At 34.9% G+C, this 60,948-nt stretch overlaps 7 non-coding genes across 7 annotated transcripts; 3 read left to right on the forward strand and 4 right to left on the reverse strand.

Moving 5' to 3' along the window:
- The first annotated feature begins 27,788 nt into the window (after positions 1-27,788).
- Trnay-gua lies at positions 27,789-27,875 on the forward strand. The gene is given in 2 exon segments: positions 27,789-27,825; positions 27,840-27,875. It is a non-coding gene; the product is annotated as a tRNA-Tyr (tRNA).
- A 3,305-nt stretch (positions 27,876-31,180) lies between these two features.
- On the forward strand, positions 31,181-31,299 carry LOC120624168. Its single transcript, XR_005658748.1, has one exon. It is a non-coding gene; the product is annotated as a 5S ribosomal RNA (ribosomal RNA).
- A 12,899-nt stretch (positions 31,300-44,198) lies between these two features.
- Trnay-gua lies at positions 44,199-44,285 on the reverse strand. The gene is given in 2 exon segments: positions 44,199-44,234; positions 44,249-44,285. It is a non-coding gene; the product is annotated as a tRNA-Tyr (tRNA).
- A 3,835-nt stretch (positions 44,286-48,120) lies between these two features.
- Positions 48,121-48,207, forward strand: Trnay-gua. The gene is given in 2 exon segments: positions 48,121-48,157; positions 48,172-48,207. It is a non-coding gene; the product is annotated as a tRNA-Tyr (tRNA).
- Positions 48,208-48,820: 613 nt separating this feature from the next.
- Positions 48,821-48,907, reverse strand: Trnay-gua. Its single transcript is given in 2 exon segments — positions 48,821-48,856; positions 48,871-48,907. It is a non-coding gene; the product is annotated as a tRNA-Tyr (tRNA).
- A 2,383-nt stretch (positions 48,908-51,290) lies between these two features.
- Positions 51,291-51,378, reverse strand: Trnay-gua. Its single transcript is given in 2 exon segments — positions 51,291-51,326; positions 51,342-51,378. It is a non-coding gene; the product is annotated as a tRNA-Tyr (tRNA).
- An 8,596-nt stretch (positions 51,379-59,974) lies between these two features.
- On the reverse strand, positions 59,975-60,060 carry Trnay-gua. Its single transcript is given in 2 exon segments — positions 59,975-60,010; positions 60,024-60,060. It is a non-coding gene; the product is annotated as a tRNA-Tyr (tRNA).
- Positions 60,061-60,948: the final 888 nt, after the last annotated feature.

The following is a 60,948-nucleotide window of genomic DNA, read 5'->3' on the forward strand; positions in this document are numbered from 1 at the left end:
AATTTCTATAATCGATATCCAAACTATCATTAGGTAAGACAGTCACGTCTAGCTACAGATCGTCAAAGAGGAACTAATCCGAACTATGATTAATTGAATTTGGAAGTGGCTTGAGCAATACCAACAGAGCCCCGAATCTGTTACTTCAGTCGACGTCTATACAGTCTCGTAACTTTGTACACGTAGGTACTTGGAAATCTGTTCAACTTCTCTTGGAGTTTCACCTGACAGGTTAAGATTTCGCTACAGTTGTGTTTGAGTAGCAAACTGTTCGGCTATTTTGGATTATAAATTCAGCTTCGAGAATATTATACAGACTTTAGTTCCACCGATTTAATATCAAAACCAATGCAGGCAGAGAGTTTCTGTAAATGGATTATCATTTTATGCGATTTCATTAATACCTTCTTATTAGATAATTAAATTACTATATTCAGAAATAATTTGATCTACAGCACTTTTTAAATGAACAATTGTTTATTTAGAACAAATATACATTTCCTTTGAAATATATATTTCAAAGTATTAGAAAGAACATAGTTTAAGTGATGTCTATTCCCAGCAGACAGATTGTCAAAGTTCGGAGTGTCAAGAGCTCGACAAACCAGAAGGTAAAGATAATAGTAAAGGTAAAGGTAAAGGTAAAGGTGGATTGAGCATGGAGAGGATAAACTCTTGACGAATCTCATCTGATTGAGGCCGCCAACTTAAACCAGCTTGGACCTTGGCAACTGGCTTCTCTCGAACTGGAGGACCTAGGTAACGGTAAGGAACGAATGATTTACTGTTTGGTTACTACTATTATTAGATTTAATTACCGTACGGGTTAGTTACCGGGAAAGTAGTAATTACGTGTTCTCCGAGGCACAAAGGAAGAAAAAGGTCAGATATGTCGCGCATCCAAATACAACTACAACTTTAATCAATATTGCTCTACCTGGCCAATCAACTGAGTCATCATTATTGTTATTCTATAAACATCCCTGTTCTGACGCACAGATGTTATGGTTGAACGGAAATTGAGCTTGCTGCTCCAATGCTGGTACGCGGGCCTTAACGGGAATTAACACATGTTGGTGATAAACAGGACCGATAGCTAAACTTGCTCTCTGCGGCACTGGGTGGACTACGAGAATCAACTCCAGGCTACACTGCAAATTTCTAAATCCCTAAAAATATTTGGACCGACCAAAAACAAGAACCTCGTAATGCATAGACACATGATATCTTCTGAACCAACAAGGCATTCCCATATGAATCAAGAAACTTCCAAAAGTGAACACTACTAATGAGAAGTTAATACAGGGTCCAAGTAATAATGTTATTCTGATACGTCGTACACAGAAAGTACATTTAATTAATGGATTTATTCCCAGAGTAGGGTCCACAGGCGGCCGGTTATTCTCGTTATAACAGGGGTCAGCCACAAGTGGGAATAGTGCTTAAGTTTTTGATAGTTTGAACGGCTTGAGTATTTACTGCTTAAGTTTAAGGGTCAGTTGTAGGAAGTTCGATCCCGGGGGGGAAACACTGATTTACTTATAATACATCTAAACATGTACTAATATTTATGCTGGCTACACTATGTTTTGCGTCTCTTATTCCAACTAGCGAGAATCTATAGGCTGTAGTTTCTTGATTATTTTATTATTTTAAACAAGCTGACCCGCGCAACTTCGTCTGCATCAAATCTGTTATTACCGACAGACAGACGGACAGACAAATAATATGTTTTATGACTCAGTAGCGATTATAAAGCATCCCCCGGTCAAAATTTTCAAAATATATTAAATGTACAGAAATCTCACAGTTACAGTTTTATTATAAGTAAAGATGTTGTCTATTTGCTTAGTAACTTCTGCAGCGGTAGATATGAAAAAAAAATTTTGAAAAATTATATTAAAAATTCAGAAAGAATTTAAGATAAAAGTTTAATGATTCGTTGGTTTTGCTGGCATATTCAACTAAATATAAAGTTACTGGGATACAGTGGGATTGAGGTTAGGTTTTCTGTTAAGAGTTAAAACAAGACTGTTGTTCCTACTGACTGTATTCTCTATGCGTCATACTGATGATAAATGTCGGTACCGATTATTATTATCTTTTAATAATAGTCAAAACGCGCCAAACTACTTTGAAGTATCGTAATCGGTCTAAACTCGACATCCCTCTCACAAATATGGAAGGAGATCTAAACGTACAACATTCAATATACATAATTTTCTAGATTAGTTTTCATAAATCAATGTTTTTTTTACACTATTTTTTAATAACTCCTTACTTTCAATAATAAAACATTAACTTAAGATTATTACACGTGAAATACACTTTAACAAAAGTTTATTTCGGCAAGTAGCGGTACAGACTATAAAGCAGCATTTAATTTACGTTGCTTAGAAAGTTAACGTTAGTTTCCGTTGGTCAGTGCACCGAGCCAAAGGCTAACGAGTTAATACGTACCGGATCCGACGCCCGTCGGGATTCGAACCCCGGACGCTCGAGTAAATTTATTAGGAGGCTATATCTAAATACCGGTGGGATCATGAGTTAAATCCTGATTCCCTGACTCTTAAGCTTCTAAATACTTAGTTAAGTGTACTAGATTTAGTTCTAATGGAAATATTGATGTGTTGGAGAATCATTAAGCAATTATCTAGACTTGACTGTTTTTTCTATAATTACTAAATGATTTTTCGAAAATACAATAAAACATAAAACATAATTCAAAAATATTGCTTTTATACTATGACATTGAATTTGTGTCACAACATTCATATCTTACAATTTCCAAATATTTTCTTTAATACTCATATTTAACTGACCAAGAGGATGGCCCTTCTGATATCCTTATCCCTACTTCCCTATCCCTACTAATACTATAAATGTCAATGTAAGTTTGTTTGTTACGCTTTTACGCAAAAACTGACCCGGTCATCATGAAACTTTGGAAACATATTCTTGGAGGTAATAGAAGTGATATAGGATACTTTTTATCCCGAAATAAAGCTCAGTTCCTTTGGGAGAGGTGATGAAAAAGTTTGTCGATTTTACACAAGGACTATTAAAAATGTTAGGATGAGGATGGATGATAAATGGAGGAGCTGAGACTGATCAGACAGTTCTTTTCAGATATTGTGTATGCGAATAGTTTTTTTTTTTTAATAAGAATACACAACTTAAAAATTTCAGAACAACTACACCTAATTTTAATGTCCATGTGTCTCAAAAAACAAAAAGGAAAAACAAACACAGACGAAGTCGCGGGAAACAGCTAGTAGACTATAAATATAGCAACACTTCGAGGAATATCCAGGGAGCTAGTGCTGTAGAGTGCCATCCTGTGTCCATTCAACTAAGGCGTAGGTGTTCAGCCTCATGTGCCCGTAATTACACCAGCAAACACGCCCTCCATACTTGAACACAACAATGCTGCTTGGCGCCAGACATAAGCATAACGGTAGTTGGAACGTACTCCGAGGAGCTCTGCCACATAAAGGTCTACTACTACCTAAAATGGTATTAATTATTTTAAACACTATACTTAGATAAATTTGTAAATAAATATAAAGTAACCCACTATTGTTCCTATTATATGTCTACTTTCAGAACAAATTGAAGCAAAGTAATAATTAAAAAGGGTAAACAAAGAGAATCTTTTAAAAATACTTTTGAAGTCACAAGCCATTGTAAAGGAAGCCGCAACAAATCAAAAGAGTAATAAAGGCGGGTCTAACAACTCTTTAAGGCAAGGAAAAGTATTTCTTTCATCGGTCTCGGAGTTGCGAGTCAGGAATTTCCTGGAACAAGCAAGCGGAATCGGGAACAACTTCCTTTCCCGGATGCAACTGCACCGGTATGCGGTTTTCTTTTTAAGTTAAGCATATAAATATACCTAGTACGAGCCATGCAACTTTTTATACATTTCTCCGTATAAATGAGAGGTATACGTTTCATTTATTGTGAGAATGGATCAATATGCCAACTGAAAGTGTCGTAGGACCTAAACCAATCCTCACCAATAAGACCTTAATGCCAGTTTTCACTAATAACGGACAAGACAATGCCTAAGTACGTAACGTCTAATCAAAGAAAATTCCTAGGCATACCTTTCACCAATCGATTTTTTTCAGTGTCTGGGTGTTTATCTGCTTTTTTTAATAAGTATTTATGTATATTATTTATAAAAATATTCATCGGTTATCTTAGTACCTACCCATAACACAAGCTGAGCTTACTTTGTGTGGATATAGTGGATTGTCGTAGTAAAATTATTATTCTTCTTGCCACAAGGTGTGTTTGAATTATCATATTTTTCATGTTTCATTTGGATTTAAGATTATTAAAAAAACCGAATTATATCTTTTTCATCGGTCAAGTGTCATTTTTGCGAGTCCCCTAAACTACGATCCGCCAAATCGGTCTCGTAACTTAAGACAGCGCCTAACTTCGTTAGACATCACATAAGAGTTCGGGAAACGTTTTTTTTCTCTTGAAATTACCTAAATCCGATTAAGGCAATTCTTAGGTTTAGTGAAAACGCATATAAGTTTAACGTATGTGTCGTAATTTCACTCAGGTATACGAGTGAATAAGAAGAAGAGTTTTGACTTATTGAATGTAGTACGTCGCGTGAAAAGTGTCTTCTATTGTGTTCAATACGGATTTTTTTGAGTTGATCTTAAACATTTTGGTACGATCTAATAAATTAGTTTAAATACTTCATACAACGACAGAACGAATATATTGTTGAGAAAAAAGCTCAATTTTTAATCAACGAAAGTACAAGTAGAAAACTCTATGAGCCAGAAGCTGTATGATAACTGCATGCCAATGACTTTGAAACCATAAGTCAGCTGATGTCACTTCCATTCACATTCATTCACTAGTGTTTTACAGACAAACAAACCTACCTGTATTATTAAAATTTTTATTGCCTGCAGACAAACTCAATTTTCACCCAAACCAAATAGTATTCCTGGAAATTGACACTTTATCTACTAGATATTCAAATTATTTATTTACTAAGTTGTGAGAAACCACAATATATACAACACAAACCGAGGAACAAAACTAAAACTATAAGTTATAAGGGGCGAACATTAAATAAACAGTCCCGATTCAATATTGATTTCAGTTTATCCAACGATATAATCGACCTTAATTTGCCTTAACTTTGGATATCCGAAAGTTGATTTCATTTATAGACTAAATAACAAAGATTGTTAGTTGGAAACTGAGATACATTTATACTACTTTTTTTTTTCATAAATTTACTACGACAATAAGCTCACCGCCATCCAGCCCTAAAGTAAGCGTAGCTTATGTTATGGGTACTAAGATAGCTGATGAATATTTTTTTATGAATAAAATACACATAAATACTAACAATAAACACCCAGACACTGAAAAACATTCACGTTCATCACACAAACATTTTTCCAGTTGTGGGTATCGAACCCACGGCCTTGGACGCACAAACAGTCATTTAATTCATATCTTATTGCTTTATATCTGTTCACTACGCTTAATAATAAAAACTACTAACAAATTTCCTAAGCTGGAATAAAAACCTGTGATTTTCAAGGTAAGTACAAATTCAAATTCAAAATTTCTTTATTCATGTATACCTATCACAGGCACTTATGAAGCGTTCATACATATATGCTTACATAATTGTAAGGGGATGGTGATAACTTCGTACGCGAACTTAAACCTAAAGCTACGAGGGTTCCAAACGCGCCCTGGTCTAAGAAGAGCCTACAACAAACTTAGCCGGGTAATTTTTTTCTTTGTTATCACCATCTCACAGTTTATTTATATTAAGCTATGAAGCTAGAGCAATTCACACCAAGCTTTTTTTATCGTTCAAGTAATCCTTAATATTATAATCGGATTTTTCTATAAGCTTACGTTTTATATAAACTTTGAACTTATTGAGAGACATCTCAAAAATTTCATTTGGTAATTTGTTATAAAATACAGTACAGTATTTTAATATAGTAGGTACCTACTTCAGTATCAATTAAGAACAACTCACCATCTCCAATGTAAATACACGTATACTACCAACGTACAACAGTCTTCAGTGCAAGTAAACGAACACCTTGGCGTCAAGAGTAACAATAGAGGCTCCGTTTTCCTCCTCATAGTTATCTCTATTAATTTCCTGCGTAAACAATTCAATCAATGTTTCTTGACGTTAGGGTGTGAAAGCTACGAGCACATGTGCCTATTTAACCACCAATATCATAATTGATTTATTAATAAATAGCTTTTGCCAACGTGTTTGCTTGGTTTTTTTCTAAAGTATGGTAAACTTTTTTATAATCACATCTGATGGTAAACAAGAATGCACTGTAAGATGGAAACGCACATAATACCCTTGACAGTTTCAACCCGACATTTCTTTTTCCACTTCGAGTTAGCCCCGACTGCAATACAATGTATAAGATTTATTAATTTGTTAGACAAGACATTGACATGTTAAGACATTACAGTTGCCCAATTCGTCTCCCCGGGGTTATTAAAAGAATGTATGAACGAGTAATAATAACAACAATTTAAATTAAATTAAAACATAAAAATAAGCTATATAACATTAAAGAATTAAAAAGTGATGACAGACTGAGAGATTAAGAATTATAAAGATGTTAGCGAGATAACCTGTTAGGGAGTATGCTAGTCATACGCAATCGGTTTACGCTTGTCACATTGTTGACAGTAGGGTAGGTATAAAGAAACGGCCGAAGATTAGCTGTACCCACCAACTTTAAAGCCTCTTGGCACAACATTTGCCATGGTTCAAGACTCTTTATTTTATTTTTATTAACCATAACAACATATTCTTACAGAAATAGACTTTACCATGAATGTAGTTGGAGATTTTGTATGGTGTGTGATATGCCGCGGACGCGTACGAAGCGCTTCGCATCTTCGTTTCTGATTCGCGCCGCAAGGATCTGGAATGTCCTTCCAGCTTCCATTTTCCCCATTACCTGCAATATGAGTAACTTCAAATCAAGAGTGAATAGGCATCTTCTAGGCAAGCGCAGTTCACCTTAAGCATCATCACTTACCATCATGTGTGATTGCAGTCAAGCGCTCGTCTATAAACATAAAAAAAAAATATGTTGAATATTTTAATTTTAAGTATCTCCATAGTTTCCGACAGCGGTCCTTAAATTTTAATCCGACAGTGAATATTTCAATATTGCATGTAAATCGTATCGTAAAACTCTTCAATATCGTGCACTTTATAACACTAAAATGTGAATACACACTCGACGTATAATCAAATACTCCGAACGTCAGAGTGGAGTTGAAATAGAATTTTTTCGCCCTTAAAAATTGCGATCACGTATCTAATATAGTGAAAACAATATTCTAGTGACCGGGTGATTTCAGCACAGATGCCTGCCCTTTCAATATTATATAGGTAAGAAACGTTTTGTGATTGCTATGAAATAAGTATCATATCCTTTATTTCACTTATTATTATTCGGTTTCTAATAAGTAAGTTTTAAGTTAAATTTAATCATATCATGATTAAAAGGGAAATACATACTACAAGGGAATATAAGTATTTTAAGAAGCGATAAATCATATCGGTGATATTGATTATATGTACTTATACCAAGGCTTTAGTTAAGCTTTAAAAGAAAACAGGAGAACTTCATAACATATTTTTCTCTATTTAGAGAGCAAAATATTGAACTAATATGATTTCTATATTCTTTTGGTATCCTTTGCTTACAGTGCAACTAGGTATGTTATATCACGCAAACCCATAACATTCTATGTTAGTACTATGATATTTCTTGTACCTACGTTTTATTGGGGGTTTTTTTTAAACACAATAAGTTAATACTTTAAACAACAACCAGGATATATGCCTCCCTTGAACATTTCACGAAATTATTTTTGTATAGGCAACATTAATTTCGATCACATTTTTGCGATAACAAAATATCAAAATTTCAAATCGCATATATCGTTTGGCGTCGCGTACTAAATGGTTAGGGGCGTTTGTATGCCTCGTATCGATATAAAATCCATATAAAAAACCGCATTAATCTATGGGTACTTATCTCGGGCGTGTTATTTAATGACGCGTCGTTTCGCGGTTATTTGTAACATTTATAGCGATAGATGGCGTTCGATGATGTGCTATAGATAAGGGGTCTTTATTGGATGCTCACCGATTATTATTCACTCTAGGGAGTTTAAAAAAGGTAATTTTTTCAAATAACGCCAATTTGTAATCTTGCATTTATCATTGTAAGTACCAGAATGAATTCTTAGATGGCGTATATATAAATTGTTTTCTTAGAATATTGGTCATCAAACTCTACTAAAATTATAAAACTAAAGGTATGTTTGTTTATTGGTTTGTCCTTCCTTCACGTCCTTACTAAGCAATCAAACAACGTGATTTTTGGGATAGATCTAGTTAAAAAAATGGAGAGTAGCATAAGTTACTTTTTATCCCAGAAGGTGCGGTGAGAATGGGGTGTGTTTCCGAATTGAACATAATACTTTTCATAGTTATCGTGAGGATAAAGAATAAGATGAAAAAAGCTAAAAATATTTTAGATTTCTGGGCTCTTTCCAAAAGTTGTCTGGGAGAGATAGCTTAAGCGATAAGACCTTCTTTCCACATTTAAGTAGCTTTTAAGTTGCTGTGCTGTTTCTTTTCCATTTTTTTGTACCATGACTATTTTGTGTGTGCAATAAAGTATTTAACATACAAAACAAGAACTCTTGGATACATCTGTAGTACTTTCAATAGTGTTAATAGCTAGGGACAGCATTCTTACATGCTTCACAGCAAATGAAATGCACACAAGTGTAATTCAAACGAACCAAAAACTTTTTCTCTTTACATGCATTAAATTGAAAGTAAGCAATATATTCAAACACTAAAACCGTTTATGAAACTAAACAGTAAATCCAACATGTAAAGGGAATGCATTAAAAAACCGGGCAGTTTATCAGACGGCGATTATTCGGAACATTTTCCTGAACGGTCGCCGATTTGCATGAAATATAAAGGTGACCGCGCATAGTTCGCTTTGTTTATGGCGGTCACTAGACGTTGCCGTTGTTTTGTTTGCTCTCCCCTTTCGCATTCCTGTCTTACTTCCTTTATTGTCTTACTTTCCGCTCGCGACGCTGGATAAACCATATTTATTATGACCGGACAAAAGGGATATTATGTTTTCTGTTTCACTTTATACTTAGTATAAATCAACATGTATTTTTTTGGTGGTCTATTGTTTTAGGTTCAATTTCATTTGGTATATCTAATAAGTGGGCATCAAACACGTTGATGTTTTAACATCATTATCTGGCCTCTTCTCTTATCATTATCAACCCAATACCGGCCCATTACAGGGCACAGGTCACCTCTCAGAATTAGAGGGGTTTAGGCCTTAGCCCATCACGCTGACAGAGCGCGGACTGGCAGTCGTAAAGTCTTTTTAAAATGTTATGGAGAACTCTAGGCACGCAGGTTTCCTCGCGATGTTTCCTTTACCGTTAAAGCAGGTAATATTTTAGTTGCTTTAATTTAAGACATAACCCTATTAAGTTACAGGAGCGATTTTACATAAACATAACCCCGAAAAGAAGACTGACCGAACCAATAGGCTATCACCGATTCTCATAGATAAGGCAGATTGTACTATAGACCCACCAAGTTACTCAAAGGCTTTATCGATTGTTATCTTATTTTTGTGATTGTAACCACTATTGATGACAGCTAATGGTGGGGGTCAAAGCATTTGATACTTACTGGGAATTTATGACCGAAAAACAATTTTGGTTTCGGTCAGAAATTCGTGTGAATGAATCAAGTTATAAAGCATTGTTGAACGAAGCAGTTAAATAATCCTTTATAGATAATATAAATAAAATGTGTGTATGTACTAGTACGCGCGTAAGAAGTGAAACTTATTTGTGACCTTATTTTTCGAAAAATATGCAACTTAACAGAAATTGGTTTAAAGTAAAATTAGATAAAGGTAACAAAAGCAAAGCCGTTATCATAGACATGATTTTATTATGAATACAATAAATACCACAATCACACCCACGTGTTGATATATTGAAAAAAAATGGAGCACAACGGATAAATGTGATGCGTAACCGAAAAATGTGACGGTATATTTTTTTCCAACGCCAAAGACGGTATATTTTTTTCCAACGATAAAGAAGTTTCACTTCAAAAATAGTTAATAATATCACAGCGATATAAAATATGTCTGTAACTTTTCAACCCTGCGTTTTTTACATTTTGCAGGCTTTATAAAATTATGCCAAGCTGCCAATTGAGTGTCATATTGTCAACAATCGACACTCGATCATTCTTCACGTTCTAATGAGGGGCGACGTATTGAAGTCCGAAGTGGAATTATTAAAAAACCATTTAGATGTGGGCCAAAGTCAAACACCGTGATGGATGGACTCTCGAATCCGATCCATTTCAATTTCAGCGGCCGATGTCTCTGTATAAAGGGTGAGTCCCTTGCGTATGGTAATTCGTTTTAAGTCGACCGTGTAGCTTTGTTTCTGTTTAAAATGTTTCGTATAAATATTAGCTTTGGATATTTGGTTGAGCGTAATTTTGGATTACCCTTTCATTAATATTATACGTATACTAGTAAAAGTCTGAATAAAATGTAAATTACTGTAACATTTTATATTTTTACCACTAAGTATTGCCGGCAGCTTCATCAGAGTTATTTTAGTTTTTTTAAATCATCGTCTTTATAACTATTGCTGCTTCAAATTTCCAAAAATATTTATATTTTCACCCACAAACTTCATATGAATGAACACTGTTAAGGCAAAAGGTTTTTTTTTCCTGTTCGGTTAGGAAAAAGTCCCTATGGGTGTCCAATCTACCTACTGGCAAGGTGCGCCGACTCACAAGGACTAAAATTAACTCCCCGTGGCTTCCAAATCAACATTGAACTGCTTTGTATTACTTTGTATTGGACCCAATTATTATGTTATGTCTGTACTATTGCTACTCTTCATCAGGTATCTATACCACATCACTTAAATAACCTACACGCGACGTATGATACGTCTCGTGTAGGGGGTATATTTCCTTCCACGAATGTAAAACTCTTCACTGTTTACCTTTGACAAGGCAAAAGGTATATAGCAGACTACCTAACGCACGTTCTGTGGGATATGGGGAATGTTACTTGCACGAGTCCGGATTTGACCTTTGTGTTCTTAGTTTATTAATTTAGTAGTTTTTACATACAATGCAGCGGTGATAGCCTAGGGCTTCGGCTACACTTTCGAGAGGCCCTTTCGAATCCCAGAATGAACCTCGTTGTGTGTATTTAAAGCAATTAAAATATCACTTGCTCCAACGGTGAATGAAGAAACCTGCAAACTTGGTAGTTCTCCATAACATTCTCAAAGGCTTGTGGAGGCACCAATCCGCAGCGGGCCAGCGTGGGGAACTACGGCCTAGACCCTTGACATTGCGCGAGGGTCTCCGTGCCCTGTAGTGGGTCGGTAATGGGTTGATATGATGATGATGACATACAATGCGTAAAACGGTCCGCTGTCTTAACACACGACCTTACCTTTTTTTAGATACATATATTACGAAGACTATAATTAAATGGCACAGTAATGGTGGGAATTTTCGTGAGTTTTCTCAATAAAACCAGTACCATTTATAACGCAATAACGTGTAGAACATTACTCACGCGTAACAAGGAGTGATGAACAGATAAATCATATCTAGTCGCCGATTTATATCGCAATAAACAGAGAGGAATTGCGGTCGTAAATAAATACTATTTAACTCTTTATGGAGCCTTTATTTTAGGCAATGATCGTATATTTTAAGTAACTCGCAAGGTTCATCGTAAACGTAATATGTATAACAATAATATATTTTCATTAATATCATTCTTTATTAGATTTTGTGCAAGGACCTTAGACTAAATAATGTCTTCGTATTTTATTCACTAGAGCTCTATTTTTTAGGCTGACTACAAAAAAGAAAGCGCAGCGTAAAACTAATATGTAGGAAAAATCGAGTATTTTGTTCACGTATAAGTTTTTATAAGTACCCATGAGGTATTTTCGATAGTTTATTCCATTGATTTAATGCTTCTACTTAATTATGCCTACAGAGTAATAATAAGTACAAATATTTGAAGATTTCATTAAAAAAAATAAAATTCAGTATGGTATTCCTCGAGATTACATATCAAATGCACTTATAAAGAACGCAATGGTTTGTAATTTTGTTCCTTTAGTAAGTACTATTAGTTATAAAAATTTAATTATATATATTTTTAGTTGATTTATTGAGTCAATATATTAAATACTTAGAATCTGAAACATCGTAATAAAATTTCTTAGGCCTTTAAACTTAAACAAAACATAATATTTCTAAAAAATAAAATTAAAGTCCTTTTTAAAACAAAGTATTTTGGGTTTTGTCGCAACTGATCACACCCGCCCATTTTAACTCGTTATACACTAACAGCTACAAAGCGTAGCCCGTCTACGGCGTAGAATGTTAAAAACCCGAGCCGTTAACTTAGACTCGCTGTATAAAATAACCATCTGGGGAAACCGCTGCTTATCCCTTAGAAAAACTCTCTTTTGTGCGGATAACTCGCTCTTCATCCCCTCTTATGATATGTTTATGTACTTTGAGATTTTATGTGGACGTTCTAACGCGGAGCACGAATTTTATTGGGTTTATAGAATTTTATGGCGTCATATTCCATGAAGTGGCCGCTGTTTTTCATTGTTTATTGATTCTGATGCGACCGTTCTTTCGTCGAACAGTTTAACATTGTTGGTTTAGTGGTTAGATAGATGGTACTAACATTAATGTCATTTTTTATCTTTATTGTTGCACTCACTAAAGGTAAATATTGTTTCAACATTACGCAACAATGTTTGAGAACGCCAATATTATATTTTACTATAGTACTGAGCACTTTTACTGCTTTAGTACTTAATTCAAATGTGCAAATAATAGAAACACCAGGGTAACGCGTGATTTGTGTGGCACATTCTTCAAAAACTTTCCAGCTTTCGTTAAATGTTCTATCAAACATAAGAGCATGCTGCGCTTATTTTTATCTGAAACCCCAGTGTAGTTAATACCATGGAGAATAAATAAAAAAAAGCAGGAAAGGGAAAAACTAGTTTAAATCTTATAAATATATATTTTGCAAGAAATTATATATCTTTAAAATCATTTAATGGAATTTTCATGCAATACGATAATTTTATTACTTTATATAATTTTAAAATAATTGGATAACTACTCGGCACGAAGGGAAACTCATTTACTCTAAGCTATTGGGATTTAAATCGACTATCAAGACGGAATCTCTATTCTCTAGAATATTTACGTTATGACACAACAAGCACTTCTTCAACAAGACTGTTGAATATTTTAATTAATAATATACATAAATACCTATATATAAGGATAAACACACTGAAAAATATTCATGTTCATGTCAAAATTTACAATGTGATTCCCGAGGTAATTTTTGACCTACCAATGCATAAGTTTAAACAATGTGTTAAAACACAGTTAATCTTGGTTACTATACGATTGATGAATTTCTTAACGACAAGGCAGCTTGGAAGCAGGCTCCGTTCTCATCTCTCACAAGATAGAAAATTTTAAAGATTGCCATAGAAACTGCCACTGCGTAAATTGGTCGTCAAAGTTGGAAGCTGTGTAGTACGTAGGAAGTACCTACTGTACCTACTTTCACAAACATAGTTCTGTTCAAATACCGAGGTATTCCAACAAAATCACGGTGTAAAACAACGTTTGAAGCGGACTTTAACAGTTTGACGGCACACTTAATGTATTTATACCGGGCAGCGGGCAGCGGCATCTGTGGCTAATGATATCGCCGGACTACCGGGCCCTCTCCCTGCACCCCCCAGCGCCCCCATGACTCGGTCATTAGTTAAACACGCACAGCCGCCCGCATGTCGCAAGTTTATCTTTGGCTAAACTATAGGTATGTTGAGTCGATTAGCCCTTTGATCAAATAATCCGGCGATAAAATAGGGTTTGTCGAGGAAATTTAATTACATTAAATGTCATTGTTCGGGCACTCCGGCGGTGAAATGGCGCCGTTAATTCGTAACTGAGATCGCTGATGTGTGTATGGTAATAATTAGGCAGTCCACAATGGTTTATTAGTGGTATGAGCATTGGCGCGCAAATGATGCCACATCAAATATAATGAAGTTCATTAAACTAATCCGTAAGGCTAGACCTTTAACGACCTCTCCATTGTGTGCGATAGGAGGTCCAAGGTTCGATTTTCAGTGAGACTAATTTTGAAAATTAATACTCTCTAAATAAGCTTCAGTCTTATTAACTGCTCTCCAAGGTGCTGAATGGCTGAACACGCACAGACAAACGTAGCCTTGGTCGACCCCAACGAGGTGGACAGATGACATCAAACGAGATGCTGGGTGCTGCTGCTCAGCAAGCGTCCCAGAATAGTCTCTTAGAACTCCCTAGAAAAGACTTATGTCCAACAGTGGACAATTGATTGAGGTGATGATGAAGATGGTTTTGTACAATCTTACCTTTCCTCATCATCATGCTCGGGCCAATTTATATCACTACTTGGTACGAGTACAAGCCTCCGCTATGATATGAGATAGAGAAGATCTTTTACGCACCGCGCTGTTACAATGCGGTTTGGCGGGCTTATTTATTTCCAATACAAACTGTGCTCCGCTATTCCATACAATATATCTTCTATTTTCTATGCACCTAACGGTCGTGTATTAAAAACCTACAAACTATTTCGGGAATTAAAACATTCAAATCTGAATCTTAAAAAAGATTTACTATTGCTCGATTATAGATTCAGGCGATTCCTGAGATTATGGCATTGAATCAAAAAACCAAACTAACACTTCAGCTTGGATATTATTTCGAATGGGATATTATAAACAATATATATATATATATATATATATAATGTGTATATATATATATATATAAATGCGAACAAAGTTTAATTTACCTCAATTAAATGGGACTGTAAAAAATATTTATTTATTTTATATTTTATCAGTTCCATAACAACGAAGATGAAAAGGTTTATGCATTATTTATAGTATAGATAATAATAACAATAAAAACACGCAAAGCTAGAAATTGTTTAGCTTTATAACATTGATATAGATTGACGTGCAAATTCAAGGTGTATATGGCACAAGCAAGCTCTGCGGCGGCGTCCACTCGATTAATGCCAACATTAATCTCGACTGCCCCCGGGTTACGCAGGGCGCTTTAATTTATATCCTCGTTCCAACAATTGATGGCCGTCAAAACGCTTAAGATATTTTGTTTTACAAACAACTCGATACATACTTACCATGACATTGTTATCTAATAGTAGGTACTTTATCAGGATGTGACATTTTTATTTCATTTATTTTAGTAGTTTGTGCTATAAAATAATTATTACACAAACTTCAAAAAATATTCTTCGCATCCTGAAACTCACTTGAGCTTTTATAAAAGCCATTAACAAGAATTGTTCTTTTACTAAAAAAAAAATATTCGTTTAATATAATTTACACAAAAAAAGTTCTGGAAAGTTTTTACTTGGTATCTTGTTAACGACTTTTTAACCAACTTAAAAAAGGAGGAGGTCCTTTTTTAAGTTGGTTAAAAATTCGTTGTTATTAACCCATTACCGAGCCACTACAGAGCACGTGTCTCCTGTCAGAACTAGAAGGGTAGTGCGGATTAGTAGGCTTCACACGCCTTTGAGAACAATATTTACGAAGATATTCCCAGTAAAGCAAGGGATTTCTCTTTATCTCCATAAGCTATAGTTGGGATTGCACTCGGTTATCACCGAAAGGTAGGCAAAAGCATATAATCATCGCCGCTATCACCGCTTCAAACACGCTATTATTGAACAAAGTGAAAAATGTTAAATAATTGTTTCCAGTGTGTAAACTGTAAAACGAGGCTGGCAATGAGTGGTCACGGCGGGCTGGCGGGATGGAACGGGCGGCGACGGAGGCAAGGCATGCGTGAACAGTGCTCGTGACGTGACTTCGAATATTAATTCGCTCACTGCCAACCAGTAACCAAACTTCACAGCCAGGCGAATAAACGGCTGAATTGTTTTTGTGCCTGACGCATTGTACTGGGAAATTAAACAGTTAACCTTCTGCTTAATTTGGTATAATCTACCTCCTAATCCTGGGCACCACCACGCTGGGCAGAATGTAGATCACCACGCTGTAATAAATAAATTTCTAATGGAATATTACGGAGAACGGGCAGCGGCTCCCTCCATGCTACTACTACAATCTACTGTCATCACCAACCCGTCTGCCCAGCATAGTGATGCTATAGGCTGATGAAAGCATTGATCAATTACATATGAAAACAAACTTTTTAAATGCAAACTATAATATTATAAACCAGTTTAATTGATACTACCACTATAAAAGGAAAAATAAATTTGATTCAATAGCAACATTTTTAATAGGCAACTTTTAATCCTGGAAAAAATCCAAAATTCCCAAGGGTGATTTACAGGAATCGTCCTTCCTTCACGTATTAACAAAGCAACCAAACGACAAAAGACTTATACACTGCGCGTAACAATTCCAGAATGATTTAAAAGGGTATTTAATCTCTGGGTATTCAATAATTGTCATCAAAAACTAATTATGCGATAGAGTTTTACCCTCAAAATTATAAATTCGACGTTGACACAGGGTCTTCGAACAAAACTAATATGGAATAAATTTTCAACTTAATTTAACTATACAAACACAAAGGGCCAAACCAAAGGGACCGACTAAATTTTAGCATTGAGGTGGAAACTAATGATAAGGTAGTTTGTGCGACATTACGTAGAGCTAAGAAACAATTGACGTAACAAGATATTAGTAATTAAAATTATTTTATAAATTTAGCATATTGTAAAAATACATTAACTAAGCGTCGGTAAGGTCATTTCTTACAGGTCAGATCGAATGAGTATTCGAATAATTTCTAATGAACGAAATGTTTAATCACCATCTCAAATAAAAAGACATAAAAAAAATACAGGGAACTGGTACACAAATCTATTTCTCCTCCTCATAAGATCTGTGCATATCTCGCTTCATCCATCGCTCTCTTAAAAGACACTCACTTAGGCCCATTTAACTGTTCTTCGTTTATTAATAGGGAACTCAGTGCTCGGCAACGTGAAAAAATCGTTCATCTGCACTCACTCCAGTAAAGGTAAAATAACATAGCTCCGAAGAGCTTCTTTCATGCTTAGTTTGGTTATGGTTAAGAACCATGAAACAATTGATATCCGTGTTAATTTATTTATATCTGACTAGCTGTTGCCCGCGACTTCGTCTGCGTTTGATTGTGTTTTTTTATGTGGCGTTAAATATAGTTGTAGTTCTAAAAAAAATTAAAGTACTCAGTATAGCTTAGCCTTAAATGAGGGGTTTGCTGCCGTCCGCTGAGGAGTTCTTTTCTCTATCTCCAACCAGATTCAGATCTACACAAAGTTGGCCAAAATTTAACGCATATTATAAAACAATACAAAAATAATTATTTAAATCGGTTAATAATTTGTCGGAGTTATGGTGTAAAATCGTCAAACACTTTCATCCCCTCTCCCAAAGGAACCGAGCTTAATGTCGAGATGAAAAGTATTCTATATTACTTCTAACACTTCCAAGAATATGTGTACAAAGTTTCATGAGGATCGGTTAGTAGTTTTTGCGTGAAAGCGTAACAAACAAACGTACATTGACATTTATAATATTAGTAGGGATAGGGATAGGGATTATCAAAAAAGAAAACGAAGAAAATATAAAGGATGAAACCTTTATATTTTCTTTAATTTTCAGTAAATTTCAACAATTACAAACCAATTGCTGCTGACCAGTCAGCTTGCGATTAGATAATTTTGTCCGGTTCGGTGATCTTAAACCATGGAAATATACTAAATACAGAGGCCCAATAATTGCCTACTAATATTTATTAAAAAAAAACTAATATGGACTGTTAGACAACAACTATGGGCATGACTTGTACAGTAATTAGTCAAGGTATACAATTTATTGTAATAATTAAGTCGATGGAGCAAATAATTATAGTGTTATCCATAAATTTCAAACTCGCCACTTATAGATAAACCACTGCGTAGTAATATAACCCCACATCCTATAGTCCGACTTTCTTTATACCTCCCACGGCGCTAAATATGATTAATTAAATAATCACTGCGCAAAATATTCCTCAGGAATTTTCTTTGTCAAGCTTAGGTTCATATTCTTAATTCGATGAAGAGCATAATAATTTTCGCCATATATCGATCACTTGCAAACTCACCACTTATGTAATACCATGTACCAGTACGTATGTCACGCTTATTTCTGCCGCTGAGCCACATTGCTGCGTTTCGGGTCTGAAGGGCATGGTTGCCGGCAGTGGCGTGACTTGGTTTCTTACCAGGGTAAATTTACAGCAGTAAATTTCATAAAACGGCAAAAATTCTCTTCCTATACGAGTTATATATAAATTTTAGGGTATGCAGTGCTTTCGTGCATGTATGAAGTGCACGCCACTGGTTGCCGGTGTAATTACAGGCACATGAGGCTCATCACCTACGTTTCTCATTGGTGATGAACACAGGGCGGTGAATTGCAGGACGTGCTCCTGGCATGCCCAGTGTGTCGTTGCTGTGTAAGTGTATACGAACATTCCTACATCATGGTTTTTTTTTATAATAATAATTAAGGGACCAAGCAGAATGTTTTCCCGCATCCAATAGTCCAACTTTGTTTATACATCACACGGCACCGCGGCGATATTCGCAGTGCGATTTCGCGCTCGACTGTTCACCCGCATATGACGCGAGCGTCCGCGCTTCCCGCCCCGCTAGCTACGTTCGCTGTCAGATGCCACACTGGGATAAAATTTTGCGTAGTTTTAAATTTTTCACGAACTTTATCTATTGTTTAGTTTGAAATGCTGAATTTAAACGTCTATAATTGAACATTGCATTGGACTGCTTGATGAATCAACGGTATGTGGGGACTGACATCCAAAAGCAAAATTATACAGACTTGATTTTTTTGCATTTTTATATTAATTATAAAAAATAATAATTTTAAATGTCTTAATGGATGAAAGCATGTGAAAGAAGGAATATGAATAGAGTTTTCATACATCAACGGTTTACGAAGTGATTGAGATCCGAAAGTAAAATTTTTTCAAACTTTATCAATTAGTGTTTTTATATTAAGCTTGAAATGCTCTTAATATTTCTAAGCTTGAAGACAAAGGAATGTCTGTATCATATTTCCACGAGAATAACGTGAACTGGTAGTAACTATACTATATTGCTAGTACTTGTATTTTTTAATGAAGTGAACTATAGAAACGTTTAGCTATTATAGTAATTCTAATGCGCAATATTTTATGTAAGTCCACGCAAACTGTCGCCGACTGAGATCGATGGGCCGACCGCAAGTCACCGGTGCAGGGCGGTGCCTGCTTAAATGACTGATTGCCACAAGAAGTTTCCTTTAACTCCTTGTCTATGGAATAGAATAATCCGTTGCTTCCTGCGATATAGATGGCTAAGTAAAAATATACTAAGGCCACCTTTACAAAAAATAAAATACATTGAAACCGGCAGGTAAGTATGAAAAATTTAAAGTTATATTTGCAGTTCAAAAAAACTCTTCTTTTATTTGATTTAATTCATATTACAAAAGAAAACCATTTTGTTTACTATCCTACTATACAAATTATTTAGTGTCGATAACCATCAACCATCATAAATCATTATTTCAAAATCAAATATATATATATATTATATAATTTTTATGTGCCATTAAAATGTCTATAATTTATGTATGATGATTTGGGAATTTCATCGAAGGGCAATTTTGTGGCTAGTGTGGCCTTTATTATATTCAATTGATTAACGTCATTTTGATGCTGTAAGTTACAATACGAGTGGATAGGAAACTAAAATTTTGATTACTAAAAACAGAGTACTTCGTATTTCAAACAGAGCGCTTCAAATGGGGACAGGATTTTAGCTGTCATTTGTTAATCAGTCCAGTGGTAATATTTGAGTTTCATTGTTTTCAGTCTTTGCGTTTCAAGATGGCGTCAGTTTGGTATAGGTTTAAGTATATCATAAAACTACATGTTGATACCTTAAACCAAATATTTGCCTCCTAATAAAATAAAAGTTCTCCAGATTCCAATAATTTAGTAAAAGCAATACTTGCCAAATTTGATAGTATGCGGATTTTACTACTTCGGAGAGTTCTAGTCCATATTCGACTGTTCTCATATCAAAGAAATACCTTAATATTAAGACTATGCTCTTTATTACTCTGTGCTTTTATAGGATTTTCGTAGCCAGTTTCAATTTCAGACAGTTTTCGGTAAGAGAAGCTTCTTAAATTTTCTCAGTAGTAACGCCTTAAATTACATTTAAGGACTTTATTAAGCTTTCTCGGCTATCGAAACTAACCGTTTAATTGTATAAATATACCAGTTTGTTTAAGACGAACACATCTAAGAGATAAAAAGGTAGTGGAAGTAGAAATATTCGTGTTGTTCTCTTAATTATCGCCCCCGACTCGCCACCAAACCAAAAATACAGTCATAAAGTAATATTATTTAGGACGAAATAAAAAAATCAGTTTAGACGCCATGATCGAGAGACACGTCTAATGTCTATAAACAAATCTGTGAATCAGTAGCGTCAGGTGCCGGCAGCCGACGCGGGCCCAAGTGGCGTAAATAATTGATAAATTGCCACTGAGCTCCCCGAAGTGACCCGACCCAAACTTGGAATTTACGACCATTTAATTGTAGCTTAATTCCCGAAGTCTTGCCACTCGTGAAATATAGTTTTGGCGAAGCTATGTTTGGATTTAAGCTCTTGGTATTGTTTATAGTTTTGTGCATAACTTATTATCTTAGAAGCTCGAATATCTACCCAAAATCAAATGATGCAGCTTTCGGAAAGTTGGAACCATAATATCTGTTATCTGATGACTTTGTCTTAAAGCCGACGATAATATAAGAGATCGGAACTACAAGATGTTTTTGGCGGTACATGTTTGTCAGTAGCTTAGTTAGTAGCCGCAGCGAAAGCCTGGCCTGAGCTTTTGTAGAAAATGTAACTTCCCAATTTGACAATTTCCCATCCACCAAGGAGGTCGATGATGTGAAGAATAAAGTTATGCATAAATGTAGTGACAGAGTAAGTGACTTAGTAGAGCGGTTAAGTATTTCCATTTCACTTAAATTTAATTTATTTTAAGTAGTAAGGTCGAAATTCGGCCGTAATTAATTTAAATTAAGATTTTGAACGTCATTAAGGTTTTATTGCCAAAAAATATACTTCTTTAATCATGGATTTTGCCAAGGCTACACTGTCAATTAACCATGAAATAAAAAAAAAAATTAATAAGAGAATATATGCGTTTTTGTGTCAAATATACTATAGTATGTGTAATGTTTTTTTTATTGATATAATGTGTGTTTTATGCGTAATTATAAAAAAAAATTTTTGCATTCCTTCTCTATATAAACTATAAGATTAAGGAAATTTCATACTCTTCCGTCCGCGTAATATTAGCAAAAAGGGTAACAAAGTTTTTCACATATTAATCTGTAGAATTGTTTTTAATATCAAATAGATCACCATCATAACATCGAGCTAGCCTATGCCTTCCCAGAAAGTTCAAGTAATTTTGATAAGTCATTTTGTAGTTTTTAAATTATTATCAATATAACAACACCTACGAGTACGTCCACCTATTTATCGCTGGTCCGATCATCAAGAGAAGGATTTCAAACACTCCTTTTCACGTTATATACAAAAGACTGTCAACAACCAGTGATACACTTTTATTAAATCGACTACCTTATAATATTATTTCTACGAAATGATAAAGTTCAGTGCGCAGGTAATTAATTACTATTCCAAATTCATTAGCGTCACTATTGTCAATATACCGTCGCTAATTTGACTTCGAAATATTTGCTAAGACAAACACTAAGTTAGAAGCGCAACTACTAATCATATTAGCCTTATTAATTACTTCCCCCGCTTTGTTGTTGCCGAATGAAAATGTATGGAACTAAGCTTTAAGTAACTTCGTATTCGAAGGCGCTTCGGGATAAGACTAAATGGAGTTAGTTGTTTATGTGTGTATAGTGAACGTGCTTTGTTAGCGTTATTAATAATAATAGAGTCGGTAAAATCTTTAGAATAGAGATCTTTAGATAGATGTTTACATTAATTACGTATCTCAATATATCTACTTATTTTTTTTTTCCACCATCCTTGACTACAATAGTGATGCAGTTTAAGCTGATAACAGGCATTTTTTTTTTGTCGTGGTGGAAAAGCTTTATGGCTACCTCTGTCCTTTTGGGCAGGTCAGAGGTTCTGTGGGACTCGTTTACCCGAACTAAAAACCACCATGGCATGTCCCTCTCGTTGGCTTTATTGGATGTCCGGGGAAACCGTTGTATACTTCCCAGTAATAACAGGCATACCTATTAGGGTATGGCAGTTATATTAAACTCAGCGGTTTCTTCGCGACATAGTATATATATATATAAACTATATATATAAACTTTGACAATACACACATCGCCATCTAGCCCCAAAGTAAGCGTAGCTTGTGTTACGAGTACTAAGATAGCTGATGAATATTTTTATGAATATAATACACATAAATACTTATAATATACATATAAACACCCAGACACTGAAAAACAATCATGTTCATCACACAAACATTTTCCAGTTGTGGGAATCGAACCCACGGCCTAGGACTCAGAAAGCAGGGTCGCTGCCCACTGCGCCAGTCGGCCGTCAAATAATAGTACTGAAACGCTAAATCGTTTAGCGGCGCGTTTTGGTCGGTAGGGCGGCAACTAGCTCAGATAAAATTCAGAAATTATAGATTCCCAAATTTCGCCTGCCGGGGATCGAACCCGGGACCTCCGGCTTAACATATAGTCGGAAATAGGCTTCAAGCCATCGCTATACTCAGTCTGGTTATTGTCCTACTGAGTACAGGCTCCTTCTTTATGGCAGAAAGAAATATAGAGCCTGGAACATACTCGCTGTACCGATGCAGGTTGAATGTAAAACACGTCTTTTTTGTGAAGATATTATGATTTATAAATAAATAAATAAATAAATATACTACGACAATACACACACTGCCATCTAGTCCCAAAGCAAGCGTAGCTTGTGTTATGGGTACTAAGATAACTGATGAATATTTTTAAACACCCAGACACTGAAAAACATTCATGTTCTTCACACAAACATTTTCCAGTTGTCGGAATCGAACCCACGGCCTTGGACTCAGAAAGCAGGGTCTTGCCAATTTCGGGCTTGCTCTAAATATAAATAAAAATTTATAGGTATAGAATAAATAACTGAATCACGTATGATATTAAATTTGTCGATATCAGATATTCGACATCATAAAATAATTACTCTAGTTAATTGTAACCGTCAGTGTCGGTTATATTGTAATTGGTCGTAATACGCTGTGGTTTAATAACCGCATAGCGCAATTGCAAATACAGCTTTGCATGCGCAATAAAGTTGAGCATAGCTATGGTTTGATTAATTTCACTTTGTCTATGAGAAATTCCGTATATAAGATGCACATTTGGATTTATTAAAAAGAGGTTTAATCAACGGCAAGTTAGCTAAGTTTGATATTATACATTCAGTGGCGTGCATAGACGGTATGCACAGGGTATAAAAAGCCTATCCTTAAGTTTTTATAACTCGTACTGGATTGAAATAACTCATTTTATATCATCTGCATACCCTCTATGCACGCCATCGAATACAGTAAAATATGATAACTAATTAAAAAAAAAACCCTAACAATATTAACAAATTTATTTTTCACTTCGCTTAGCCATCGAAACCGCTAAGGTAAGTCAAATTAACCGATTTTTAGGAGATAGAATTAACAGCTCTCACTACAATGTCATAAAAAAAGATAAACCTGTCTAAAAAGTACAAAATAAAGATTTTTCTTACCAATATTGTTTATTACCTGTAGAGCTTTTTGTAACAGACCTCGTCCGGGGTAGTACTATCGCCATGCTTATTTCTGCCGCCAAGCAGTATTGTTGCAATGCTGTGCTCCGGTCTGAAGGACGTGGTTGCCGGTGTAATTAGAGGCACATGAGGCTTAACACGTACGCCTCAAATTGATGGACACAGGTTGGCATGTTACAGGACGTGCTCCTTGGAAGACTTGTGAAGTGTTGCTCTTTTTATAGGCAATTGTTTTCCACCTACAATCATGAAAAAAAAAGATTTTTTGCAAGGCTCCTGATAACTTTGGTAATTTCATTGGCGCGATATTGTTATTTAAGGGGAAGATATATCAAGGTATTTCAAATTATGGTGTCATTTCAAAACAATCCTGCTTGAAGCGATGGTATTAAAACTATCAATTCAAAACGATTAAATATTTCCAAAACTTACTGCATATGAAACTAATAAATAATTAATTGATCCCAGCGAAGGAATTCGCATACCAGAGCAGAGTGGCCGTCAGATTCGGGGAGCTCGATTGGTATTCAAATGTAATTATGAGTAGTGAACGTTACATTGTAATTGGATATCCCGAAGTGCGGTTTAATAACTGTGCAATGTTTCTGCCTGCACAGAGGCAAGCTTTGACGAATCCAAATTAGTCGTTGATTTGGGACTTTCATAGTCCAAGAGCTTGTTTCAAGTTGACGCATGTTTTTTATTTAATATTATCACCACAAATACAGTCTTGCAAATACAGTTACATATTAAATCAATGATCATCACCAGTGAGTTTTCAAAAACATATGAAATAAATGATCATCACTCTCATAAATTGGTAAACAACTAATATTATAAAGAAGAAAGACTTTTCGTTCGTTTGTATCAAATAAGCTTCTGAACTAGTGGACTGATTATTTTACTAATAGAGGGTTAATCTCCTGAAGTAACATAGGCTCGGTGGAGAACTTTATTTACCTGACTTTCAGTATTAGTTTCACTGGTTCTTGCGAAGCTGTAATTCGAAGACGAATCGGAATGGCCAAAAGCGCGATATGTCACAGCCGCATAGGACTTGGAAAGATAGGAACATCTCAATCTAAGTGCACTTAATTTCCTACGCCACGAATGTGGCTGAGACTTAGACCATGAAAGCAGCTGATCGGGAACATATAGACGCTTTTGAGATGTGGTGCTGGAGGAGAATTCTGTGAATCCCGTTGACGGCACACAAAACTAACGCATCTATATTGAGACTGCTTAAAATTACTAAAAAACTATCAACCAACCGTCTTAAAAGGATTTTCTAGTATTTCGGTCTCATTGCCGGGAGAGATAAAGACAATCTTCAAAATCGTAAAATACATATACAATCGTACATACAATCGATATTCAATGTATGTATGTAAATGTCAAACGATATGTTCAATTAAATTCTTTCCAATCTCGTTTGGTGTCTCATTCTATCTGAAATGGTACTTTTCGGATGGGCGTAAAATAGAGTAGATTAAAAAAAAGAGAAGAGAATTTATATTACGTATGAAAAAGATTTTAATGTTTACTTCAACTTTGCTATTTCTTAATAGCGCCATCTCATTTACAAAAAGGTACACAACCGACTTAAATAAATATATTGTAAACAAACAGGTATAGCACTAGTTACATTTTAATAAACACAAGCAAACATAAAAAAGTGTGTAAGTGCAGCCTTTACGCGAGATTGAAATAAAACTTTTATTATTATTTATTGATGAAAGAGTAAAATGTTCCTGGGACTCCGCCATTTTATTTAATATTAACTTTTTCATTTTATATTCTATTAAAAATTCATTAATATCATTTTCACATTTTATAAAAATTTTCATTTGTTAAAGAGTAGAAATTTGAAGGTTAGAGCAGCACATGTCAATATAACCTTGTCGTTTAATATTTTAGAATGTCGCAATCGTCAGAAAATTTATTAATAATTTATTTTTTACAAAAGTAATAAATAAACAAGTATGTTTAGAGATTTTCAAAAAACTAAGCAATTTAAAATATTTTTTAAAATTGTTGAATTTTCACTTTGCTATTCACAATTGATCCGTTTGAAAATATTGGAAATAAATAATCCTAATTGATTATGATATTTGCCACTAGCTGGCGTATAAGTCAAGAAGAGTGGAGTATATTATGTCATATACTCACGACAAATCGAAATTATTATGTTTAAATAGCAGAAACTACACAGACGTCTGACGTAAGCTAAAACTCACATTTAAGAATCTAAAGGTAGTAACTCGGATTTTTTTCTGACAGAAGTATCTGTCAGAAAAAAATCTGAGTTACTAGTCGCGCCTAAAGCAGTTTTAGTTCAAAAGTCGCGGTCACATACTTATTCATACTTTTAGGTTGACCGCTCCTGGGCTATCACTATCGACTGTATCAGCATTTGATTGATATTAAAATTTAAACCTCCACCGACGGTCACTGATTCGACAAACCGTTTAATAAAGTTCGACGTAATATTTCTATTAAATCGTATGTTATCATTTTCGCAATTAACTCGAATTGATTCACTTATTTTATTTCATTCGATCAGCCACTTTAAATCGGCATATGCTCAAATATATTAACCTTTATAATAATTATGTTAAAGTAAATACTAAGTGAACTGCCTCGTTGATCTAGTGGTTAACATGTTTAACAACGGATCACGAGGTCCTGGGTTCGAATCCCGGGTCGGGCCAAAAATTATAAGTAAGATGTTTTGTATTTTCCATTTGCGAATTTACAGTACCAGGTCGACCCCCGTGCCTGGGAGGGCACGCAAAGCCGTCGGTCCTGCTTATTATCACTTACTTGTGCTAATTGTCCTTAAAGCCCACCAACCCGCATTGGAGCAGTGTGGTGGGTAAGGCCACTCTCCTATTACAGGCGAGACCTTCGTCGTTAGTAGGCTGAACATTATGAAATACTAATACCCGTTTCACTAAAACTAGGCATCGCTTAAAACGAATGCCTAATGATTTATGGCTATAGAAAAAAACGTTTCACCAACTTCTAGGTGACAACTATTGGTTGACGGTTGATGTATGAAGGACCGATGTTTTTATGTTCTTAGCACAAAAACTTATCCAAGGTATTGTTTTGTTAGGTATGTACCAAAATGAATGCAATGTACTAGGTACATTAAATAAATAAATTCGTTTTCTGACCTCCCTGGCGCAGCGGGGAGCGCTGTGGCTTTAAGTAGGAGGTCCCGGGTTCTATCCGGCAGGTGCAACTTGGTAATTAATTGTACAAAATATTATTTCTGAATCTTCTCTGGTCTGACCTGGTGAGAGGCTTCGGCCGTGGCCAATTACTACCCTACCGACAAGGACTAGCCGCTAAGCGAATTGGCGTTCCGGTAGATACTGATTAGGGTTATGGATTTAACATAACTGCTATATCCCCAACAGTTAGCCCGTTACCATCTTATACTGCATCATCACTAACCTGCAAGTGAGATCAAAGTAAAGGGCTAACATGTAATGGAAAAGCAAAGAAACAATACAAAATTGATTGCCAAATTAAAAAATGGAATAAACTTACGTCAAGAATACTTTACCAAAGATAAGCAAAATTAAAGTATATTACGTACTGTATAATTTTATTATTATACTAGTCAAGCCTTCGATAGCTCAGTTGGTAGAGCGGTGGACTGTAGCTGGTTCAATAGTCATCCATAGGTCGCTGGTTCAAATCCGGCTCGAAGGATTTTTTTTAAATCATTAATGCTCTAAAATATCGATAAAGATTACAATAAATATGATGGTAGCTTAATAAATCAATAAAATAAAATGACAAATAGCACTGCTAAATAAAATACATTATGCGTTTTACTGAGAACGGCCTTACATCGAACAACCTATGTTGTATATGTCAAGTATCTTTATCAATCACACATATACATAAATATCTTACTATCATACAGGACATTTTTAGTATGTTTCTTTTAATATGTTTAAAAATAAAAAACTTACTTACTAAAAAGAGATGTTCAATAATTAAGAATATTACCTATTCTTTATTATTTTTGAAAGATACTTTGCACTAAAATGTAACATAATGATTGTCTAAAAATATTAAAACCAGAAAAAAGTATTGTAATTTCAAAGTATTGTTTTTGTATTGCCATTCTTCAAAGGTGTCATCAATGAGAATACAAACACTACAACGCAGGCATAGCAGATAGTATTCAATATATTAAACAATTAATATCTACCAAGCTTTCAGAAACAGTTAAGAAGTTTGGATCTGTAAGCGACGGGCCGTCATCTGCCGAGGCGCCTTTTATATGAAACGTTGAAACAACGAGGAGGCGTCGAAGCTCACTTAAGCCTTGTGTTCCCTAATTCCTTAGATGAATACTGCTCGCTATGTGTACACTGCTTCCTACAATAAAAAACATATTTTTCAATCAATAATTATAATGATATAATAATAAAAACGATAATTACTAAATATTATAATAAATAATTAATACGAAAGTTTAGCACATGGAATTTCTTTTGAACTTCAAAACTCTTTTACATCCTTTCTGAATAAAATTATATGCGTTATACAATATCTTAGCCATCTATCGGTTGATCTACTGGTACTGAAGATGTTTATACTCAGCGGTAACATCAGTCAGTTAGGAGTTATCTCAGTTATTTAACTTTGCACAACTTCGTTGTTTAATAATTAACGAATTTACATAAAAGTAATAAAACTAATATCCCCTCAGTAATATTCGTGACAAAATGTTTTTCCTTTACAAATTATCAATAACCTAAATAAAAAAGAGGAAAACATACAACATTAAGTTCATATGGTATCTCGGCATTGCATAAATAATAAACAAAAAATAATAACCCCAATTTCTTCATTTGATATTGGGATTTGGAAATGTAAAATTTTATCTTAATTATATATTTATAAATTTATAAACCAGTTGGAATACGTAAATCAGAGAAAATAATACCTAGTTAAAACTTGAATTAATAATGCAAGAATAAAACGTGCATGAACAAAAATAAATATAGTTTATTTATTATTGAATACTTTGAATTTGGAACGTGAAGATTGAAAACCTACATTTATGTTTAAGCTGTTTGATTTTTCGATTATTTTTTGTTTTATTAATAAACGTAACCGAGAGTGTACGTACATCATAAGAGCCCCGTATTGTCTTGACGCCATCAGTCACTAGGAGCGAATCTGCGAAAATTGTAACAATACAGGATTAGCAGTTGACGCCTTTATAAATATTCATTTCAGGAGTATTAAATTTGAGGGCCGTTTTGGAGTTTTGTTTTGTTTACGCGACAGATGTGTTGACTCCTCCCGAGATATGATTTAAATGTAGATACAATTTCTGAAGTTCACAGACCGATTAATTAAAATTAAACGCCCTCTTAACAATCAAATATTTTTGTGTCGTGTCATATTATTATCACTAGCTGACCCGTGCAACTTCGTCTGCACCAAATCGGTTATTACCGGAAAACACAAATAAAATGACATTTTCTAAAAATGAATCCTAGCTAGATCGATTTATCGCCCCCGAAACCCTCTGTATACTAAATTTCATGAAAATCTTTGAAGCCCATCCGGAGATTCCAATTATATACATTATGATTTCAACTCAAATTTAATCTGCATTTATGTTACCCTGGTATTACATAAGGCTTAAACATCCTTAATGCTTAAGTTAGAACGACAGGGCAGATGTTTTTAAAAAAAGGAATTTAATTTGGCATTTATATTTAGTGTATTCTAACTCTGTTAAAATTTGTTTGAATAACCCCAAAGCCGTATAACTTCTTAGGTAGACATAAATAAGTATAAGTATACAGGGGTATTTTTTTCAACATCATAAAGGTTTTAGCTTGCATAGGTTTGTAAAGCCTTATAGGCTAACATGATTAAGCACCATATAAGGCTTTTGTTAACTGAGGCTGCGAGTTGGCAGTCAATGAAGCCCACTACTATCCATAGTGAGGTAGCGGAGCGCACTATCGCGGTATCTTCACGCTCGGTCGAGTGGAAGCCTTCTGCTTCATCACACCTGCTCATCCAATATCAATACGCACTCCGCGAGACTTTGCTCGTTAAAAGGCTGGTATCAAGACTACTTGAACCAATCTTCTTATATATTATTCTTGTAATAGAACATCTGTCTATATAAATTACTGTCGCGACTTCGTTCGCGTTCACTTTTTTTTACAAATTTTGCGGGAACTATCAGGTTTCCCGGGGATTTTTTGTCGATTATAAATATAAGTATATTATTTGATAAATAGTATTTTAATCATGATATACACAATTTTTATTTATCATCAAAATTTTGCTACTTTTGGATACGTAGGTGATTGCTATTTACGCAAAGTTTTCAAGTTATTTTTTAATAGTTTACAGCCTTTGATACTTTCTGATAACCTGGGTTACTAGCAGTAAAAGATGGTTAAAATTGGACCAGTAGTTTCGTAACCTATTCGGTAAAAATAAACAAAAAATATTTCCTCTTTATTATATTAGTATAGATATTATATTGTATTCTTCGGTAAGTGCATTACTTAAGACCGGCTGGAATGATTTTGCTGATTATTTATAATAAGAACCACTAGTCCGAATGTTAAGATTTTTAAAAGGAATAATAATTAAAAATTATGGAAATTACTTATGAATATTATCTAAGAAGTAACTACAAGTCAGAAAAATACTCTTAACCAAATGTATGCCTTATTGCGGGATATTTGCACTGGTCCATTGAGAATTTCCGTACAACCAACGGGACGATTATCAAATTACCTTTTTTTTAGCTATGTTACTCGATATTCATTAACTCCGTCGTATTCTAATCCAGTTTTTTTTTTATTTATTTGACTGAGTGTGCCGTCTATTTGGTCAATGTATTGAAGTGAAACTTGTAATGTGACTTACAACAAGGTTGCGTTGAACGTTTAACGCTACCATTGATCGGGTGATATTATCAGACAGGGTGTCATATTTTGACTATGTAATTCAATACAGCTGTGGCCAACGTCCATACCATGTTGAATACACCGGTTCTCGTCCGATCACCGAAGTTAAGCAACATCGGGCGCGGTCAGTACTTGGATGGGTGACCGCCTGGGAACACCGCGTGATGTTGGCCTTTTTTTGCATTATTTTGAATAGAATCTAAAATAATAAGGAAGTAAATTTTATGGCTTATTTACCTTGCGTTAAATAAAATTAATAACGAATAATAAAGTCAACTTGGTGCGTATTTTTTGGTCAATATTTTGCTTGCAGATTCTTGGCAAAAGCTTTAGAGCAGACAGAGTGTGAGATTTTCTACTTATCATGTCAAAGTTAACTACAAAACTTTTTTATTTATTGGTATTTCCCTAAGCACACAAATATTGTACAATAAGTTATTTGTTCAATTTGCTTCTTACTTTACTCTTATTTTAGTCGTATGACATTTCTTTCCATTTAAAAGTAAGTGTAATGATGCTGAACATCTCGCACGTATTCTTAGTAGGATGGAAAGACAATTTTTAGTATTGTATAGGTACCAATAAAGGGTACGCAAAATTGATACAAATGGAAAACTTAAATATCTACATAAAATATCATGACTATTCAATGTGACTCGTAAATTGTTCAAAGTATTGTTTACAAATAATTAATAGTCGAATACAATTGCGACTGTTGATATTGGCATAATAAATGCTTTGCCATATCCACATAAATGAATACTATTGCACTATAACCATTCAAATAATCAATCTAAAATAGACTTTACCGATTTGTATGTAAAGTTTAAAATTGCATCGGGTAGTTTTATAAATCGAGGTTATCGTTTCGAATGGTCGTATATGGGGAATTTAAAAGCGTATTAATTTTATTCATTGGGAAATAGAGAATATATTGGCTTGGATTAGTTTAACGATTTCACCAATTTTCATAAAGCTTAACTATACCGAGAGTTATTTAATACTGAACTTTGTTGCTACGATTTAAGGTTCAATATATTTTCAGGGATTATTTGCACGGTTGCATACGAAGTGATACGGGTGGCGGACGTAGCGCAACGCGTGCCCGTGAATAATTCGTCTGTCGACTCTAGAGCGATTAACGTCCAACGTCAGTCGATCGGCCATTTTTACGAGTTTACCGCCTCTCAATGACCAAAAATTACCAAAATTAAAATAAGCTTCAATAACTAAAGAACGTGTTTTGGAATAAATCAATCTCTTTTTTAATCGGCTCCAAACTTTATTGAAAGAACAGTGTACTGTATGCAGTATTGTCCTAACTGAAGACTTTAGAAGTTCAGAAAACGGTCCCTATCTGCAGTACCGGCTGTTTTAGTTTATAAAGCATCCCGTAGGAACAGTTTTTTTAAGAGATGTGTCATGTGTGGCAGTAGCAGCAGTAAAAAATAGTCGATTGCAATGGATAAGCAATCTTATTTAACTGGAGTCTGTAAATGGATAGGACCAACTTTGGAGGTTTGAAGGAGAATTTAGTTTACGTCGGTGGAAACTTTCATTTTATAATATTAATGGACGGACCAAGCAAAAGGCCCAGATGTATGTGAAAAATCAGTTTTCGAAATAAAAAAGATTTTTTTCAGCTAAGCGTTAATAATATGGTAAATGTGAATGTGTGTCTGTTTGTTACCTATGTTCGGCTAAACCATTGCAGCGATCCCGATTGAATTTGGGACACCGATAACTTGCACCCTGAAACCGAACCTAGGACATTTAAAAAAAATCCGGTTGCTATCAAACGCCTTATAACCCTACCTAAGGCTTAACCAACCTAAGACCTAGCTATAATGTTCCATAGAGATTGCTTTCATTCCACCTCTCTTATGAGAGGATCCCTTAATTAGGGACGCATGAGGCTAGAACCTACGCCTCAGGTTTAAATTTAATTTCAAAATATGAAACAAAAACAGCTGCAGCAATGAATTAATGAATGAAGGAATTAATGATTGAATGTTTGAATGATTGAATGAATGAATGAATTAATTAATTAATGAATTAATGAATAATCAAATGAATGAATAAATTAATTAATAAATGATACAATGAATGAATGAATGAATGAATGCACTTTTATTGTACACCAAATAAACATATAGAAAAATTTAACAAAAAATATACAATTTGGCGGCCTTATCGCTACATAGCCATCTCTTCCAGGCAACCATAGGCGTAAAACACAGCAATCTTGTGTTTCGTTCCGAAGGTCAAAGTTGCCGGTGTAATTACAGGCACATGAGACTACCTAACGCCTACGCCTTAGTTTGATGGACACAAGGCACTTTACAAACCCTGTTTCTTGCCCTGCAAGTGTTGTTCTTTTTATAGCCGATAGTTTAACAGTCACCATCAGCAGGACCGTCTGATTGGTCCGTCAATAAATACTATAACAAAAAACATTATAACACTCTGACACAAAAATAAAGATCGTAAAGTACAGTCGGCTTCTGTGATGTAATGATAAACGATAGATCACATTATATATATTAATCTAGGTCAAACTAAAAACTATTTAATGAATGCCTTTAGTATAACTTAGTAAATGCTCGTTAGCTGTGCGAGCGCCTGGTAAAACGGTACGAACTTGCAGGAGAAGATTACCACTTTAGTTTCACTCCATTCGCTACGTACGCACTATGCTCGAAATGCTCCATTTCGCGCGCTCTCGTTTCTTAATAATATGATTGCTCAGCACCAACAAATTCACATATTTAATATAAGTTTAGCTAAGTTCCTAAATTATATTCAGACAAATTAACTAATATTTTTGTAATGTACATCTGTAACTGACTTAGTATACGTTTTCGCTAGCTGTAAGTATACTAAGGATATCCCTATCCCTATCCCTATCCCTTTCCCTACTAATATTATAAATGTAAATGTAAGTTTGTTTGTTACGCTTTCACGCAAAAACTACTTATCCGATCCTCATTAAACTTTGTACACATATTCTTGGAAGTGATAACTCCTCAGTGGACAGCAGCAAACCCCTAATTTAAGGCTTAGCTATACTGAATACTTAAAATTTTTAGAACTACAACTAAATTGAATGCTACATCAAAAAACAAAATCAAACGCAGACGAAGTCGCGGGCAATAGCTAGTAAATGAATAACAATAGGTAGTTAGATAGGTACTTCACACACTCAACTATATGAATTTAGTCTATTTTAAACACTGAAGCGGTTATTAATCATAGCCACACCGCAACCCTTAATTAGAAAATCGTTAGACATGGATTAAAGTAGCTAGATGCCAAACGGTAAATCAATGAAGCCTGTCTGGTCAGGTTAATCAAATGTGACCAAAGGGGTAGTACGAGAGCTAGTACAGTCGGGAATAAAATATGTTGAGCTATAATATTTATAATGTGCTATGTGGTACAGTTCAGAACAGTTGTCTCTTCCTGCGGGTGTCGTACGAAGCGACTAAGGGAATTTATCGAAGAGCGGACCAGCTACGTCTGTGCTACTTCTACCATTTACTGCGACCATGTTATTATGGGCAAACTCTACCTATAGGTGCCTTTAGTCCAGCAGTTGACTATAGGCCGTGGACTATGGACTATAGGCTATGGACTATAGTAGATGATGATGTTTATATGGTAATGATGATAAGAGTATAGTTTTACGTAATCAATCTGTCAAAATTGATTACGTAATTTACGTTCATTTTGAGTTCCATTTTTTTAAATAGCTTTTATGTTATGCTAGCTGATACCCGCCCGACTTCTTTCGCGTGGATTAGGGTTTTTATATTCCCGCGGGAACTCTCTTGTTTCTCGGTATAAAAGGTAGCCTATGTTCTATTTGTATGCGCAATAAAGACTTCTTCTTTTCTATTCTTTTCCATGTCCTAGGCTAAAAGCATGCCAAATTTCATCCAAAGCTTTTCAGCCGTTTTTGCGTGATTGAGTGACAAACATCCAAACTTTCTCATTTATAATATTACTAAGATGAAACTACACTCGCACAACTTAAAACTAAAACGATGCAGGTTTCATGAGCACCCATGACACCCCCACAAAAAACTTAGTTTTAACTTAACTTTCTACCTGACTGTGCAACGCAAAAAACCAATATGTTTAACAACATGTTTTATATGTATGTTTGTTACTTAGTGCTGCTCGAGGGGCAAAAAGCGTGGGCCAATTTTGATAATTCTTACGTCAATCGATTAGTCTTGCGAGAGAAATTGAAGACATGAGAGTAATCCAAATTCAATTAGGCAATAAACTACTAAGAAACTTTCTACCCTACTCAATACACATAAAAGTTTGTTTCATCATATCTCACTTTGAATAACTTTTAGGATGTTTTTGTTGATTTTTTGTTGTTGTAGTAGTAGTTGTTTAACAACCATTCTCATTTATAACAAGATATTCTCAGGTATAACGTTTAAATGTATCCCACAAAAACGTGATTGTTTGGGATAAAAGTAGCATATTTTTATTGCCGTGTAGTGAGGGCAGATCGGAATAAAGATCGTCACCACTCATCTTACCGTGGGTATCGTACGAGGTGACTAAGAAAATATAAAAGAGAACGGACAGTACCGTCTTGTGTACTTTTACTAACATCAACTGCAATGCAGCATGGTGATAGTTGACAAACCCAGCCGTTGAGAAAGGCCTTCAAACCAGCTGTGGACTGTTATAGGCAACTGATGATGATTGATGATGTGCATTACCGATATCATCACACAATAGCCTAATACAGTCCACTGCTGGACTAAAGGCCTCTCCCAACGGGAGGACTCGCCTGGGCAGGCGGGTTGGAGACCCTGGTTAAAAAAAATTGTCATTCATATTATTTTTCGCAGCGTTATCGAAGAATAAAGCAACAAAACAACCAGAAAACATCAACATTTGTAATATTAGTGATTATCAGAATCTAAGATTAATTAGTCTACATATAACAAGGATTAAAGTGGATTCCATGCAGTAAATCAATGATGCAAGTCAGTCTGATCAGGTTAATCAAATGTATCCAGTGGTACTTAGTTTAGAAGGTAAGTACAATCATGAACAGAAGCTTCTATTTCTTCTATTATTCAATGTTGTCTATAGTGACTGGAAATAGTAGCAGATTCTCTATAATAAAGCGTATTTAATGTAAGTACCTAAACCGATTTCCAAATAAATGAATAATGTATGTTAAATTTGAATTTGGTTATTTACTTCAATGTTGAGGAATTTATAAAATTTAATTTTTTTAATCATAACAGTAACAGATCTTTGCGCTGCTATTATATAATCTGAATTTGCAATTGACACCTAAAAGCAAACTTTGTCTCACAACGCAAAATGTTTATATTTATGAGTAAAAGCACGAAATCTTCTATTATTATATGTTGTCTATTGTGACTTTAGAAATAGAAGCAGATTCTCTATAATAAAGCGTATTTAATGGAATACTAAACCGATATCCCAATAAATGGATGTAGCGTGATTCTTCTCTATTCCAGAAAGCTGTCTTTGTATGTTAAATATGAATTTGGTTATTTACCTAAATGTTTAAGAAATTCATAAAAACATATATTTTTTTTTTATCAATACAGTACCTGCGTCGTATTATATACAACCAGGGCAAAGATCTGAATTTGCAATTGTGACCTAAAATCAAACTTTGTCTCACAACGCAAAATGTTTATATTTATGAGTAAAAGCACGAAATGTGAGTGTAAGTAATCTTAGAATCAATTAAAAATAAAGACGTAAAAAAAACTTTGTCGTTTATATTTGAATAACTAAATAAAACTTAATACTATTAATAATTCCGTGCACGGCTATCCAAGTTAACGAAGGCTTCATGCAGGCACATTCCAGAAATAACTGTGCACCCTCTGGCTGGATATTGCTTACTCAGCCAAATAAGCATAACACTTATTTGACTTAATTGTTCGTGTTATTTTGGTCATCCTTACTAATATTATAAATGCGGTATGGTGTTTGTTTGTGTGTCCCTTCATCACGCCATAATTACGCAACCAATCAACTTTATTCTTGGCATATAGTTTAAAACATACGGTTCCTATTGGATTTGATATGTTGTTTGTTGTAATACTAAATAAACACGGGCAAAGAACGCGGGAAACAGCTTGTGAGTAATAACAGTAGCTGAGAAGAGAAAATTTAGTAGTTAAATATTCTTAAATTGTCTTGGCCGAGATTCGAACCCGGGGCCTCCCACTTAAAACCACAGCGCTTACTGCTGCGCCAAACGGAGGTCATCAATTAACCCAGGGCAAATACAAAATTTATTTCATACATTTAAATGAAATTGAAAAACAAACAACTGCTACCTCTACAATTGTCTATTCTAACAGTACAGGTAACTTATCATTCCCGTACAATTGCCTCATAAAATCGCATCTCGACGACAGTGAAAAATGGCAGTCATCATTTCAACACCATTTTTATGAGCACAATTTCTTTCGCATAAAAATAAAAATCGGGCCGTCTTTATAAAAACATCTCTTCAATTGTCATTCATGAGGGCGGAACGCGTATTTGTCACCCGCCATGTCGGTAGCGGATCGCGTTCCAAATATAAAAATGCAATTTTAAACAAAAAGCTTGCCAGATTCGAACCCTTACAATAGAAGAATGTTTTGTTTGGCACGCATGTCAGGATTTCTTTCCTTGTTTGCAAAAGTAGGTAATCTTTTTGGTTCAGTTATGATACACGAGAATATTGTAACACAAACATTTCTGTAAGTACAGAAATATTTTTGAAATTATTTAATTTAGTTATATACCCCGCGCCAAGGTTGATTTATCATTACAGAACAATAAGTAGCTACAACTAAAGATTTTTATCCATAGAAAAAACCTCGAAGATACTTACTTTAAAGTTGCGTACAAGAAGACAAGCCCAATAATACTTTCATATTCAATATAACTCGCCCGGAAGATCGCCCATGAGATGGGCTGACCAAATAAAGGCTGCAGTAGCTATCCCCTTACATGAGTGTGCTAGAAAGGCAGCTGCCAGAGAGGAGTGGCGAAGAATAGTCAAGCGTGTCACAACCCTTAAATGACGACCACGACCGCTTTGACAAGAGCGAACCGACTGAGAAGAAGAATTCAATATAACTACTTTAATAAGTAATTACAGCTATCCAAAGTTGTTGATATGTGAAACGTGAAGCTTTAGTGTCTAGATTTACACCTTTAAATGTACACATGAACCATACCTAGGTACTATATTTATAAGTAAAAATTAACAAAAACATGAATTATAAAAATATGAAAACGTATTAATTTTTTTTATAAAAAAGTATTACTTTGTTTTGGTTGTACATAATATTGGAGTAACCATAGAAATTATTTTGTTTTGCATGTATCTTGGTTGCATTTTGGTTCCTCTAAACTTTTTCTTTATAGCAATCTCAGAAAAAAAAGATATATATTTTGGAGCTTGCTGAGATTTCTATTTAAAAAACAAACATAAAAAAATACAACCGGATAATAATAGGAGGAGGTTCTCAACCTCCTCCTATTATGTAAGTAGGTTAATCATACTCCTATAAGGATAATTTACAATGATATTTCACTGGGTACCAATATCAAACGCCAATACATTCGTCAATAAATTTCAGGAACGAAATCAAACCTGCGTCTCCTGAGGGTCCATGAATTTCGTATTCACTGCGTCGTCAGGAAGACATCAGTGGCGAAATATTATAATGGCATAATGGTGCATCGCATGGTGTTGTTCTTAGGGATGTACCATCGTCTGTGCGAAATTCTTAAGCAGATCAAACATGGTTATCGATATCTATGCTTTTTATGACAACATCTTCGTTATGAATTCTAGAGATGTGATTTTAGTGAAGCGAAGATGTGTTTGAACCAAACAGATTAACGGGAGGTAAGGTGATAAGATTAATATAATTATTATAATCACGTGTCAAGATTAGCTCTACACATGCAGCCGTATGTTAAAGCTACGTTCGGAAATAAATAAAATCTAAGCGCGTGTTTATAATACATGAACTATTTATTCTGGTATTTTCGACATTACTTCTCTTTTTTATAGTATAATTCTAAACAAACTTTGTAAGTACAAAACTAGGATATAATTACTTATCCACTATAGCCCATAACTTACATTTACTAACAAAGTTATAGTATTCAAACAATCGGCAACTAAAGATTAAAACCACGGGTTTATGAACATAAGAAAAGTTTTATTTTATTTCGAGAGTAAGTTTAAAAATTTAGCACCGTACAAAAATCTGTATTTATCGATAAAGATCATGGATCATCACTAGCCAAAAACACCTCTTGCATCGCAACATCGACGTCATAGCTATTCTAAGCGGGGTTTAGGCTCGTGATATGAAAGCGAAGTGACGTCACAACAAAGCTCGACTGCAAAACAGATCCATGAAACTCGCGAGATCTCCACTTTTATTGTTCGTCGGATCGTCGTGTGCTTAGTTTTATAGCACTCCCGGTGTTTAGATACCGCCGCGCTGGTGCGAATGCCAAACAGCTCGGAATATTCATGTATGAAAATCAACTTCGTGAATTGCCGAAACTCGTTTTTATTGCTGTTCTCAACTATGGAACTGTATTGTAGCAACTGTATAACCATAAAACGTGAAATGTAAAAATGATTCATTATTTTATTTCTGGAATACGAAGTTTACGAACTCTTTGAAATGTTTTATGGTGTGGCATTATTTTAAAAGAAACTCCATTGACGTAACATAGCGAACTATTTCTTTGCTATGTTACGTCAATGGTGCTTAATTGCGTAGACTTCCATGTTATCTATATTTAAAGTCAAAACTCAGAGCATTTGCCAGTGCTATGTTATTTGCGGAAAGACATCGCTGCCAAAGGTAATTCGTATTGCCCCCACGGCAAGCCCTAATCTATTATCTAGGGTGTAGTATATTTAAATGAAACTCCTTTGACGTAACGTACAAAACAAATAAGGCGCTTAACTTCTCAGCGTCAGGACTTATAACTCGTTGAGAAGGGCATTGAGGTATGTTAGATTTGCGATCGCACAATAACAATTCCTTAACAACGCTTCTTCTTTCAATATCAAGCAAATATGAATTGATTCGCAACGACTTTCGTACTGAGTTTAAGGGACAAAACAGTTTAACCCATCCATATAATATGTCCGCATCCTTATTCCTTCTAATTCTTATTCCATTTTTTTATTAGCACGACGTAATATTATAGACCCAAAACTATTATAATAAAGTATTAGAGAGTTACCACGTATGTATGTTTTTATATATCGTTATGATAAATAAACATATTCTGTTATATTCTATAATCTGAACAAACAAAGCAAAAGGTAAACAATTTTTTCACCTCACCTTAAGTTGCTATGATGATGATGAAGATGATATTTTTACAAATATTAAACAATTATATGGTATTTTAAAACTGAAATCACTTACGTTTGTTGACAATGCAATTTTACTCGTACTAGAGTCGGCATCAAAATCTCTGACTCGACGCTAACACCGGAATTGTTAGTTCTAATGGTGATTATCCAAAATGTAAACGTGCATGGGAATGGCAATTAAGAATGAAAAATGATCATTACTGGCGTTATAATTAAAAAGCCGCGACATGTTCTTATGAGTAGCCCGCTCTGACTTTGATTAATAATACGCTATGACAGTCCTTTGTCATGAAAACTGACACGAATGTATCCACTTTTGCTTCTTGTATTGCGCCTAAAATAAAAGTGCCTTATTTATGTGGCTGGAACAATAATTAAATTATTTGAATTGTGTGGTTTATATAATTTATTTTATAAACGAAAGCTTACTAATGCTTTGTGCAAAGCCTAAATAAATAAACTTTGATCAGGCTGCATAGAAAATATTCATAACTTTCAAATCCCATCGAATATTTGCCATTTGTAAATTATTATAATTTTTAAACTCTTTATTTGTATACCACAACATTAACATATAAGAAATATAACAAAAACAGAAACATATCGAAAGAAATAGTAATACAAACTAGGAAAAACAAAAAGAAGAGGAGAATAGACTGCTGGTGGTACAAATATTAAAATACATACATGCGAATAACTACATGCTAATACATAGACTAGTGTACACAAATGGAACAAAATTAAATAATATAATTAATAAATAAACATAAAAATAAACTAATATATATAATAACAACCCAACAAATCTTTATTTTGTGTTTATTTCACCCCGTGCTTAGCTTTGTAGGGATATTGATATGTTTTTTTTAAACAAAATATGGGTCCTAAAACTTTGCTGTACTAGGCCAAGCCTAAGCCTCCCACTAGACCACCTAGTGAAAATTAAGTTATAAAATTCCGGAATTGCCCACGCTGAGGATTGAACCCGGATCCTCCATCTTATAAAGCACAGCGCAAATTAAAATAATTTTAGTATTTCTATTAATATTATATAACCTATTGCTTGTTTTAGATATTATAGTGCTTTCCTTTTCCCAATATTCCTCGTTGATGAATGGATAGCTCATTTGAATTTATTATCTGATCTGAATATTTCGAACTCGGGCGTAAGTGTAATTAGTAAAACTCATCAGTGCAATTTTAATTTTACTAATTAAAATTAAGCAACAATTTTTTTCAAAAATCCCTGAGTAAGTAAGTTAAGTATTTTTTAATTTGAATAAAAACGTACGGTACATTTTGACAAGTTCTCAGTCGACTAGCAGTTTAACGTTAACCCAATAATCGCAAAATCCACATCCGTCAAGTAAATCGCGGCAAACGAAAGTGTCAACTTGTAATCTATGTAATTAAGTGTATGTCAGGGCGGGCTTAGCATTCACTGGGCGGTGGCGTGTGTAGGGTTATTTTGAGTTAAACAAGTATTCATCTCTAAAATATTATTATAAGGTTATATTTTACATCTGTGACTTTGCATGGACAGACATGTTTTTGCCGCTACATTAAAGTACTTTCCAGGGATGAAAATTGAAAGATCGAGTTACGTGGTAGATATATACTATGTTCTTGAATCACACCACATACTGATAAAGTAAGTTCAAATCCTTAAGTTGAGTCTCAAACATCCACACTATTAGATATCTTAGAAAGTTTCAGAGTGACAAAATAAGTGCCACTAAACATTTTACATGATGAAATATGTTTCTATGTCATGGTTTTAAACAAGAGCCCTTTGGCTTATAATGATAAATTAAACACGGAAAGCAAAGAAAAAGCACGGAAAAGTTCAACTTCATCTTATAAGAGCTTGGCTTATAGCTTTGCATAAAGTAACGTTATTTTGGAATCTGGGACACATATCTCGATTCTTAATACGTATGTATCAGTGAATGCAACAAAAGTATAGGCAGGCGTAAGTACCGCATAAAAATATCTTAATATCACGGGATATCAGAAGTTCGAATAGAAGTTATATTTAGTAATATTTTTATGAAACACTCATGCAAAGCACTGCATCATTAATATTATACATACAAATGTGTGTTCTTTTGTCCTTCTTTCACGACCTAACTAAGCAACCAATAAATCGTAATTTTGGCAAAAGGTTAGGTGAAAGGACGGAGAGTACACATAGGCTACTTTTTCTCCCAGAAAAACAAACGGTTCCCACGGGATGTGTCAAAAACTGTAATAAAGACGGATCAAGAACGTAAGCACCAGCTAGTTCGTTATAACCAAAGTCGGATTTGACTTTCATTCAGTTCGATGACGAATCGTCTATGACAAGACGCTTATAAACAGGTGAATCAAAATCTCGACCTAACTAGGGTAGAGCACGCGCGATACTTAAAGTGTACAAAACTAAATGAGCATATTCAACGATGTCAGCAGACGGTAACACCCTCGAGATTCGCACCGCAGACTTCGCGAGTCAACTCTTACTAAATGAATTATTTCCCGCCGAGGTGGCGCCTTCTATTGACGGAGCAAACTTCGCTAAATAGTTTCGTTCCCACTGCTATTATTGTTCAGAAACTGTCGCGCAACTCACACTGACAATAGTGTCGGGCGAACGTACCATTTAGCAGTTGTAAAGTCTACAGATAACCAGAATATCTGAGTCGCTGCTCGTCTTTTGTATAGGCACGTTCAAATTGCACGTTGAATTAAGTTATTTTGATGTTCTTGACATGGTGCTATTTCTGCTGTGTCTTCACTAACATCTTAACTTAACGATATTGACAGCACGAACCTTTTCGGAGTTATCTGTCAATTAATTATCACTTGGAAAAAACACAACGGTAAAGAATAACAGCGTGAGGAAACCTGCATGCCTGAAAGTTCTCAATAATTTTCTTCAAGGTGTGTAAAGTCTGACAGCCCGCATTTGGTCTGCGTGGTGGAAAACGCCCTTTCTTTCCTGAGAGGAGATTTGTGATCTGTATTGGGTCGTTAATGGATTAATAATGCTGATGATGATGAGTTTTAGATCCGAAAATTAGTTAATGAAGAAGTTAATTCATATTGGTTTGGTTACGTCGCATTTTCAAATATATATTTTTCTGTCTTTATGTCTGGGCTTACCATCAGAACGCCTATACCAATTTTAATGGTACTCACACAGGTTGATGCAGAAATTGATTAAAGCTACTTTTAGTTTTGAAATCAACCTGTGTGTACAACCTGGAAGTCCTGAAACCTATTCCAGAGGTTCGAAGGTGCCTCGGTTTATAAAAAACTTTTATAAAAGGTTGAGAAATTTAAAAAATTTAGAAGCTATTCCTTTTAGGATTACGACAGCCGCTTAGCTTAACATCTACTGGAATTTAGAGACGAAATTGTTTATTAGAAAACTGCCAATAGATAGAAACTGGCAAGCTTTTTTATGATGTTAAAGAGTGAGAGCTTGTTCTACCGATATCAGCAGCATACAAGCAACGGATCGACGTGTTTTTTCGGACAGACATAGGAGAGTAACATAGGCACATACACGCAGAATACAAGCTATTAATAGAAAGGGATACATTGCCGTGAAATTCCTATTATTGAAAAAAAAATATCCTTTAGGAAACAAAAAATTCCTTCGAGCCGGATTTGAACCAGCGACCTATGGATATCAGTTACACCAGCTACAGTCCACCGCTCTACCAACTGAGCTATCGAAGGCACAACGTGTGAAGCAATTTACGTCTTTATACTGTTCTCTTATTATGTAACTGATGCGGTTTGCGTACGTGTTTTAATTCGAAAGTAGCCTGCTGCCTTGATTCTCTTGTGATATTAAATAAATACATATGCAACGCATTTTGAGACTTAAATTAAAACACGTAAATTAAATATTACAACATCCATTAGTAATGAAAACTACTTAATAAATTGATATAACATCATCGCTGTATTCCCTTGGTCACCTCGTACGACAGCCGCGGGATAAGGAGGGGTGATGACACCTGTATTCTGAACTGCCGTCACCACTCGGCACTGACCTGCTTACATTGATACATTCATCACAACAACCCATTACCGGCCTATTACAGAGCACGGGTCTCCTCCTACAATGAGAAGGGGTTATGGCCGTTGTCCACTACGCTGGCCCAGTGCGGATTTTTGCACTACACACGGCTTTTAGAACATTATGTAGAACTCTCAGGCATGCAGGTTTCCTCACGATGTTATCCTTCAGCTTTGAAACAAATGATATATTTAGTACGCACATGAATTAGAAAAGTTAAAAGTTAGGAGCTGGGATTCGAACTCGGACCTTCAGGAAGCGAAGTCGAGCTCCTACCCATTGCGCTATCACGGCAGAAATTGATACGTTAACCCTTCACGACACAATGACTACATCTTAAATATGATATTATTATCAAAACAATATGTTAAATATTTTTACTATTAATCTAACTACAGATTTTTACGTCTTTAGCTTCAAAAAAATATCTTTTACCATTTCAGCATGGATTTAAGAGCTTGCAGAAATCATACAAAACCTTGACCTCTAATTTGTAAAAATTGACCCTCCCTAACTTAGAAAGACCTACCTCAAACTCCTAATACCTACTAATACTGCAATCCCTATTCCATCTTTAGGAGTTGATTTCCAAAATAATGTCAATCCCTTCCTATAGGTAACTTTCCTGTACTATATTTAAAAAAAACGATTCAATATATCTGGTTTTAACGGTGGAGGAAAACATCGTGAGGCAACCTGCATGCCTGAGAGTTCTCCGTAATATTTAAATGCGTGTGAAGTAAACCCTTTTCATTCTAAGAGAAGACTCGATTGGGTTTTTAATGATGGATGAATGGCTTCCTGTACTACTACTTTGATTTTGATTTTGCATCACGTTCCCTAGCTACCGTAACATTTTCTTCGAAACTTAGTTCTGCCCGGACAAACTGGCAGACAAACCAAAATTTTAAAAGACATCTTATTAGTTGGTTACAAAAATAATAAAAATAGCGAAAAGCTAGTTATTGCGAATTCGTAAACTGACACTTCAAATTTATTTATTTCTATAGATTTTAATAATTTATTTAGATAAGATAATCAGTTAGTATAAACAAGTGGCATTCAGGCACAATGATTAGGCACCTTTGTTCATTTCATAATATGTAGAGAAGATTAAATTCTGAATTATTATTTATTGATTTTCTTGGTTCAACAATATTTGTTTACTATATTGGACGCAAAATTATAGCTTGTTCCTTTATTTCGAAACGCATTTTTTTTCGACTACAAGAAATACCTTGACTGTAATCTCACCTGGTGGTACGTAATGATGTATTCTTAGATGGAAACGGGGTCTATATGTGAATTGCCAATGTTGTTGCCAAATAAAAAGGAACAGTAGGTAAAGATCGGGTGACACACTCTTTCGGAAGCTTTGCAGATTCTTCGCTACTCCCTAAACGGCAGTACCTTTTTGGAAGCAGAGTAAGGGACTGCTAAAGAATATCATGGAAAAGTTAAAAAAAAATTAACTACGGTCAAAAGTTCCCACCAGACCAAATTGAAATTAAGCTTGTCTTATCCGAATTCAACAGGACTGCTATCTACATTTCAATTATATAATCTGTTACAGACATTCCATATCCGTGGTGAGACGTAAATCAGCTTACTTCACTAACCTGCAATTCCCAATTAATATGTTAATGTAAGGATATATTTGGTGAGACTGCACGTTGCATAAACTGAAGATGCAGAAACTCCTCGTTCGTATTCATAGATGTGGTGATAAAGAGCTTAAGAATAAATTGCTCTGACTGGGTATTACTACCTTTATATTGTGGGCAGAGCTTTGACCCCCCTTTCGGTGTAAACGAGTTCGCACGCAACCCAAATTAGCACACAATTTTTTCTAAAAGCATTCAATATATCACAATCATTTTAACGGTGAAAGAAAACATAGTGAGAAATCCTGCATTTCTGAGAGTACTCCACAAACTTCTCAAGGGCATTCGCACGAAAATTTTTCTAGAAGCATTTAATATATCACAAACACTTTAACGGTGAAAGAAAAGATTGTGAGAAAAGGTTTTCTCACAAGAAGATTGTGGAGAACTCTCAGGCGTGCAGGTCCATGCCTGAGAATTCTCCTCAATCTTCTCAAGAGTGTGTGAAATCTAGCAACCTGCACTTGGGTAAGAAGAGGCGAAGTGGTCTATGTCCTTAACATTGCTTATCCTGAGTGGAGAACCGCACCCAATACGGGATATTGGGTTTATACTGATTATGATGATGACCACTTTTGTAAACGACGATGTGATCTTATGATAGCCAAAAGAATACGGCAACGTTAGTTGCGGGTTTCTTACTAGCCGGTCTATTTATTCATTATCTTGGTCGATATCTTAAATAACGTTTGGAAGTTTGAAATGTCTCCATGAAAAAGCAAGTTGAAAACTTTATTTTGTAAACTCTGTTTATAGCCGAGATTCAGTGCCTTTGACGTCATTCCTGTCGATTACATAATAGATACGGAAATTAATATTATTATGATTATATTGGTACCCCACACCAGTCATATTGTTATCAATAATAAATATCACTCACAACAATTGAAAAATATCCATAAACACATCAGAATGTACTAAAAGCCTACTTGAATAAAAGTTATGAGTAGCTTTTGACGTTGATAGCTTAGATTCAGTTTGCTTTAAAAAATTGGTTTATAATCTCTGAAGATTTCCATAAAAGTGTCGTATTTATATACACCCACGTCTTTCGTGAATCGTAATGCAGTGATTGGACCTTCTGAATCCCGCGTACGTAGTAGGTAGTTACGTGCTTAAAAAAACTAAATACTTTGCATTATTTAGTTATCTAGATCACCTCTTTAGCATTAATAATGACATTATATATTGAATAATCAATGTTAAAAGGTACCTTTAATATATTAACTACAATAATATGTGGAGAGATGTGATATAATCAACTATGACTACATCACACACTGTTGACTGATATACGCGTTGTGTTTTGTAATTTTATTGTTTGGCAATTATATTTGTTTTAAAATATCTTACATAAAAACTAAAAAATAAAATTAAAACAAAAATTAAAAAATAAAGAAATCGTTATATTAGGAAACCTCGAGTTCTCTTTACGCATGTAATAAGCCTACGCTATTTAATTTAAAAGTTTTAATTTTAAATAACGTGTTTAATTATTATAAACATGTTACGCTACTTAAAGTTTTCCGAGGAACCCCTTATATTTCCGGTATAAAAATATCTTGTAGCCTATGGCTTGGAGCTATAAATGCGGCAAATGTCATAAAGGCCAGTGCATCGTTTGAGCCGAACATGAGTTATAAATAACAGAAACTGCATTTATAATTAAAGAGCGTATTCAAACTTAGAGCAGTTTATATCGATGTCCGATAAGCTGTACCTATCCGAATTCGCACGATAAATGGAACACACCTTTCACCTTAGAGACGCGAGATAGTGACATAATCAGAATCATGTTAGTCCGTAAATGGCCACACTTACCAAGCCTTCGATAGCTCAGTTGGTAGAGCGGTGGACTGTAGCTGGTATAACTGTCATCCATAGGTCGCTGGTTCAAATCCGGCTCGAAGGAATCTTTTTGATACTAATTAAAACAAATTGTCTCTGCAACTACCTGCTGCAGGTTAATTTTTTTTTATTTAGTATATATTAAGGGTTTCCTACAAATATTGTACTTACTGATCAAATTCTATCGTACATATTACCAGAAATATTATGGAACCAAACAACTCATTTAAAATTTTCTTAGAACCTACAGAACCTCCAGTTCATGAGTCTCACTTGGCAAATATTTTGTTTATAATAATAGCGGATAATTTTCCCGGGTGCTTAAAAACGATTTTTGTGATAGGAATTTTTAAAAACTATCTTCTTTATTCTCAACCGAAAGGCAAAATATCAATTTTCATGAATAACTTGACTTCAAAAATATTGTGAAAAATTATTTTGGACTTTTGACGAGAGTACTGTGAAACTAATGTTTCTTATCTTCAAACCAAAGCCCCATTTGCATTTTTAATGGATACTTGAAAAATGACAATTTTCTACTAAATTCTCAATTTCTTCCTCTAATTAACCACTTTAGGAACAGATTTAAAAAATACCTAACCTTTCTTAGTACACATTTGAGATTTATTGCGCCTGATTAATTGCAAAATAACCTCTCACCAACATTTAAAAAAAAATCCTTCGAGCCGGATTTGAACCAGCGACCTATGGATATCAGTTACACCAGCTACAGTCCACCGCTCTACCAACTGAGCTATCGAAGGCACAGAAAAAAACTCCATTTACGTTTACGTATTTGTTAATTACATAATAAAGTGAAAGGTTTAGTTAATGACGTAGGTAGACACATATTCTGCTTATAAGGATTTATTATTAACGAATTATTTACTCTAGTAGAGAAAACATTGAAACGATAAAGCAACGTTGGTTTTAACGGCATCTCAGTACATAATGGATTCTAAATGGATGGTCTGTCATAATGTGGTATGTCTTAGTATCAAATATAAACAGAAATAGAATAGTTATATTTCTTGGAATATATTAAATATTATTAAATAGATTTTGCACGCCCGAGTGGAAAACTGTAGAAACATTTTTGTTCATATAATTAAATCGAATAAATAAATTATAATGATTTCTATATTTTTTTTATTCTACTGCCGGTATAAAACAAGGAAATACGAACCTACTTATACGTTCTTAAATACTTTAGTTTTCTGAAGCATACATTAAAATGACTAAAACGGATGTAGCTCGACGGTGCTGTGTAGTGTCACCTGCTGCTTAGAAACGCCTTCTACCAAGGTAGTTTGTGTCTTCCTCGAAAAACGTTCCGCATCCCTTACGTTTTACCTTTGAAATTTTCCTGACTATTAGATGTAAAACCTGCATTGGAAAAGGAAAATGGTAAATTAACACAATTTTCTATTATGTAAATAGGTGCCCATGTATATTTTAAATAGCAGTGTCGCATCGCGATAACATGGCTTCCTGCAATATATCCTGCCGACTGGGTAGGTCTTTTAAAATATAAATATTTAGCAGAAACTGCTTTCAGTAAATATTCATTTTTGTAAATGTTACAACAAAACTTATTCGTGTCTTAATATCTTTAAGAAATGGAATTAAATGTGGCTTTTTTTTCTACAGCTTTACTTTATTCTAAAATCGTTACAATCTGCATACCAAATTCAAAATCTCTCTAATAAGTTATGCATTTTACCGTTACAAATTAGCCCTATAAAGTCATAAAAAATAAGACTGTACCTCATTGAATTTACATTCTGGAACGAGTAACGTCAAATTGAATACCTTATTTGACACCTCAATAGGAGGTTAAGTTCTTTACAGAAAGTAAGAAAAAATATTTTCTTTTATGGCAATATTCTAATTTGTAATATTTCCATTCGTTTTGGACTACAGTGCGACGTCACAAACAGGCGGGTCACTTGGCTTATGATGGATTTGAACGTCATAGATATGGGCCCATTTAAGTGAACAGTGTTTTAACGAGTCTCAAAAATGTGGAGGTATTAAAATTTTTATGATTATAGCTAACCGATTTCTACTACTGTAAATAATGGACCGATTTTCAAAATTATTTTATTGTTCTTAACGGTACCAAGGTGGACCCATGGTAACGAAGTCTGGAACTGGGATTCCATGGTAAACAAGGTAAGTAAATAATCTTTTATAACTAAGTACAGTGTGTGTTCAATAAACTTCGCGTATATATCAACCTTAAAGACATGAATATTTTTGATTGTAGCTCCCTATAACCTTCCTGGATTATCCAACACAACTACAGGTTTTTCTGAATTCGAATCATTAGTTTTGAAATTAGCTCGTTCAACCAAACAAACTCTTTAGCTTTAAAATATTATGTATAGATATAATAATGCTATAGTTCAAAAGTAAATAAAAATAAAGACGAAATTACGTTAATCTGTGAAACTACAAGAAACAACTCGAGAAAAGAGGTTTTCTTTACTTGGATTCACGTGTTTGAGTCTGAGAGTCATTGAAGTCGGTGTAGTACATTGGTTAGAGTATGCTATTTTATGTACGCCCGTGATCAACAATAAAGTCCACCATTATACTTAAAGACCTTTTTAAAGAAAATTGCGCTATTAGCCATAATACCTGCTTTCGAGCTCCGCCATAGAATATGCATGGAGCATTTCCTTGATAAATTGACAGCCATCATCGCAAAGGGCACCGCAAAGATCAAACACAGCCTTGGCAAATAATTTAGGAGGGCTCGACACTTAGCATAAGGTCAAACTGACATTTCGTACAACATTAACGTCGCCGCCAGTTCATAACATTGTACAAAACAGGCGTCACGCAAGAGTAGTTATAGTGATGCATTCAAGATTATATTTCGATAAGTAATATCGATAAAAATCCATTTAATGCTACGTACGTGTTAAAACTAACTTTTTTAAGTAATTTAGGATTTCTAGCGATCACCTAATATAAAAATTGGTTAAATATTGGTGTACGCCTATATAAATTACAAAAATGTAAACAAAAGTGATTTACTTTAATTTTATAGTATTTTGTTTTAATAAAATAAATGCTTAACATAATAAGGAAAATTAAGATTATTACATTACAGGTAGGTTTCTTTTTTTAATAAAAATATCCTTCGAGCCGGATTTGAACCAGCGACCTATGGATACCAACACATACCAGCTACAGTCCACCGCTCTACCAACTGAGCTATCGAAGGCACAACGAAGAACGCCAATTACGTTATCAAGTACGTATCATTATACAGTGAAAGTTGTTCGCATACGTCGGTGTTTTAATCAAATGTAGGTTAATTTTATCACGAACGTAGTGCGGTTTAATTTTCTATAAGTTAAAAAGATTACAGCCTTTAACATTCAACTGCTGGATTTAAGGCGTCCTCCAAGTCCCAACGGGGGGGTTTTCCCTTCATCAAGACGCGGGACAGACGGGTTGGTGATCGTAGTAGATGTTACGAGTAGTACTAGTACAGAGTACGCTACTGCCCGATCTCCGATGTATTCCCTTAGTCGCCTCATACGACACCAGCGGGAAGAGGAGATTTGCTAGAACCTACATAACTTAATAACTTACGAATGTTTTACCTAATAAGACTTACTTAACATTTAATAGGTATAGACGAATCCCGTGTACGGCACACCGGACCAACGCATCGATATTGAGACAGCTTAAAATTACAAGAAGGCTATCAACCACCTGTCTTCAGAGGATCCTCGAGTACTTCGGTCACATTGTCAGAAGAGATGGAGACAATCTTGAAAAGATAGTGGTCACTGGCAAAGTGGAAGGAAAGAGACCTCGAGGACGAAGCCCGTTTCGTTGGTCGGATGAAATCCACACTGCTCTCGACACCAAAGTGCATATTGCTTTAAACGTTGCTAAAAGCCGACCCAAATGGCACAAAATCGTCCCAAAGGTTGTAAGTGGAAGGGGTCACGACCCTCAGCAATGAAAACACGACTTAGAGAGAGATAGAACATTTAATAACTATATAACTAAAAAACTTAAAACCTATTTATCGATATAAATAATTTATAGTTTTCCACATCATTGCATTAAATTAAAGGGTAGTACTTCAAACGGAATTGCCTTGTCGTAGCCGCTAAAATATTTATGCCCGAGTTAGGAAGAATGCCCGATTTAATTATTACAGTCATTCTAACTGCTGTTTGACATGAAACGCATTTTCTACGCGCCACGCTACTATTAATACATCGTAACAAGATCCTATGGAACGATATAAGTATTTTTATCCTTTCCGGCTATTTTAATTAAGAACTTCACGGTTTAGTTAAGCGTGATGACCTTGTTTTGTTGTGTAGGTACGTAAAGCATTTTTATTTGACAATTTTTTTTATCCCAGGCAACGTTTTACCCCAACCAAATAATCTTTATATTTATACAATTTATTTTACACAACAAAAATTACTACCATCGTCTAAACAGTAAATATTATTTTAAAATTAGAATGTTATATAACATACCGTCTCTAAAATAAAGATTATAATTCTTTAACAAAAGAATCAACAATATTAAAATAATGCTGCTTATAAAATAGAGATTCAATGCTTTCGATCGCTTGGTTTACCACGACAACATCGTTCCCGCTGGTCCCTTACTGCTTAGGCCAGTAAGGTTTCTTTCCTTACCCTGCACTTATCGCACGTTCTGTTTATATTGAAAAAACTGACGTACCATGGGTTAACCACATAGTTTTCAGCCAGTTACGTTTGGGTCCCAAGGTACTTGAGTCATGACTTTGCACCGTATAACGTATCATTAGTGGAACTCTCTTCACAGTGATCAGACGACATCAAAAGAGTAGAATGAGGTCGCTGGTTAGAAAAACTTGGAATTCGGAAATCCTACAAAAGACGTACGTCTAGTCCAGCAGTAGACGTCGATTGGTTTATACGACGATGACGTACAATAAAAATTTAAATCTTTATTTATAAATAGCAATAAAAGAAAAACTTGGATATTTTTAAATAAAAATTTATTTTAATAGACAGAGGAATTTTATTTAAATGTATTAATTAAAATTCCTCTGTCTATTAAAATAAAAATAAGCAACTCTTATTTCTGTTCTATTTAACACAAAAGTAACAATGAAACGTTTCCATTTTCACGTCGGAAACAAAAAACCACGTGTTAAAATATACTTGGCTCATCCAGAATCAACTTTTGTACATGGTTTATTTTATTCACTTTGAAATTTGAAGCTTTTTATCAGCTCGTAACAGTTTATTTAACTAAGAGCAGACCTTAAAATAGAGGCTAGACCCATCACGCTGTTTCAATATGGGTTTGAATCTAGACTCAGGGCGCAAACGGGTTCAAGCAAGGCCAAACCGCTTCATACAACTCGCTACTCGCGTATTGTATTAATTTGTGAGTGTTTCATATTCTAGGTATACAGATTATGATAAAGCAGTGCTAAAAAACCAAAGTTAATTCCTTCAAAATCTTAGTACCCATCAAACACCATTCAACTGTTAATACAAAGAGGTATCCTAAACTATCTTTATGCAAATATGACGTCAATACGTTGATGTTTTGCAGAGTGATCGAAGGAAATACCTACAAACACTTTCGCATTGATCATATTAGTAAGAATACAAAAGAAACTCTTTAAGGGTGTGTCATTTTAGAAAACTTTTACTAATTTACGATGGCCCAATTAAGTCAATCTCCCATCAAATCCCCCTTTCTTAGCGACTCGTCTGAGACATAAAACGCGCGAAAACCTAATGCCATTTCACGGCGGAGTAAACCTTTCTCCCGGAGTTAGCGTCTATTTAAACTCGGATTAAGTTAATCGATCGAGAAAGCCCTTAATTATGGCTTTATCTGGAGCAATGAGGATCGAAGTTAGTTCGGCTCGGATTTAATTAGTGGATTTAAACTAGCTTTTCGAAAGTGTGTGCCTGCTACCTTTTGTATAGAAACAAGTAAGAAGAAATAATTAGAATAAATTGACTAGTATACATGTAAATAGATACTTGATTAATATATTACGGATTGGGGTAAAGGGGTTTTTTCTTGGGGAGTGATCGGGCGATGAGGAAGTCCTTCCTTCTAAACATTTCCTCTCGGCAGAAATGGTCTGGTGGGAGGCGGAATGGTTTGTACTGTTCTTCAGGCTTCAGGCTTCGGCCGTGGCTAGTTACCACCCTACTGACAAAGACGCGACGCGATTTAGCATTCTGGTGCGAAGGCGCGTAGAATCCGCTAAGGGGTATCTGTTTAATATAACAGCCATGCCTGTAACAGTTTAGCCCGCTACCATTTTAGACATCTGCATCATCTCTTACCGCTAGACATATGTGATAAACAAATTTATAACGAGTACATAGGAAGTCATCTTCTTTGTATTCTCATTGAAAGTACCGGCGCGCAAGCAAATCCAGGCTGTAATACCTTAGGCGTCGCGGGCAGTGAACATCGCATTCATCCGCACCTAATTGTCACCCGTTTGAGCGGCGTAATGACTCAGTATAATATACCTACCTCTTTCATAGCTTATAACACATATGCCCTTACAAATTTAAGGATTATTTTCCTCGTACTTTACTTACGTTACGATTGCTCTGTATAGGCGGCTTCGATAGACTTCTGTATCCTTATTCTTCGATAATATAATATTATAGTACATTTTGCACATGAAATCCCTTAAGAATATCATAGGTGACGTTCATAAGACGAACCTCGCATAATTGAACGGAACACCAACTGTCAGGAAGGCTTGTCTGTCTGAATTAGCGTTAAACCGCTAACCTGCAGTGTCGCCATATTAATATTCATAATCGCTCCTTGCATGTCATTATGGCGGCGAAATTTGAGATGGTAATTTGTTTTAGCATATCCGAGACTCCTCTTAGGTTTATTAATGTTTTATAATCATAATCATAACTGTAAAATTATCAGCAGAATTTCAGTTTTCTCGTTTCCCCGTGAAACCCTTTCGCACACCGTGTGGTATCGACGACACGACATTACGAATTATCAAAACAAATGAGAACAATCGACGAGATGACGACGTGTCGCCCAATCATCCAATCTTGCAAACTATTAACCCCATTCCCCATCCCAATTTGTTTACAAGATTTAAATGTAAGAACGTCTCGGTCTCCTTAAAGAATGAATTTACAAATCAGCGTAATATGGAATCCGTGTAAAGCCTCGTGACTTGCGATTCACACCCCAGTGGGACTACAAACCCTAATTATGTCTGAAACAATACCTCCTTTATTTTTATCCGTTTTCCGCTCAATCATAATTACTGGGGTCTATCCTGGGATCCATTGTTCCCGGATATAGCTCTACCAGTACTTTCAGTTATGATGTAATTCAAAGTAATTACGGCCACTAGATTTTCTTTACGGTGTGTTATCTAAACAAATAAATAAAATTTGATGCGTCTGTTTGTAATGATAAAATAACAAAAGGAAAATAAAAAAACTAAATTTGGTTATTTTGCTTATTAAAGTTTATATAGTTACGTTCTATTTAAAAAAAATCGTATGTTGGTCTGTCTGAGTAACTGTTTCTCCGTTTGTTTTTCGATGGCTAATTTCCAAAAGGCTGGACCGAATTCAACAGGACTCTCACAGAGAGAAATCTTTAGAAGAGGCTTCTTTATGCATGCAAAACACGAGGCATACTCAGGTTAAATTTTTTTTAATATATATTTTATCTTAAGATTAGTATTTATATCGAGAAATTGTTTTTTTCTTCTTTATTTTGTATCGTATTTTATGCGTTTTTATATGGACCTAGTTGCCTGGGGCAAATAAGAAAAAAATAATAAAAAAAACAATATATTGAATACTGTCTATCCCTCTAAATCTATAGATATTATGATTCAAATACAACACCACACCGAATACAGACAAGTCTTTTTTACAATTTAATGAAAAAATCTATACGTTCCAATTACACCCTCGTCCGTAAAAAGTTCATCATATTAATTTGCATCAGTTAAACCCCTCTAACCGGGGAGCCATATCAAAAGTATAGATATGCAAACACTCCCGTATAATACATCTCTGCATAGCGATACAATGAAAGCCTTTGAAATCAAACAGCAGCTCAATAAAAGCGGGCGCAATTACCTGCGTCTCGCATATTTATCTTTTTCCCCGATATAAATGCTGCGTGGGGGTCGGACAATAGCGGGTGGGGGTGAAGCTTTATAATTTTTTAATTAATGCCGCCGAAAATATCAAAGTCACTGGGCTTGCCTACTAGTCGGGAATGCTATTAAATTTCTGATAAAGTTTTACAAAGCATTCTTTTTTTATGTTCAAGTGTATTAATTGCGTATGCAATTTGATGCGCGTTACGTAACCATGACGACAAACAAACAGTATCAAAGTCAGAATTCGGCCACGGTGGTCAATCTCCAGCGAACTTTTACCAACTACACAGCAGATATTTTAGTACATAAATGTGTGCGCGACCACTGATAGACTCTCCATTCCCTTACTCCAATAGTCCGATTGGACGGCAGCTTCGACACAGGAAAGAGATCAGGCACAGGACCGACAGCTTAACGTGCTCACCGAGGCACGGGGTGAATGCTCTGGGCTGTTACTAAGAATTTCTTGTTAGAAAAGCCCATTACTTAAAAACTAAATTGCACGATGTACAAAGGAAGTGAAGCAAAGCAAAGTCAGAGAAAATATTGTCAAACATTTTACACGTGCAGCTTGTAGGTGTTATTTACGCAGAGGGCCTATAACGATCTACGTATATATTACAATAATGGCTGCAGAGTATTTATGGGGCTCTAACAGTATTTTAAATATTTTGTGTGCTAAATGAGAAAATGCTTTTAAGGAGCACTGGGTGGATACGTACTAATACACTAAGTGACCGTAAAATTCAAAAAATTCAAATTCAAAATTCATTTATTTCAAGTAGGCCTAATATAAGCACTTTTGAAACCTCAAGTCTGTCTGTTTGTATTGACTCTACCACCGGTTCGGAAGGCAGATACTACCGAGAAGAAGCCGGCAAGAAACTCAGCAGTTGCTCTTTTCCAACATCAACAATTTACATTTTAAACAAGATAAATGATATGTCGGGCAAATTTTAATTACTTACATAGTTAATAAGATTATTATTTACTATGTTAGCAGAATAATTGTGACTTACATTAATTAAATTGTAATAAATTAATACTCTAGTGGTGATAACAATAATAAATAAATAAATAAATATACTACGACAATACACACATCGCCACCGAGCCCCAAAGTAAGCGTAGCTTGTGTTATGGGTACTAAGATAGCTGTTGAATATTTTTATGAATATAATACATAAATACTTATAATATACATACACCCAGACACTGAAAAACATTCATGCTCATCACACAAACATTTTCCAGTTGTGGGAATCGAACCCACGGCCTTGGACTCAGAAAGCAGGGTCGCTGCAAACTGCGCCAATCGGCCGTCAAATGATGGTGATGATGAAATTAATACAATTCATTGAGCCGACCCGGGGATAAAACCCGTCCTGTGTTTTATCCCCGGGTCGACTCGTGATCTGTAGTCGAAGATGCTAACCACTAGATCAAAAAAACACCAAACATGTGACACTTGTGCATTCTTCCCCAAAGTATAATATATTTTTAAGAACGCTAAAAATGTTGTTCATTACATTTATTATAATCATTATTGTTCCCGTGAATTGGGGTAGAACAATCTGACGAGCCCCTTGTTAATGAAGTAATTCTATTGGAAATTCATGTCACTTTACAAGGGTGCGTGCGGCTTTTGAAAACTGAGCGTGAAAATCACCCATTAGGTAAACTTGTAGGAAAACAGGGGTATAAAATATTTGCTGCACAATCCACCCTGTTAATTGTTACACATTAAACGTAGAATTATTGCTGTCATCCTGCAAATATTTATTTATCAGGGTCATTTTTAGAACATCAAAATCAAGTTGTAGATTGTACAGCAAATATTTATTCCTAACGTAGCAGGTATGTAAGAAGATAGTACATACTTCCTTCTTAACTCTATTGTTATTAACTGGTATGTTTATAGAACGTGTTTATTTAGTAATGCATGCTGAGATAGCCTAAGGCAGTAAAGATAAGGTTTATAATAACATTATTCAAAATTCATTTATCAATAGTATACCTACTTAAAGAAATCTATTGAAACGACAAAAGTTGTTTTATCTGTTTTTAGTTACTCTAGCACTGGTCTTGACCGATTCTACGTTGAAGAAGCCGGCAAGAAACTATTTTCTAACATGAATTACTGAATGATAGAAAATATATGTATATACTTTTACTGTAGCGGTAAAACCACCAAATTTTATTTTATTGTATAATTTATCATGTCATAACTACTTATTTCCTTGGTGCACAATAAAAGTGTATTCATTCATAAGACAATCTTTTTTCTGTTTTGTCGCGGAGCTGTCTACTTCCAAGAAAACTTGTCATTAAGATATTAATAATATAAATCATCGTTAATATAGCTAGCTTTCTATTAAATAAATAAATGATTAAAGCAAATTAAAGTTCATTTATTTAAAGTAGTCCTATTATTATTTTTACTAGCACTTTTTACGTAAGGTCGGTCGGTTTGTACTGATGACACCGGTTCGGAAGGCAGATTCTACCGAGAATTTATTGTAACAGACATAGATCCCAAATCCCAATTCATTTGTGTACACAATCAAAGGGGAATTCGGTGTCCAGACAACGTTTGATAAAATTTTATTACACGAACAATGCCAACCGAAATTAGTGTTATTAGCGAGCGCTCATGTAAATGGCCCTCTATAGGAATTTATTGAAGGTAATTGATTTAATCCGTCTCTTTGTTCGCAATTACGGCCAGCACTTTTGCTTTGAGGATGTCATTTTAAAATTAAATTAAGCGTTGCAGTGTGCCTATAGCTCCATAATAGGTAAACATGTGCCGTAGGTACGACTATATTCTGGTACCTATCATACTAGAAACCTCGTAGCTTTAGTTTTAAGTTTACGATTGTAGTTATCGCCATCACTACTCACTGCTATGTACAAATTTTGTATATAATCAACGCATCAAAAGGGCCCTCTATGTGCCTATTTGAATAAAGAAACTTTTGACTTTGACTTTGACTATTTAAATTATAGTTCTGAAATTATGTCTGTTTTTTGTATATTACCTAATTCCGGTCAGCCACTGCACCAATCTTAATGTATCTCGCATTCTTGAGACAAAAATATGACACTTTTTGAAAAATTGCGTTTTCCTACGGAATGCGTAATTGCTAATTGTTGTAAAATATTGTTTGTTAATTGGTACTTACCAATCTATAACAGTCCACTGTAGGGCTACAGGAATCTCCAGATGGAAGGGTTTGCCCATTATCACCACGCTGAGTAGACAAGTTGGCGATCGCAGTAGATGGTACTAGTAGCAGAAAGGACGCTGCTACTCATTCTGTATATTACCTGCCGTATATAGCTGGATAACGGTATTTTAATCTGCCATCACCACAGCACAGCCAGTGGCGTGCACTTCATACATGCACAAAAGCACTGCATACCTTAAAATTTATATATATAACTCGTATATGAGGAGAGTTTTTGCCATTCTATGCTATTTTCCTGCTGTATATGTATGTATAGCTGTATGGCGTGCAGTGGATTTCTTACCTTGCTAAGAAATCCACTGCACGCCACTGAACACAACACAAACTAATCTTATGTATTTCTCATTAAAGTAAAAATATAAAATTAATAATAATTTACTTCTGTATCAAAAAAGATATGAAATTCCTTCGAGCCGGATTTGAACCAGCGACCTATGGATTACAATTGACCAGCTACAGTCCACCGCTCTACCAACTGAGCTATCGAAGGCTTGTTATGTATGACATATTTCGATAAGCATACACATTTTTTTTTCTGTTTTAGAAAGTAACGTTCATATTACCATTCGCCACGTGGTTTTTCTAATTAATACAATAATTGTTAGTAAGACAGTTTCGTTTACTATTTAAGATTAATTTAACATTATAGTTTAATTAATTAAGAACCTCGTTGGCTAGCATTTTATGGCGGATGTATGACGTCATCGAATTAATTTTCTGCCCAAGCCAAAAAATACAGACCCACCTCGCTGCTCTTATGCTTGTACATCATAACAAGCATCATCATCATATCAACCCACTAGTGGCCCACTAAAGAGCATCGGTCTCCTCCCAAAATGAGATCGGGTTAAGGCCGTAGTCTACCACGCTGGCCCAGTGCGGATTAGTGGACTCCACACACCTCTGAGAACATTATAGAGAACACTCAGGCATGTAGGTTTCCTCACGATGTTTTCCTTTGTAGTTGATGCAAGTGATATTTTAATTCCTTAAAACGCACATAACTTAGAAAAGTTAGGGCTTGCTGGGATTCGAACTCGCTCGCGGTCGCCTCCGATTTTCCTTACTCTGGGCTGCTATTGGGATCTTTTTATACAGGAACAAATAAAAATTTATTGCAACACCCGGGAACCAAAACTGGGACCTCGAGTTCCGTTGTTAAAAAAGCAGTTGAACAGGACAGATGACATGCTTCTTTATTTTTTCGAACTTTATTGGACGCATCATCGTGCAAGACATTTAAAATATCAGAGAATTCATAAAAAACATAATTTCCGGTCAGTCCGCACAATTTCCACGTTGCAGCGAAGGCTGTAATTATACAACCACGTAATTGCATTGTTAACAGACTGCCTGAATTGTTGCGAGCACATTAAAA

Source organism: Pararge aegeria, chromosome 5 (genome assembly GCF_905163445.1).
Source record: "Pararge aegeria chromosome 5, ilParAegt1.1, whole genome shotgun sequence".
Lineage (NCBI taxonomy): Eukaryota > Metazoa > Arthropoda > Insecta > Lepidoptera > Nymphalidae > Pararge > Pararge aegeria.